General features: G+C 40.5%; 2 protein-coding genes across 3 annotated transcripts in view; both read right to left on the minus strand.

The window, feature by feature from the left end:
* Positions 1 to 15,725: 15,725 nt before the first annotated feature.
* Positions 15,726 to 35,530, minus strand: cacng8a (calcium channel, voltage-dependent, gamma subunit 8a). Of its 2 annotated transcripts, XR_003270998.2 has the most exons (6): positions 33,952 to 35,530; positions 29,039 to 29,290; positions 25,997 to 26,080; positions 22,658 to 22,798; positions 17,628 to 22,138; positions 15,726 to 17,536 (listed from the first exon to the last, which is right to left on the minus strand). XR_003270998.2 is itself a non-coding variant. In XM_080296372.1 (5 exons), exons 1-5 carry the CDS (start codon positions 33,980 to 33,982, stop codon positions 21,279 to 21,281), a joined length of 1,368 nt encoding a protein of 455 aa, XP_080152498.1. In that variant the 5' UTR covers positions 33,983 to 35,530; the 3' UTR covers positions 15,726 to 21,278. The 2 variants fall into 2 exon arrangements, 1 of the variants encoding a protein (XP_080152498.1); XM_080296372.1 differs by having other exon boundaries at positions 15,726 to 22,138.
* An 11,428-nt stretch (positions 35,531 to 46,958) lies between these two features.
* The window catches only part of cacng7a (calcium channel, voltage-dependent, gamma subunit 7a), a 40,462-nt gene continuing 15,331 nt past the window's right edge, over positions 46,959 to 72,089 (minus strand). The window contains exons 2-6 of the mRNA XM_026156259.2: positions 69,958 to 70,153; positions 67,615 to 67,701; positions 63,856 to 63,996; positions 55,713 to 55,858; positions 46,959 to 51,766 (exon numbers count right to left, since the gene is read on the minus strand). Of these exons, the coding sequence (XP_026012044.1) occupies positions 51,245 to 51,766; positions 55,713 to 55,858; positions 63,856 to 63,996; positions 67,615 to 67,701; positions 69,958 to 70,153 (1,092 nt within the window). The 3' untranslated portion in view covers positions 46,959 to 51,244. The remainder of the gene's footprint in view (positions 51,767 to 55,712; positions 55,859 to 63,855; positions 63,997 to 67,614; positions 67,702 to 69,957; positions 70,154 to 72,089) is intronic.

A 72,089-nucleotide genomic window follows, 5' to 3' on the forward strand; every position in this document is an offset into this window, starting at 1 on the left:
TAGGGGTGTGATGATATATGGGTACTAATGATATTTGTGTATGTAAAAATGAAATATTTATGGAATTTTAACACATATGATTATATTCTGGGCGATCCATTGCTAAATAACTAAATAACAGGAGCACTACTGGATTCTCTCAAACAACCATTTGTCATGGAAGCCTGTCACTAAGCGCTATGATGTAGCCTCAGCTTATTTACACATTTTATGGCTGGCTAAAGTTTGGCCGGCAGCTTCTCTCACACACCTGGAGATTCAGTTCTCACAGCAAACATCCTTAGTGGGACTGAGTTACTCACACAAGTGCAGTTTGGCTGTCATGGTGTTGCTGAGGAGTCGAGCAAACTGCTCAGGACTAAATTCCTAATTTATTCACAGATTAAATTACCACTCCTGTCCCTATCTCTGAGTGTTTAAGCTAACCCTAGCTGCTACATTAAATGATGCCACTCTGCCCTGCACCTCACATACACTCGCAGGTGTGTCTACACTTTGTGGATGTGATGATACACTTGCTCTGTGTTAGCTTCATGGTGCTTTGGTATAGGTATGATGCCAGTGACATTTGTGTAACATACACTTATACTTTGACATTATTTTGCATCATCAACAGTAGGACATGCATTTTTGTGACTACTTTATATGTGCAGGCATTGCACAGTGGAGCAGAATCCACTATGTGTGATCCACAGGAGATCCAGAGACCAAACAGCAATCTGCAGGCTACAAAGACTGAAGATGGTTCAACTGGTATTTTTCATCATTCATGGGGTTGTGAATTTGTGACCCGGGGTTAAACTCCCCACTTTTCTTACATATCACATTGTACCCCCTGCAGCTGTGTCCTCCTCTCCAAGGTAAAATTCAAGTTGAAGGGCCAGTGTCTTGATACAGTCCCCAGCTGGCGTTCCAGCATGTCCTCTGGGCAGTGCATGACATGCATTCAGAACAGGACTTCAAGCAAGCATTTTGCAAGTGACAGGAGCACTTCGAGCAGTGTATCATTGCTACCTAATACGGCATGTGTTTTCTTTTTATAGGCACAGTCAATACTTTTCGATTCCACCACCTCGCATACGCAGGTGTGTGACAAACGTAAGTTGTAAATGTAGTTCAAGTGTCAACTAGATGACACTATGAGTAAGGTAATAAAGTTGCCTTAAAGTCTATATTTATCCTGCTGCTGAGTTCACAAAGAGACATATAGATACTGTACATGTGAAATAAAAATCACAAAATTATCAGCTGAATCTTATTAGTCAGTAAAGGCAAAAGTTAGCAGGTGAAGATCCAGTTCTGAGTCTTTATTAAGATTTCTTCTTCCTGGCATTTTGGAAAAGAACAACAGGAAGTAAAAGTCTGGAATTTATATAGCACGATTCAATATTAGTTAGCACAGAAGGTACTTTAAACTGTAACTCACAGTGATTCACAATTTCATACATTCAAAGATACTAATTCATAGATTCAACTATACTACTCAAAGGTTATTTAACCTCATGTGAATTGAGCATAAGTAATCTGACTGTCAGGTTAATCCATAAAATATGAATTTTCCTAATGTGTCCTGTAATCTTTAGATGTATGCCACACAGAGCCTTTAGCTCACATTCTGATCTTAAATTCAGTGGAAACCAGAGAATTGTGAATAATATTAGCACTGTTATCAGCTGGGTTTTGGATTGCACTCAGTCTTCACTACAGCTGCTTTCTTTGTAATAAGGAAAAGGAAAACTCAAAACATCTCTTCAAAGGATATTCCTACTTATTGCACATGAATATTTTTTTAATCTTGATATTTGAACAAATTTGACTTATTAAGACAGCAAACTGTAAAGAACTGCAGAAAATGAGAAAAGAGAAAGAGTGCAATGACATATAACAAAGGTCCCCGGCTAAATTTGAACTCTGAACATTTCAGTTGCATGTTACATGCTGTTATATGATACAGTACACATTTAGACGGCCAGAACACCATCTAAATCACCTTCTTCACATCAGCAACTACTAACATATCCAACATTATCCTTTTACATTTTATTGAATTTGTAAGTGTAAAATAATCTGGTGTTATTACTTTCAAATCAAACAATTATCCTATGCTCTTTGGCTAATGGCAGATGGTTATGGAACAACACTCTGGATCACTGAAGGATACCATTAAAACGTGCAGGGATAAGAATGGTTTTTGAGTGCATTTTCATGCAGCATGTACAAATTGCTCAGATCTGGATTTTCAGAACCCCGCACTGCCTTCATCACTGGTTCAGTTCTTGTTATCATGCTCACGGCACAACTCTGTCACCATGTTGACCTCCTTCCAGGCTCGCGTCTCTCTGAATGGTCTCCCACGCTGTTTGGCTGCGACCTCCTGGCTAAAAATAAACCGTGGCTAATAGGACTGACGTAGCAGGAGAAACACAAACCTGGAGATGAGCTGTGCATGCAAACACACTCAAATTTATTTGTTCTGAGACACATTTACACACTGGATCTCTTCTCTGCGTGGTGCACAGATTTGATGATACACGTGGTACTCACTGGGTGAGCACAGTGTGAATCGGGTTTAAACTGAACCCCTGGCATCGTGCATTCCTGACATCATCCAATCCACTTTACTGCACCACAGAGAATCAAATTATCATCCTGAGTTTAATAGGAGAAGCTATAAAGTGAAGCAAGCACAGATAGCCTAAACTTTTAGAACTACAACTTTTCTCATTGCGTCGGCAGTCTGCACCAGGCCCTGCGCATTTTCATCCTCCCCTGATTTACAGTACATAGTGTTTTACATTTAAACACCTGCCACTCATGTTCAGTCAACGTCTGAGGAACCCTGGAGATAATCAGGCCCCTCCAAATTGGCCAATGTGCCTGTCATTAACAAACTGGACTCAGTTTTCAGCTTGAGTTGTAGTTTTCCATTTTTGATATTACCTTTGCCTAGGTTATGTTTTCATTCTGATCTTGTTAGTTACTAACTTTTTTCTTTCCATCCTATGTTCCGCATGCCAAGTCTGAGTTTTTTCTTTGTCTTTACTTGGGCTTATCAAGCTCATGTGTCTTAGTCTCTGTGTCAGTGTTAGTTTCCTGTTTCCTCAAAGCTCCATAAGGAAAACCAACTTAAGTCTTAAAGTTCACCAATCTAATTAGGAAGCACCCAGGGTGTGACTGAGGGAAAGGACTGGACTATCGAAACACACATGAGGGTAACCAGGGAAATGGAAATCGGGGGAAACGAGATGTTGCGCAATCAACGTAATCATACACAAGAAATAAAACTACAGATAAGACAGGTAAAGCAGGAAGTAACAAATGAAACATGACACAAAGAAACACTTAGAGGAGGCTCGCAAAATACACCGAGATACAAGGAATCAGTTATTAACAGAGATGGGTAGCAACGTGTTACTGTAATCTGATTACTTTTTCAAGTAACGAGTAAAGTAAGGGATTACTATTGCAAAAAAGTAATTCGATTACCGTTACTTCCCCGTAAGCACGCTGATTCACTGCGTCACTAAACCGTGATTTCGTTTGTGAGAGTGTCTCATGACAATGAGATAAGCGCATGCGACGTTCGTGGTAACAGACGTGTGCAGATCAACAATGGATAATATATCGAGTACGGGAGAGAGTACAACTGTGCAGCGTTTAAAGCATGGATGTACTCACATTACTTTGAGTTTGATTCCATAAAAAGTGACAAAAACATTGGCGTCCGCTGTAGACTGTGTGGGAAGAAAACATCTTTTTACAGCAAAACCCCCTAAACTTCTGAGCGAGCAGCGAGCGCGCTGCCACAGGAATGTGACATTCACAGAGAAACCCCCGGATCCTCGCACTGACATGACCGCTGTGCAAATGGGCAAAGCTCCACCAGTCCCACTCCTGCTAAACAGGTGAAAATAGAAGTAAGAGCGACAGGACTTAGTGCCGCTGAATCTTTGATTTTATTATTATTTATTTTTTGTTGTGTTTTACTTGCATCTATTTGAAAGAGTGAGTGTAAACACAAAACATTATTTTACTTATATGCTGGAATATGCCGAAAATAGTTTAAATCTTAAAACATTTCGTCAATTCAAAGACTGTTGCATATAATTTAATTTTTGCTAGATGCTATGTGCATAAAGTTAAAATAATAAAACAATTTTAAAAAGAAACTTTTTCATTTGATTCAATTTTATACGATGGATCATGCAGAAAAAGTTGGGCTGAAAGGTCTGTTGCTTTATTACGTATTCAGGTATCATGTTTTTAAAAAGTAACTAAGTAACTAATGAATTACTCTTGAAAATAAGTAAAGTAACAGGATTTCTTTTTGGAGAAGTAATCAGTAATTAGTTACTAATTACTTTTTTCAAATAACTTGACCAAAACTGGTTATTAAAAAGTAAATAAAATGGTAAATAGAAACTGCATTTCAGAAGTGGCAACACAGGAATATCTGTGAAAACAGGGCGAAATCTCCATGAAGTTATTCATCACAGTGCTGTCACAAAGCTCCTTGTCCCTGTCATTTGTACTGAGATTCAGTCCCATGTGGCCCTGAATCATTGCACCCTTTTAAATTATCCTGTTATGAGCCCAGCCTATCCACCTTTTAAATTATTCACAGTAGGAGCTCAACATGTTTTGAATGTTCAAACTTTAATGCCAAATGAAAACTCTGTGGAGAATCAGATTTAAGCCACAACCTCCAATAGCGATTCACATGCCGTGTCATGGAATCTACCAGAAAGAAAACACAGTGCTCTAATAAACTGAAATCTCCATAAGTGAAGAGTGCACTCAGTGAAAACTGATATTAGGCTCTCAAATATCTGAAGCTTTATTGGTTTGAATTCAGACCAGAAGTGTGTGGGAGAAGTTAGTTGGACATTCCTCTCTGGTGTCTCTACAATTACACATGACCATGCAGCCCAGTGGGCCTTTAAACGAAAGGAAGGGAGGGAGGACCCAAATGCAGACTCCAGGGCGCAAAAGGTAAACTAAAAAAAAAACAAAAAAACAGCTTTATTGTTGAACACAAGGAAAACCAACATTAACTAAACTGAGAATACAAAATAAACTAGATGGGCCGGCAAGCTGGTAGACAGAAACACACAGTGAGGAATGAGGGAGATCGTGACACAGGACAGAGGGAGACCCGGACATAAATACACAGAAGGATAACAAGGAAGTGAGAACACACGGGGAACACAGCTGACATGAATTAACATGACGCCACAGGGGAAGCAGAACAAGACACACCGAACATGGAAACATGAGACCTTCACAATAAAACAGGAAATGGAGGAACACAAGACTGAGTTTGACAGACAAGTGGAGGAAAGGCAGACAAGAGGGAGCAAGGGTGTCATGGTCTCCGCCCCTCGTCAGCTGACAGCCGTCAGGTGTTTTGTTTTTGTTTACCTTTCTCTCTTACCTCTGCTCTCCCTTTCTCTCTCGCCCTCTTCCATTCTCTCTTTCTCCTGCCGGGGCGGAGCTCAGTATGGGCTCCTGCCCCTGGCCTACGCACCTGGAGGTGATCAGCACATCTGTCGCTGATCATGAAAGATTGGAACCCTTCTTAAGAGGGCGAGTCTGCTCTACTCGTCGCTGGATCGTTGAGTCATCAGCGTCAGTCGTCCTGTATTTTGTAAAGTCAGTTTATGAGCATGTCTGAACCAGGAGACTAATGGTTTTTTTCTGCCTGTGCATAGATTGCCTCTGGACTTGTTCTTCCCCTGTGCCTGGCGACTGAACGGGAGCAAGAGAGATAAAGGAGAGGAGATGTGCTAGGACTGAATGGAAACTTTCCCTTCCTGGACTCCTGCCTCTTTCACTCCTGGACCCTGGAACCCCGGCCCCTTTTTCCTTTGACACTATTATGTGTATATATGAATTCCACTGTAGGAAACACTGTAAATAAATGCACCTTTTGAAGACACTAGTGGTCTGCGCGTGAGTCCGATCTACGAAACGTGACAGAACGATCCAGCCACAACATGGACTCAGCAGATCAGAATACCATCGGTCAGGCACTGGCTGCCCAAGAAGCGGCGCTGACTCGCCACGAACAAATGTTACATCAGCTGTGAGGTGAGATCGCTGCACTAACTCAAGCTGTTTCCGGTTTGACTACGCCAGGGGGAGTACAGCCAGGGACCTCCCAGCCGGCTCGCCCTGCCCAGCAGGAGACACTCGCGGCGGCTACGGCCGGTCCCTCATCGGCAGCCACCCCATCCTCTGACGGTCCTCTGCCTTCGCCTGAGCCCTTTTCAGGGGAGACAGAGAAGTGCTCTGGCTTTCTGGCCCAGTGTTCATTGATTTTCCGCGAACAGCGGCGTTTTCATAACAATGACGGGGCAAAGATTGCGTTCTTGGTACAGATGCTTCGTGACCGGGCTTTGAAATGGGCCCAGGTCGTGTTAAACTCCAACCCGGAGATCTCTTTTGAGAGGTTTGTGATTAACTTTAAGACTGTGTTTAATCAGGGCTCTGGAGTCGAGGCTGCGGCGCTCCGCCTCCTTAACTTTAAGCAAGGTAAGCGGAGTATGGCAGATTATTCAATCGACTTTTGGATTTTGGCAGAAGAAACCGGCTGGGGACCGGATGCGCTCAGGAGCACATTGTTAAATAACATCCGGGAAGATCTGAAAGATGAATTGATTATGCGGGACCTACCCACTGCTTTTGACGAATTGATGTCGTTATGTATTAAGGTGGATGAGCGGCTACGAGCTCGTAGGCAAGCACGGAACTCCAGTTCCCAGGAGGCCGCAGGACCGCGATGGGCGGAGGCTTCGGCCGATTACCGGTCCTCCCGGACATCAGGGGGCGCCGACGGAGAGGTACAGCCCATGCAAATCGGCAGCTCTCACCTAACTGCTGCAGAACGTCAGCGACGCATCACGGCCGGTGAGTGTCTGTATTGTGGTAATAAGGGACACATGATTGCCTCCTGTCCATCGCGAGCAAAAGGCCGCGCCCGCCAGTGATGGTTGGAGTACTGGTGGGCGGTTTGAATCAGGATAAATCTCCTCCACGTTTAGCCTTGCCGGCTAAGCTTCTGGTCCATTCCGAGTGTCATTCACTTTCTGTGCTTATTGATTCTGGAGCAGAACAAAATTTCATTGACTCTGAACTAGCTAAACGACTCTGTGTGACTGTGGAGTCACTACCCCACGCCTTACGCGTCACGGCTTTATTAGGGCAGCGCCTCCCCGACATCACACACATCACTGAACCGCTCACCCTCACACTGTCTGGCAATCATTCGGAGGAGATTAGTTTTTTTGTTTTTCACTCCACTCAGACGCCGTTAGTTCTCGGTCATCCCTGGCTCCAGCAACACAACCCCACGATTAATTGGCAGAAAGGAGGCATTACGGGCTGGGGAGAGGAGTGTCATATGACTTGCCTTAAGGCTGCCGTACCTTCTAACAAATCTGTCACCGGCCCAGAGCCATCGCGGTCTTCCGACTTAGCAGATGTGCCGTCTGCTTACCACGATCTCGCTGAGGTGTTTCGGAAGGACCGAGCCCAGTCGCTGCCACCCCATCGGCCCTATGACTGCGCCATAGACCTGCTGCCGGGAGCTCCCTTACCAACCAGCCGCCTCTATAGCCTCTCGCTGCCGGAACGGGAGGCTATGGAGAAATATATAACTGAATCTCTCGCTGCCGGCATTATCCGGGCCTCTTCCTCACCCGTCGCAGCAGGTTTCTTCTTTGTGGAAAAGAAGGATAAGACCCTCCGACCCTGTATTGACTTTCGGGGACTCAATAACATTACGGTCAAGAATAAATATCCACTGCCCCTGCTCACCTCCGCTTTCGAACTTCTCCAGGGCGCCGTCATTTTCAGCAAGCTGGACTTGAGAAACGCTTACCACCTGGTCCGGATTCGGGATGGCGATGAATGGAAGACGGCGTTTAATACCCACCTTGGACATTTTGAGTATCTGGTCATGCCGTTCGGCCTCACTAACGCACCTGCAGTATTCCAGGCTCTGGTCAATGATGTTCTAAGGGACTTTATTAACCGATTTGTGTTTGTCTATCTAGACGACATTCTGATCTTCTCTTCCTCCCAGGCGGAACACGAGACCCAGGTCCGGCTGGTGCTGCAACGCCTTCTGGAGAACCGGCTGTTCGTCAAAAGCGAGAAATGTGAGTTTCATGTGCCCTCGGTTGCCTTCCTAGGGTACATAATCGAGCGGGGAGATCTTCGACCCGACCCTGTGAAAGTCAAGGCTGTTGTGAACTGGCCAGAACCAAACAACCGTCGCCAGTTGCAACGCTTCCTTGGCTTCGCTAACTTCTACAGGAGATTCATACGGGACTTTAGCAGGATTGCCTTACCATTAACTCAGTTAACCTCTCCCAAGCTTGCTTTTCAGTGGAGTGATGCTGTCCAATCAGCCTTTCAGGAGCTCAAGAAACGGTTTGCTTCAGCGCCCATCCTGGTCCAACCTGATACAACTCTTCAGTTCGTGGTAGAGGTCGACGCATCCGACTCAGGGGTGGGGGCCGTCCTTTCCCAACAGAGGGAAGGTAAGATGCACCCTTGTGCCTATTTTTCCCGTCGTCTCACCCCTGCAGAACGTAACTACGACATGGGCGATCGGGAGCTCTTGGCGATTAAGCTCGCCCTGGAAGAATGGCGGCATTGGCTGGAGGGCACCACTCAACCCTTCGTGGTCTGGACCGATCACAAAAACCTGGCCTACCTTCAAACGGCGAAACGTCTCAACGCTCGACAGGCCAGATGGGCCCTGTCTTTTCACCCGTTTTCACTTCTCAATCACCTACAGACCCGGTTCCCGAAATGTCAAGCCGGACGCTCTCTCCCGTCAGTTTTCCGCTGCTGACGAAAAGGCGGATCCAGATTCCATTCTGCCGGCAACCTGTACTATTGGGGTCATCTCCTGGGAGATCGAGGCGGCCATCCGGGCGGCTCAGATAGCCGAACCGGATCCGGGAGGGGGGCCCGTCCACCGACTCTATGTTCCGCGCTCTGTCAGATCCCAGGTTCTGCAATGGGCTCACACGGCCCGGTTCTCATGCCACCCAGGGATACATCGCACCGTCAAGTTTCTCCAGCGGTACTTCTGGTGGCCCTCACTCACCCAAGATACTCGGGAATACATCACTGCTTGTACGGTCTGTGCCCGAAACAAACCATCGAACCAACCCCCGGCGGGTCAGCTCCATCCGTTATCCACTCCTTCCAGGCCATGGTCTCACATAGCACTGGACTTCATCACCGGGTTACCTCCATCAGCAGGTAACACTGTCATTCTCACCATAATCGATCGTTTCTCTAAAGTGGCTCATTTCATTGCTCTGCCTAAGCTTCCCACAGCTCTAGAGACTGCACGCCTACTCGCCACTCACGTCTTCCGCCTGCATGGGATCCCGGAAGACATAGTGTCCGACAGAGGGCCTCAATTTACTTCTCGGGTCTGGAAAGAGTTCTGCAACTCCCTGGGCGCAAAGGTCAGTCTATCCTCGGGTTATCATCCTCAGAGCAACGGCCAATCCGAGCGGGCCAACCAAGAACTGGAGACCGCCCTGCGCTGCGTCGCCTCCACCAATCAAACCATCTGGAGTGAGGAGTTGCCGTGGATCGAGTACGCCCATAACAGCTTGACTGCCTCTGCCACCGGCCGGTCTCCCTTCGAAGCTTCCTTGGGATATCAGCCTCCTCTTTTTCCTGCTGTGGAAGGTGAGCACTCTGTACCTCTGTACCTCCGTCCAGGCTCATCTGCGCAGGTGTCGCAGAGTTTGGCGGGCAACTCAAGCGGCTCTACTGCGCACGAAGGAGAACAACAAACGCATCGCAGACCGGCACCGGACTCCAGCACCCGAATACTCTGTCGGCCAGAAGGTATGGCTTTCTACCCGCTTTGTTCCGGTCAGGACTGAATCTAAGAAACTTACACCCACCTTCATTGGCCCTTTTGAAATCTCCGCCTTGGTCAATCCTGTCTCTGTGAAGTTAAAACTCCCTCGCAATATGAGAATCCATGATGTTTTCCATGTTTCACAACTCAAACCTGTCCGCTCTAGTCCTCTGTGCCCTCCTTCCAGGCCCCCTCCTCCCGCCCGGCTCGTGGATGGCTTGCCGGCCTACTCCATCACTCGCATCATGGACTCTCGGCGCCGTGGGCGTGGCTGTCAGTATCTGGTTGACTGGGAGGGTTATGGCGTGGAGGAGCGCTCCTGGGTCCCTCGGGCGGCCGTTCTGGATGTGCCCATGCTCCGGGAGTTTCACCGCCTGCATCCGGACAAGCCTGGTGGGTCGCCGGGGGGCTCCCGTTGAGGGGGGGGTACTGTCATGGTCTCCGCCCCTCGTCAGCTGACAGCCGTCAGGTGTTTTGTTTTTGTTTACCTTTCTCTCTCACCTCTGCTCTCCCTTTCTCTCTCGCCCTCTTCCATTCTCTCTTTCTCCTGCCGGGGCGGAGCTCAGTATGGGCTCCTGCCCCTGGCCTACGCACCTGGAGGTGATCAGCACATCTGTCGCTGATCATGAAAGATTGGAACCCTTCTTAAGAGGGCGAGTCTGCTCTACTCGTCGCTGGATCGTTGAGTCATCAGCGTCAGTCGTCCTGTATTTTGTAAAGTCAGTTTATGAGCATGTCTGAACCAGGAGACTAATGGTTTTTTTCTGCCTGTGCATAGATTGCCTCTGGACTTGTTCTTCCCCTGTGCCTGGCGACTGAACGGGAGCAAGAGAGATAAAGGAGAGGAGATGTGCTAGGACTGAATGGAAACTTTCCCTTCCTGGACTCCTGCCTCTTTCACTCCTGGACCCTGGAACCCCGGCCCCTTTTTCCTTTGACACTATTATGTGTATATATGAATTCCACTGTAGGAAACACTGTAAATAAACGCACCTTTTGAAGACACTAGTGGTCTGCGCGTGAGTCCGATCTACGAAACGTGACAAAGGGAACACTGGAGAGCGAGAGGAGACATGATGGGCTGGAAACAGAATGGAAGACAAGGAAGGAAACAAGACCCAAGAGCTCACACAGGATACATAAACACCGACAGAAAACGAGAGAGACACAGAGAGCAAAGACACAAGAGGGAATCTAATAATCAAGAATCCAAACAGGGAATAACAGAAACTCACAATAGAATGACTAAAACTATAAATGAATATAAACCATAATACAAAATATTACTAGAACACAAGAAACTGAAAATGCTGGGTGAAAGCACCCAGACCCATGACATCATTTAAGGGTTCTTCTTCTTGTTCTTAATCTGCAGCACATTTTTAACAAATTTCACTTGTTGCACAGCTGCTTTCCTATCACAGTATCACACTAGACTTTGCTGAGCTCCTGAGAGCGACCCATTCTTTTACCAGTGTTTGCAGAAGCATCTCCAGGTGCTTGATTTTATGCAACTGCAGCTATGGAAGGGAATTCAATGTTTTGGATGGGTGAGTGAATACTTTTGGCATTATAGTGTAGCTAGGACGGTCACCTCACCATCAGGAAGTTTGGATCCACCTGCAGGTTGGGGCCTTCCCGTGTGGAGTTAGCTTGCTCTTCCTAAAACAATGAATCAATCAATCAAACCATGCTGAAACCTTTTTACTTTCTTGGAAATATATAGTTTTTGTGGCTCTTTAGTTTGACCAGTACCATTAATGTATTTGTGCTGATGTTAGACATTTGGATAAGTAAAGGTCACACAGTTTGAAAAACACTTTACGTTAAGATGTACCGGCTTTTGTGACCTCTGGCTAATTTTATAAGCTTAACTAAACTCCTTCTCTCTTGCCTTCTTGCAGCCTGAGAAGTATTTTTGCTGCCTTTCTTTTGTTTATTTTGTTTGTTTGTTTGTTTTTTATATGTTAACTGGTTAATCATACTTGTTAGATTCCACCTTGACTTGTGGTGTAATATTTGGGGTGTGAGTGTCTGGGATAATATTTATTTCTGGAAGAGTTTACTTCTTTGCGCCCCCGAGGTTGTGTAGATTTCATTTTGCATGGGCTTGTTAAGTGATGTGTTGAATATTAAGGGTGAGGGCTGCCAGGTTCAAAGAGGTTCCCCACATGAATGAATATAACCTATAATTAGGTTTCACTGCATAATGAAATTCTTGTTAATTACATGTCATATCTTAGCTGAAATATGTACCTTTAAATTTACAGTCTTTAAAAAATATTTGTAGATATACATTTTAATAGTTTTTTTTACACATTAGAAAAGAAAATCATAATGAACATACGTGTGCCTATATCATGACTAACAAAACAAACATATCTCTGAAGTTTGGTCTTTGTTTGAGTTTTCATGAACCCGAGTGTTACTCAGACAGCCCAGGTTTCCTGGAAAGAAGAAGGATTTAAGGACAAGAGGAAATGAGAGTGTAATCTTGAGTGACAGACCTCCCCACCAGCATGTGGATGTCTGTCGTCGAGCCTGAAGCCGTTATCAGTGACTGCAGGCGTGCACTCTTTAACACCAAAGTGCCCTGGAAGAAGAGACAGCCGGACGGCGAGCTTCAGACTGAGTGAAGAGAGGAAATTAAAATGCAGAGTGTCTTCACTGGTGGCAGACTCCTGTTGACTCATGAAAGCTGACACAAGGCGGTAGCTATTATCGTTACTTAATGTATGTATGGCCATGCTGCAGACATAATAATAATACAGGCTAGCCAGGAGCACCGTGGGAAACCCCACGGTGGACATAAGTCTGCTGTGATAGGATGTGGTGCACTGGGCTTTTATTAAATGCTGAACACTGCCCACACAGTGTGATATACAATAATGGAAGCTCCTACCTTATTAAAGCTTCAGAAAAACTGTCTTTATAGGGAAAATGCAATTATGTGGCCATTAATCCATCAAAGGTACTGACCTGCCACTCGTGTCAAATATTTGTTTTTCTCTTTCATTAGTGTTTATACCTGAATGTGCCTGTATAACACTTACACATCTTCCTATAAAGACATTATAGCAATAATGACAACAACTTTACAAAACTTGTTTTATTAGTTTTAATCTTTTAACTTTATGCACATAGCATTAAGCAAAAATGTATAAATAAGCACAAATTAAATTGTATGCAACTGTCTTTGACTTGAAGAAATTTATTTAACATTTAAACATATTTTCTGCATATTCTAGAGTATAAAATAATAATAAAAAAAATGTGTTTACACTCATTCTTTCAAATAGATGCAAGTAAAACACAGCAAAAAATAAATAAAATCAAAGATTCAGCGGCACTAAGTCCTGTCGCTCTTACTTCTATTTTCACCTGTTTAGCAGGAGTGGAGCAAGCGGAGGTTTGCCCGGTGCCGCAGTGGTCATGTCAGTGGGATCCAGGGGTTTCTCTGTGAATGTCACATTCCTGTGGCAGCGTGCTCGCTGCTCGCTCAGATTAGAAGTTTAATTTTTCGCTGTAGAAAAAAGTTTTCTTCCCACGGAGAGTAAACAGCAGACGCTAATGTTTTTGTCACTTTTTATGGAATCAAACTCAAAGTAAGGTCAGTACTTCCATGCATATTATCCACTGTTGATCTGCACATGTCTGTTACCATGGGCATCGAACGCGCTTACGTCATTGTCATGAGATACTCTCACAAATGCAGTAATGCGGCATGCTTACAGGAAAGTAACAGTAATCTAATTACTTTTTGTGATAGTAATCACTTACTTTACTTGTTACTTGAAAAAAGTAATTGCATTATACTTGCAACACGTTACTGCCCATCTCTGAATACAACTAACTGAACCCCACTAACTGCGTGTTGTTAAACTGTGGGAGGAACCTGGAGTCCCCAGAAAGAACCCATGCAGACAGAGGGGTATCATGTAAACTCCACATAGGAAGGACGGTGGATCTATCTATCTATCTATCTATCTATCTATCTATCTATCTATCTATCTATCTATCTATCTATCTATCTATCTATCTATCTATCTATCTATCTATCTATCTATCTATCTATCTATCTATCTATCTATCTATCTAAAGAAGTAAATCTGATATGAAAGCAAGTGGAGCAGCCATTACATAATATTATTCTTAGAGTCTGTAAGCGAGACTGAAAACTCATAGTTTCCTGCAGTTGTGCAGTTGTCATTGTTCCGTGCTGAAACAGAATCGTTGCACTGACTGAGCAGAAAAAGCAGCGGAGCTCAACCAACCTTCTCTTCTCTGCAAAATGAATGAAGGCAGCGAGCCACAAAAAGTACACGGTTTCTTATGTCTGTAGTTACAAAGATATGGGAAGAATGCAAACTGAAGCTACAGTTCACATTATAGAAGCTGCTAGTGCAGAGCTGCTGTGCCTGTTCCTGCCACAAAAAGACATAAAGGCTGATTCAGGATGATTGCAAACAGAAACACAAACTTTGACACCAAATTCCTCGCTCCTTCGACCAAACACATCTCAGGCTCCTGTGTGCTCTGTCAGCAGATCTATTGTCAGCGGGATGGATTAAAAGCAGCCACATTTCCCCTGGGCTGACAGGCCCTCCCTGTGTTATTCTCTAGAGAGGACGTCAGCTCGGCATTATTAAGGGACTGCACCGTCTTAATTACTGGCTGTCATGGTCTCTACTGTTTCCTCGCTTGGAAAATTATTCTCTTCTGCAGTACTCGATCGATCTGTCCATCCATCCATCCTTAGAATAAAAGCTTATTTTTGCATCATCCAGTGAAGATCCAAAGGTGAATAATGACTGCTACACCTCTGCATCATGTAGCATTGCTTCATTTCACACTCAAATCACACCAGAAACACCAGTATGACAGAAGACGTACCCTGGGTGTGTACTGTTCCAAGCTGAAATGGGAAAAAAAAAGGTTTTCATTTTATTGTAAATATAGTGTATACTCAGCGGACTACCAGCGATGTCCTAGATTTAACCGTCTCGGCTGACACCACCTCCAGCACTTGTCTGTTGTCGCTATGAGAATGCTAACACACAGACTTTCTTGAATAATTTACACGACTTTGTTTTTTGTAACTTTGGAGGCAAGAAAGACACAAAAGTGAGATCTTAGAAAAATATGACAAGGGCCTTCTCATCTACCGACATTATTTCACCTTTCCTGAAGGCAATCCTAGCTGATCACCTTTCCCATTAATCCCTTAGCTGTGCTTCAGGTATTATCCCACAGTGCTTGGAATTACTTGCAAATCGCTGCTTAAACTTTGCTTTTCATCACGTTGGATTTGGTGTGGACACCTTCTGTGTCATGCAGTAGCATTATATCATTTAGCACAAAGAATTACCACATTTGCATTACAGACTGAAAAGGTAGATGCTATAAATGAGCCTATTTTTCCAGTCTGTGATAAACAAATGGGACAAAATGTTACAATTCTTCAACAAGTTTAGTTAGTAAACAAGATATTAATTAAGTCTAATACATTTCCAAGCATAAAAGAAGCAAAAATGTTTCCCCAAGCTTTTGACTCCCATGGTTTTACAATTTTTTTGCTTTGATTTTTACTCTGATTTTTTAACTTTAATATTAATCTTTTTGTCTGGGTGTTTGAAAGCCAAATTAAACAATAATAAATAACATGAAATAATAAATTAAATACTGTACTATAGTTCCACAGTCATATTGGCTGTGGTGAAAAAAAGGACAATGATGCACATGTACGGGAACAGATAATCAGTTTAACCAAGTTCAACAATAATACCTTGAATTTTATTTGCACTCAAGAATGCACAAGACGCTACCATTTTTCATAGAGAACTTTATTGAATATATCTATATATTTATATATGTATATATTTATATATACCTTATATTTTTTGTCTTTACCAATGAGGATCAGTATATTGTATTGTATTGCTTCCCCTTTTCCATATTGTTCCTTCCGTGTATCAGTCTGCTGAGTGGAAATTTACTAGTTTTCCATCTGAAGAGCTTCATGTTTGACTTGTGTCAGCAGCCTAGGTGTTGGGAAAAGAACCTGGTGACTCACGCTGGCTTTAAAATGGCTTTCACATCAGGACATGAATTGAAAACGAAAGAACGAGATCTCTGCTTTTGAGCATGTTTTCATAAACATTTTGCAGAAAGCAAAACTACAAGATTAGGACGTGCTCTAGAGTCGATTTAGTTCTGTAACAAAGATGTAGTTTGTTGTACTCAAAGATTATTGTGTAAAAACCATAGACAGCACCAACACAGACCACATTTACTTTGCCAGCACTTAGGCTACTGAGCATATGTCACAGGCAGGCATAAAGCCTTTTATAGCCCAAAGTTACAGGTGTAGGAACTCTGAAACAATATAACATTAAGAATATCTATACATACCACCACCAAAATAAATAGATTAATATAAAGTCTATCGCTTACAGTTATACACTAGTCAGAACATTAAAAACACTGATTATTAGGCTACGTTGGTAATGTTTAGAAAGTAAAACATCAATTCATTTCCTACAACGAAATGAAGACAAAATGATGATGGAGAGAAATGAGGATCAGGGTTATAGAAGAATAAAATGGAAGGAGAGTAAAATAGTTTAGAGAAAGAGAAAACACCAAAGAAAAATCTAACATTAGGAAACAGGGCCGGGCGACGTGGTAAAATCTGCCAGCTGGCCATCGTCAGTCCAACAATCAGCAGTTGCCTTTATATTATACAGGATGGGCGTGTATGCAGCAGCCACTTCTCCCCCTAGCTGCACACACTCTTGTTCACTGCCAAAAAACCCCAAACAAAATAGTTATGAGAATTATTTTAAACTGGACTAAATTTGCAAGCTGTTAGACCCAAATGAAGCAGGATAACTTTCAGGTTCTGAAAGGGTTTTTAAGTGATCAGGTGCAGAAAACTATAATGTACTGATGTGCAACATGCAGCTAGCTTACATAGCATAGCTCTGGAATCACTTGTTAGCTTGGAAAGTTGTCGGACAATAAAGACTTTCACAGGAACTCGACATTCTGCAGCGCCATCACTACCATATAATGTCAGGTCTCCATGACAACTCACTCTCAAGAAAATAAACGCGAACATCCTAACGCTGCTAATTGTAACTGTGATTTACACCTCGACGTCTTGCCAAACTGAATTTTCATAGAGGCAGACCACTAAATTAGAAAAACTAAATGACATAAATAATAAACAGCTGACGGGTTATATGGGCCTATTGATCCAGTTGCCCAACCTTATTCGCAAATAAGACAAACGTTTCAAAAATATTTCTCTAAAAGACAACGGAAGAATTAATTACATGTAAACAGAATAGAAAAAAACATTTACACTAAAAAGATTATACACATTCAAAGTGACAACTGGGTAAAAAACAACAACAACAGCAAAAATAACAAACAAACTGTGGTCCAGAAAGTTGTCTAGTTATATGTAGAATGGTTAGAAAAGAAAAATTACTTTCTTTCAAATACTGACGTGCCCCTGAGCAAGGCACATAACACCCAATTGTCCCAGGGGAGCCACTCCTAAACTGACCCAACAGGGAGGCTTTTATCGGCCAGCTTCCAGTTCCAGCGTTGTGAGGGTGAAGCAGGGTGTTGCTGAAACAGAGCATGCATGCTCAGTCAACTTTCCCCGAACAAATCAAAGCTGATAAAATGAATAAGATGATATATAAATGAATTTACACACCCTCTCACTTTTGTTCACATGCTTTCCACGTGACACCACTGACTGTTAGTGTACATAAGCAAGAGAAAGAAAAATAAAAAGTCATCGAAACGAATATAAAAATATTACAAAAAAATGTATACCCTGCAATAACCATTACGATCATAGAAACACCAGCAACATGATAATAATATTCAAGGAGTTACAATCTCATGTAACCTAGAGATGATAATCACTCAGAATGAAAAGACAACCCAAAGATTACCATTTACAGACATTATGTGCTTTTGTTTTAGTGAATGGGTTGATAATATACTCAATAATACATTTATTATTCTAGTTTCAGAAATAGTATATAGTTATAGCTAATAAAGAGACCGAGGGAAGAGGAACGGAAGCTGGTGTGCGCGCTCGTTTCTCTTTCCCTCTTCCTCCGACTTTCTGTCACCGGGGTTGGGTTGAATTCATTTTCAAACGCAGCTGATTCAGAAGTGCAGTCTGACTTTTACATATCAGTCCAGTAATCAGATTTAGAGCACATGTTATGTGGTACATGTCTCGCTGTAGAATTTTCCTCTTAGAAATCTCAGGCAACATTTCATAAACCCCCTCAAAAATAGGCTTTTACTTCAAATCTGACTGAATGGTTAGAACGTTTTTTGCTTTGCTCACTTTTAAATATTGAGTAAAATGGCTGATCTCTTATATTAGAGTAATTTGTAACTTCTGATTCTAACTAAATCTCCATCCCCTGAGTGTAAACTGAATTGAACCCCACCATGTCCTTGGTTTTTGCAGCCCTTTGCGGGACATTCAACAGATACTGCCTTGGAGCCTTCGGTATCAAATCGTTATCATAAGCAGTCATACAAACCCTGGAATCAGTTTTACTCATTTAAAAACACACATAAAGTGCATAAACGTCCAGCTCTACGAGCGCTTTCAAATTTCAAATGGCATCCAACAATGTTTCCACTGCCAGATGACAAAATGACCATGAATCATGAGCAGGAAGATGTAAGTGAGTGAGTGATGGTGATTATGTTCCAACTTTAACCATGGTTATCACTTCCTTATTGTTGTCTTATTTTTAAAAATAAAGTTATTTTTGGCTCTTCCCTTATTAACTGGCAATTATGGCAAATAAATTAAAGTCTATTGTATTATGGTGTCTCTCCAGCATTTTCTCTGTTGGTCTCCAGAGCAGACTAATGTCAATCTAAGATTGTAACAATGTAACAATGAGAGGTTCTCTGGAGAGGCAGCTGAAAGATATACTGAGTCTGCTGTTGGGGAAGCATGAGAAGGGAAGCGCTGTCTGTGCAAATTAATTTTCAAAATAGTAAATTGGACACATTTTTTTTATGTTTGAAAAAAGATGTGCCAAATATGCATTGTGTAAGTAAAAATAGAATATAGTAATACTCAAATCTCATAAAACTATATCTTATTCATGATAGAACACAGAAAATATATCAACTGTTAAAAAGTGACATTTTACTATTTCCTGGAAAATAGATTTGGAATTTAGTGGCAACAACATGTCTCAAAAAACTGGGATGGGAGCAACAAATACCTGGAAAAGTGAGGATTATTAAAAAGAAACAGGTGGAGGGACTAATTAGGTTAATTCACATCAGGTCAGTAACCTGAGTAAAAATAAAAAGCTTAGACATGTAGGGTTACAATATCCGAATAATGTTCCTCAGCACAAAACTGCAAAGACTTTGATGACTCATCGTCTGCGCTACATAATATCATCAAAACTTTCAGATACTCTTGGGAAATCTGTGCACAACAAGGCAAAAAATCAATACGGGGCGACTGTGCTCTCTGGGCCCTCGCAGAGCACTGCTTTAAAAGCAAGCATGAATTTGTCATGAAAATCCTTGGATGTGCTCAGGAACACATCTAGGAATCATTGTGCGCAAACACAGATCAGTGTGCCGTCCACAAACACAGGTTAAATCTCTGTCAAGCAAGCTTAGATCATGTCAACTTCTCTTGGCCAATGCTCATTTAAAAGGGACCAAGTGGAAAACTGAGTGGTCAAATAAATTGAAATGTAAAATTTCTTTTTGGAAAACAAGGACATGGCATCCTCCAGACTAAAGGGGAAAGTAACCATCTGGCTTGCTGTTAGTGTTCAGTTAAAAAGGGAGTGCAAAAAGACTGGCACTAATGCAGATTTTAGAGCAACATAAGCTTCCAACCAGATGCTAAACCACAGAGGAGTTCATGTCTTGAACTCCCAACTTGAATTTCCCAACTGGAAAACAAAACAAAAAACTGACGCATCATGACATCACAACAAAGGAGACCCAGGACTTGAGTCACTAGGATCCAACATTAGATGTAGAACAGCATTCCTACGTCTAATATTGTAAGAGAGGATGATGCACACAAACATGGGAATGACCCAGCTTTTTCGAGACATACTGCTTCCATCAATTTCAAAATGACAGATTTTTCTCAGTTTAAACATTTAATATGTGTGAGTAAAATATCTATTTATGAGATTTGCCTCGTCTCCTTCCTGTTTTTTATTTACATTTTATAAAGTTTTCCAATGGTTTAAGAATTGTGGGCAACACTTTGGGAAACGCAAATCTTTCCGTTTAAACAAATACTAGAAAGATTTGATGCCAAAATAAGTTACTTGCTCAAACGATCATGTTGCCGTATCTTACTGCGACAACTGGCAGTGGAGTAATGGAGGCGTTAAGACTAAAGCTTTAAGTCCATGGCTGTTCCTTTCCTTAGAACTGTGGTGAATGCCCATCTGTCACTGTAAATACCTTTGACACACAGTGAAAAATAATCAGGCTCACAGTGCGGCAGCCTCCTCTGATCTACGTTAGATATGGCTGAGGTCGCTCTCTCTCGGGTCCAGAGGTTAAGGAGCTACTGTTGACCTTCAATTGGCAGTCAACTTGTCACTGAGCAGCTTGTTACTTGGCAGAATGTACCCGTCTGTGACGCTCTCGTCCTTTTAAAACAGAAATGGAAGAAAGAATTGTGACTTGTACCATCTGGCCACTTTATAATTTAATTATTATGTTAAAAAGTGTTGCAAAGTTTAGAATACCAAAAAGCAAGGACTCTGTGTCTTGCTTTGTGAAAAGAAAATGTAGATTTAAGGCCAATCCGATCTAAGATGTGTACAAATTAGTGATTTGTAAGTGGGGTTTATAATCATCAAAGCTTCCTTTACTGTTTCTTTCAGGATTTAAAAAGATGTCCTTGTAGAAACTGACAAAACTGAGATAAGGGAAATAAATAACGAAAGCGTTCCCCTGCCTCCTCGGCAAGGCACCTAACTGCTGCATTGGGAGGCTGTTTTATTACACATCTGGGAGTTTTGTATCTCTATGATTTAGTGAGTAATTCAGGAATAAAAAACAGAGAAAAGAAACATTTCCCGAATCCGCCACTGTACCCCTGCTGTGCAATTAACAAAACAGGTTTCAAAGTCATGACAATTTTTAAGGCGGCTGTCATGAATTTGCTCTTAGCATCAGATGTTTGATGACTGTTTATAATATTTATGGCAGCTCGATACCTCAGGCTCAAGGACAGAAACCTTATTGTTGACGTGCCACCCACACATTTACAGCCCTACTCTTCCTCTCTAAATTCCATCTCTATTTCTCCTCTCCTCTCTCTCTGAGTTTAAACTGGTGTCGTTTTCCTGTTTAGTGTATCTGAGTTGCTATCCCGGTCCCTTTTGGCTGTCAGTCGGTCCAGGGTTCCCACGTTGCCCCTGTCCCGCTCCATGGTGGCTGTAGATATCGGGGCTGGCTGGGTGGTCGGAGCAGCTGATGTGGAGGTATTCAGCGGTGCTGCGTTCTGGGCTACAGCTGCCGCTGCTGCCAAGTTGGACTTGGAGTGGGAAGGGAGCGTACTGCTGCTTATCACTGCTCCTCCTCCTCCTCCTCCTCCACCGCTGCCACTGCCACTGCCACTGGAATCTTTTGGGAAGTAGTTGTGGAGCTGGTAGAGCGTGGCACGGTCCACCGTGCCATAGAGAGGTGGGGCACCTCCTCCGAGGCTGCCTAGCTTGGAGTCCCTTGAGAGGGTGTACATGGAGATGTCTCCACCTCCTCCGCTCCCACTGCTGCTGGTGTGGTGGGGGTTGGGCAGAGTGGCCACAGAGAATGGCGGTGCAGATGGTGGCAAGCTGAAGGTCTTGGAAGCTCCAACGGGCGAGGTCTCCTGCGAACGCGGCGGGTCAGTGGAGCGTGAGCTGGAGCGCGAGCGCCGTCTGAAACGGTAGCTGGGCAGACGAAGCATGGCGTGCGTTGTGCTCTTGAAGAGGTCAGTGCGAGAGCGGCAACGGAGCTCCTTGTTCTTCTCGATGTAGATATTGACAGCGAGCACGCCGACCATCTCGGCCAGGATGAAGGACAGACCGCCAAAGTAGAATGACCAGCCGTAGGAATAATGCCACTTCTTATCCTCATCCTTCTTGGGGGAGATGTCGCTCAGTGCTGCTGAGATGTACACGATCACTCCAATGATGTTGCTGAGGCCTAAAGAAAGATACAAGAGAGATACAAGTGCTCCTCTGAGTCAAATTAACCTGCTGGTTCATTAAATTGTTTTGCAGACAGGCTTTCTGGAAGTGCTTCCTCTCAATTACACTGAGAAGAGGCATGCACAGTATGACAGTCAATCTGCACATCATACATAAGGAGATTAATCTAACTCTACGACTGATAGATATAGGTTCATCCTGGCATGGGCACTGCAGATTATCTTAAGCTGTATAATGTATATGCTAGGTCGTGTTTCATGGCTCATGCTACATGAATATAATAAAAAAAGAAGCATCTAAGTGTTCAGAAATTCTTTTTAGTAACAGAATACAGAGATTTTAAGGACACGGTATCTGTTAGGGATTACAAAGTCAGCCGGGGTAAAATACAAACTGCCCATTTTAGTGTTAATAAAAAATGTAGCAAACATACCTTCAAACAAAATCTTCTTTTCAAACTCTGACTGGAAATATAGATTTCTTTTCCCAAACCACAGTAAAGCTGCAGTCTTACCTGCAGCTACAAAGAGAATCCCACCACCGAGAATAATGTTCCTTTTGCTTTTATAGAATCCGCTGGAAGCGACACACACTCCACCCAGAAGAAGCAATATGGCACTGAGGATGGGGAAGATGCTGGAAGCTCTCACCACACCTGCACGAGACAGCAGATGAGAGCATCATTGTTTTGGCTGCAGTGCTGCTGTTTACAGTCTGTGCACTTGAATCTGATATACGACTGAGTCTGTACTTTTCTAATAGTGGTTCATTAATGCGTTTTCTTCTTGAGGTTCAACACCACTTGAAGGTGCAAAGTTAACAGCCTTGTGACACTTCTGAGGAATAAAAGTGTTACCAAGGCTTGGCACAGCTGACACTACAAATTGGCTGTGGAACAGCAGATGTCTTTTTATATGTTTCCTACATTATATTTTATATGGCACATAATGTCTTTCGAGTCCCCGAGTTTTTCCAAGACTAAATAAAAATAGTTAGATGGCATGTCGTCTTAAAACTAGAGAAGAAAGCTATTTTTTTCTTTTCAAAATGTGAGATAATAAAAGTTATGGGGAACATGATGATTTTTACACTGTAAATTGAAACTTAATGAATAATTCTTTGTTACAAATACAGTAGCCACAGCTCCTCAGCAAGAGTGCACAATCGGCAATTTTGCTGGAAAAGGCCGAATTATATAAAAATCCTTTTCAGCATATCCTTCTGCAGATGCTTCATAGCTATAAACAGAAGTGATAACAGAGAGACGTTATAGAAGATGAAAAGCTCCATCTCAGGCAGGAATATGTGGAAAAGCAGAGCTTTCACATTTTCAAGGTGACTTCTAAAGCTTTGCCTCTGAGCTGAAGGTAAAAGAAAAATGCTGTGATAACCATTCATTCACAGAAGCTTCTGTCAGACATGCACGTTAAATTTCACGTCTCATTTTTTTAACAAGTCAAACGCACATGTGAGCAACGTTCACCTCTTTGGGAAAAAAACATGGATTATGATAAATTGTTGGTGCGATTTTTGCAAACCTGCAATTGCATAACGGCTCATGCATATAGTTCTATTTGTTAGAAATGAATGTAAACTATTGATATTTCATTTTGCATGAAAATTAGTGTTAATGATACCAACTAACTAAATGTAAACTGAATTGCTAACGATTCTAAAAACTAACAGTGAATACTTTCTGAACATGCTGAAATGCCTGACATTAAAAGGGCAAAGGGATGATTGTTGTTCCTCATGACATTCAAAAAATAAATAAATAAATAAATAAAATCATCATGCAACACACAATGAAACAAGACAAAAATGTACCTGCAGTAATGGTGGTGAGTGGACTCAACAAAAGGAAACAAAAACAGGCAAAACTAAATAAAAGGGGATAAAGAAAGACAAAGACAGGTGGAGACAGGGAAACAACAGATACACTAGGATGATATGAAAAGAGAAACACAAGTAAGAATATAAATTGTGTTTTACTTTGAAAACACTGGTGGTTGTCTGTGTGCATGGAGTTAATGTGTGGCTCTCTGATTACAACCATTTCAAAACTAAACACACAACCAATCAAATATTGTCTAAAAACAACCAAACAGATATATGCCTTTGGGTTTTTCCAGCTCATTAAAGAGTTGGTGCTTAACCCTTTTAATTCCAATCACACTCTTTTCCTAAACCTAATAAGTAATTGTTCCAAATCAGCGAGTGAAAGTAAAAAGCCAATAAAAAGAAACAGAATCAGGGAGTGACAGATGTGAAACAACTGCAAAACTGAAGTCGCCATACCTCAACGTTACACAGTTAAATCCCTTAAACCTTCAACTCCAGACACATGTTTTTAAAACAAGATCATTTCTTAGGCGCCAGTATAGCCACATTTGATGGTTGATGGTTTCATTGCAATAATAAGTCCAATATTTCTAAGAGAATCTGTGTAGACTGCTATTTTTTAAGGAAAAAACGCCATCAGCTCACCATCTGCTACATAAGCATGATATAACCTCTTTTTTGGCCACAGACACAATTTCACTGGTTGAGCTGTGTTTCTGGGTAAAATAAATTAAACTCACTGGCCACATTATGTATCAGCTGCTTGTTAATACAAATATCTAATCAGTGACACACATACCACAAGAATATTTCATGATTATTGGCTCCAGATGGGCTGGTTTGAACTTTTGAGAAACTGCTGGTCATTTGGGATTTTCCCACACGACAATCTCAAAGATGAGGTGTGAGCAGCAGATCTCTGGGTGAAAAGGTGAGCTGAGTAATTCAAATAACCACTCGCTAAAACCCAGGTATGCAGCAGAGCATATCTGACACACAACCTTGAAACAGCAGCAGAAGGCCACACTGGGTGCCACTGCTGTCAGCTACAAACAGGAAATGGACACTTTGTACCAACTAAGCCTAATTTCAACACCACCATCTATCGGAGGATGATTGCTGACCATGTCCACTTCTTTAGGACCACACTGTACCCATCTTCTGACTGCTGCTTCCAGCACAATAATGCACAAGGTCACAAAGCTCAAATCATCTTGAACATGACAATGACTTCACTGCACTCAAATGGCTATCCATCAATCTCTATGCCAGCTACCACAGGGCGAGAGGCGGTGTACACCCTGGACAGGTCGCCAGCCTGTGGCAGGCCAGCATCTCAGGCCTTTCTCATTAAATAGGGTTGTTATTGAAACTTAGATGAAACTAAAGAAAACAAACCCATCTAATATCTCTCAGGACTGTCATTCACTCTAAATTTAAAATAGTTTCAATTATTAAAAAACGAATAAAAAAGACTGTGAAGTGCAGAAAAGCAGACAGGAGAATTTCAGATAGTATCACTGCACCTGTCACAGAAATAGATGTCTTTACATAACGTATAAAGCTGGAACATATGCGTTGTAAACCAAAAAGGTTCAGGCTGTGCGAAGCAGAATCTGCTATCACAATGGAGGCAGGATGTGAAACCAGAATCCTGAGCTGAAAATAATCCATTAGTGAAGGCTGTTCTTTCAATTCCTCTGTGAAAAAAACAGCAGCTTTCTGCACACCCCCAGACTCCCAACCCCATGCACCTGGGCATTTATACACACATGCACACTCTGTACAGACACTTACACACACCTTCAGGAACGCTTCGCTTGAATCTGACATCCGTGCATTGATATCCGCCCACCATCCCCTTCTGTCCTTTCTATCCGCATGTGATGGAGACTGTAGTGTGTGCAGTTCTGTTTGCTAGTGTATGGTTATCTAATGTCTCTCTTCATGTTTGTGTGCATTGTGTATTTCTAAGACAGTGTGTGTATGTGTGTGTGTGTGTGTCACTCACGCAGCAGATACTCTGCAGCATCTTGGTCATAGTCTGCGTCGTCTGGGAAATGATTGATCTGGGAACACACACCCCTCTTCAAACCTGAAAAAAGACAGAGAAGAAGAAGAGGGGGAGAAGATGATGAAGGTCAAAGAAGAAATCCCACGAAGACATAAAGACAGAATGCACCAAAACAGTAAATAACAAAGGTAAAAGCCAGAAAAGAGGAAGACAGACATGGGAACAAAAAAGAAGAAGAAAAAAGAAATTTTAAAAAATGGGGACAAACCAGGAAGAAAAAGGTTAATATATAGATATATATCTATATATCTATATATAAAGATAGATAGATAAAGATATAAATATATAGATACATGTATATATATGCATGAATAGAGTGAGAGAGAAATGAAAATCAAGAAGATCACAAAGGCCAGTAAGGTGAGAGATATTAAGACAAATGGCCCAATGACACAGCAAAAGACATATGCCCTAAATGTTTGCAACAACAACAACAAAAAAAAAGCAAAACCATAACTTGAGTCATGTCACATATGCTACCTATACATTGCTATGTTTTCTTCTTATTCTCTTTCCCCCTCACCCCAAACCTTTCATAGGGAATTGTGGACCCCCTCTCCAAGCTTGATTCTGCTGGAGGTTTCTTGCTGTTTAAAGGTAGATTTTCCTTCCCATTGTCACCAAGTGCTTGTTCATGTGTTCATGTGGCTGTTGGGGTTTCTTTCTAATATTATAGGATCTTTACTTTAATATATAAATCCCCTTGTGGTGACTGTTGCTGTTAATTGGTACTATGAAAATAAAGTGGAATAGTATTGTATTATGGTGTGGGGGTTTTGTGTACTTTAAGCCAAAATAACAGCAAAAGGTTTGTGCAGCATAGTTGCTGTTTTTGGACTGGCATTGGATGGTTGGATAATTTTAACAATCACCCTTTATAGGCCAGAAAATAATAATGATGGGGGTGGGGCAGCTATTTGCATTTATATGATTTATTGTCTGGGTTCAACCAAGAAAAAAAGAAAATCAACAGTTGTAAGCTGTAATTTTCTCTGAAACACAAGCACTATGTATCGTTTTCCTCCTGCCTATACGGCGCATTGTTCTGGGGCCTTGGTGTTAATTGTGTGCCAGGCTAAGATGCTAAAAATATTCCTCCATATTATTACTAAAGACAGCAGCCCAGCAGCCCTCCTGGTGTACAAACTGTTTTATAAGCTTGTGTTTCTTCTTGACACACAACGGTTGTTTACCTTGACAGGTATTTGTGCATTGCATGGACAAAATTAACATCAGGAGAGAAAAAGAGATACCTGTGTATCCCGGAGGGTAAAAGCAGTAAAAAGCTCATTTCACACACACAAAAACAGAAAGAAGTCATAAAAAGCCTTAAGCAAATTTATACCTTTTCAGGGCAGACCATATTAAATTATTAACATGCAAAGTATCAGGAACTCAGTTAAAAAGAGAAGAAAATACACAAATGAACCCAGCTGTCAATACACTGGTAGAAATCTGCTTGCTATCTTCAAAGAAAGAAGAAAAAAATATGCAAGGCAGCAACAAAAGCAGTTCCTCTGACGCATCTGACAAGACAAAATAGCTAAAACAGCTCCTAAACTTCCACGTCAGATGTGAGTTCCTGCTACAAAGATGCTCTGAGACGGTTTGGCCTTTTAATTCTTGTCTGTTGCTTTTTGAACATTACACTTAAACCTGAAAATGAAAGAAGGCATTTACTGACTTGATAATATAATGACTTTTATATTGAAGGTTTAGGATGTGTAGAATCTGAAATGTGAAAAACACAAATACTTTTTATTTTCATTGCTATCATATTTAAATAAAATATTATCCATTGTAGGCACAGCAACAGCTGCTCATCTCTTAATATCTCAGATAATCTGACATTGGTGTTATCGGTGTTCTGCACTGTGAACAGGTGACAACAGGATGCTCTGTGGTCTCTGGTTACATTCATGAGCATCCTATAGCATACAGTAATAGCTTCTACATCCACTATATTCACACAATGTAAATGAGCGGGAACTTTATAGCCTTGCAACTGCATCTTAACACACAATCTAGATTACTACATTTAAAATGTTGTTATAATTATGTTCAGGCACTGGCGTCATGCTCTGCTTTAATATGGGAATAGCCAGCTTTGACTTAAAATGAAGAGTTTATTATCAAAACAACAGTCTTCCCTGAACTGTGACGAGGGTGCTTTTTCTGCCTAAATCAAAACAAAAAATTTAATCGTTAATCTAATCGGTTTTTTTTATTAATTACAAATTTAATACTTTAGTCAACAGAAGATTGCTATTTCCATCAGAAGGCGATTATATTTGGCAGTTTTGTTCTGGGACTTTGCTGCACTTCCATGAGCCTACATGAAGACAGTTAGAGCAGCAGTGAGAGCGCCGTTCAGAAGAGAGTAGAACAGCACCAGTAAAAACAGATATATTGATCGAGTCAGACAGAGCATAAAAGAAGAGGTGGGGTGGAGGTGTACAACATGTGTGGCTGAAGCAGGTTAATAGCATGTCCTACACGGCCTGCACACCCCGGACCAAATTGTTTTGTCTGTGGTCCAAACTGTGGAGCTTTATTCACTCGAGCAGAAACCAAACTGCAGTTAGGGTCTATAGATGTAATTTGTTCAACAGATGTAATGCAATAAAATGTGGCTATATTATTTATAGTATAAATGTCATTATAATCAAGCCAAGCAGGCAGCAACTTCTAATTCTTGCACCTTGCACCTTACCAGTCATATGCTACTACGGCTTTATACAAATTACAAAATGCTAATGTACTGATGAATAAAATAGAGAAAAGTAGAGCAACATAGACACTGTGGGTGGATGTGGCTGGGTTACTGAACAAGACACCTATTTATGTCTCATGAGCACACTGACCTCACCAAGACCCTCTGGTGACAAACACATGAGAAACACACCAAAATTCATCCCACAGCGCACTGAAAGCATCGCACAGTCTCAAATATGCAAACAGACACACAACCAACTGTACCTTCCAGGCAGCAAATCCTCCAGAGGCCAGAGTGGGTGAGCGCCCCAGGATCCTTCTTGTCCTTATTGTTGGAGTCCTCCTGTGATGAGTTGGCTGTGCTGTTGCAGATGAAGGCCCGGGCGTACAGCCAGTAGTCAGTTCCAATAGCCACTGTCATCAGTGCAAAAGCTGCAAAAGCTCCCATGGTGGTCAACAGCACCTGGATCCCTCGCTCACACCACACCATGGCTGGGCGGGGAAGGAAACTGATGTCTGACAAGAACACAGAAAATAAAATCAGCCGTCTGCAGAAGGCAGGGCTGACACATAATACTAATCAAGTTTAAACGATGACATTATTGGGATGCAGACAGAGCCATGAATATTTTCCTGTTAATATAAATGCCTTGCTTGTAGGATAAGTTACCCAACAGTACTAAAATAAAGGATTGCAACTATAAATTTAGTAATACTACTACTCTAACGCCATGCATTTGTCCAATACTAGTGTTACCTGATAGCATATATGCTCTTGTCCAAATATGGTAACTCCTGGCTCTAGAACCAACATGGCAACAGTTAAAATACTCGAGTTAAAAATACAATCCAAACCCGTGGGTGATGTCATGGTGGCTACAGTCATTGTTTATATACAGTCTCTACCTTTTATACAATTCTCTGTTTTAATGACTTCCTGATCTTACGGTAGCTGATATAGACATTGAAACTGATGACTTTTAATATCCATAACTTTTATGATGTAAGGTCTTGTTTTTGGAAATTTGCCTTTATTCTTATTTGAGAGAGAAACAACTAAGAAACAGCTAAGGGTATGTTAGAAAGTCATCATAAAAAACATTACAAAATTACACCAAAAATACAAAGTTCAATCCCACTGTTAAGTGTTTAAATGTTCAAATGGCTGCAGTCTTGTATAAGCCATTTAATTCCATCACAATTCAGTGGTTCAAATATACCCTCAATGCCTATGAAAATTAAAACGAGAAGCTAAAACAGGTAATTCATAATTCATACACTGAACTGTCAAATATATTTATGTATTAATAGAAATACTGTCCCTCATGGGCCACTGTACGGGACCTGTGAGAGCTGCTGACGGGGTTTACTCTTTCTGTTGGATTCTGTGTGAGCACACTGGAGCAATTTTTAATCAAAAAACCACACACATGCAGCCTGAAGCAGTTAAAAAATGTTGGCAGCAGGCAACCAGCTAAGAACAAAATACCAACCTCACTGAATCAACGGAAATACAAAAGTACAAATATTGTTCCAAAACTGAACACAGAAAGGTAAAATTGACCCAAATACATGGGGTAAGAAATTAAAATAATGTTTGACAGTGCTTCATTTCATACATCTGCGGGGGATCTCAGGAGCTAGTCATATTTAAATTCTGACCTTTTTCTACAAACCACTTCCAGAGAAAATCACAATAAAAGGTATTAATATGAGCAAGGTTTGGAGGAGGCCTGAGGAAAGGAATTGTCTTTTTAGGTTAATGAGAAGATCATCTGAGGAAAATATGTGCAGAACAAAAGGGCAAATGCAGACGAAGAGCAAGATAGAAGTCTTTGTGCACTTTTTTTTATAATAAGCGACAACAAGAGTGGCTGAGGAGATGGGAAGTAGACAAGTGGAGAGGAGAGAAGAGATACAAATCTGAGCTCAGAGGTGGACAGTGAGAGGGATGACAAGAGGAAAATTGAGATACAACACATCTGTCGTGCTTCAGGAAACATAAATGAAAGTGGATGGAAGCAGGGTTCCTGCCTCTGTGGGGCTCCCCTGTCAGATTTTAACCATTTCAGCTGAAATGGAGAAAGTGCTGGGATTCTGCAACGCTTCAGGTTTGGCTTCTATTCATCTCAAACAAGAGGTTAATGTAAACAATCGATCACACAGAGAATACGAAATCCGCTGAGGGCTTTTAAACTAGTTGACTAATTCAGCTGTCCTGCGGGGGGGTTTCCATGGCAACAAACGTCCCAAAAATAACAGAGATCGTTGATATTTTAACCCCGAAAGTGACCCGCCTGCTTGAATATGCACAAGGTAAGCGTCATAAAGACATCACGGCACTGGGGCGGCAATAACAATCCAACAAAAACCAATAAATTTTTAATTTGCACTAAATTGTCAAATTTTTATTCACTGGATGCCGTACTCATTAGACATTGTTTTATTTTGTATTTGCATTATAAGTTTAAAGCCTAACACTGATTTTTAAATTGTGTCACATGTTTTTAATGATTAGTTGAAAGGAATTGTTCAAAAATACATTATAAACATTATAAACGTGATGCTAATATCCAGCATCGCAGTGTTTCCTGTTTCATTTTACTTAAAGAAATCAGTACAAATCAGAATAATTATTCAGTACACGTGTATTTATAAAAAGGCCCAATATTGCTATCTGCCCATATTGCCTTTGCTGAATGATAGTCATAAACTGAAAACATTTTATTTACATTTTCAAAGATAGTGTAATAGAGAGTAAAGAGTTAAGTGAATCGGTTAAAGGGAGGATTTCAATGTTTCTTTGGAACAAATAAACAAACAAGAAATTACAAACAATTAATAAAACTTTACTCTTAAGCAATAAAATATTATTTAGTAATTAGTTTGTAAGAAATTGTGAAGCAGTATGTAAAAACAAGGCTAATGTTCAAAATTGTCATTACTTTTTTATATTTTCTAAAATATTTTACCTTCTACATCCAGATATTATATTACTGTAGAGTCTTTACCTTATGATATAAAGCGCCCTGAGGCAACTGTTGTGATTTGGTACTGTATAAAAACAATATTGACTTGAATTGAATTACCTGAAGATGTTAAACTATGTCTGCTCTTTGAATTACTACAATTATATACTTGCTTGTAGCGCCTTTGTACATCATTAAACTTCTGAGAAAAACTCCACTAGATTTACAAGAAATCTGCTTAGTCACAATCCACACGGCTGGAGATGGATCATTTGCCAGCATCACTAAAGGGGCAAATTTCACTGGGTGACTGGCAAGGTCACACCCCTGGGCAAGCGTGGCTGTCCTGAGTGGGGGTTTCCCCCTCATAGACGAGGCGTTTGCTGGATGATGACCTGGTGTAAATGAGTGCAATCGTTTTTGGTAGTTTGTGCATCAAGCTGTTCAATAAACTATTGATACTTTGACCCTGAAAGTGATGCACAACGTTAAATACACGAAGGGTATTTAAGATAACAAACATTTGAAAAAGTTGTTCTTGACTTTGTCATTGTTTGGTTGTTTTGTGCACTTGGTCATCAACTTTGGCTGTCTTGCTACATCAGAACTTTCTAGATGGTTACTGAAAAGTTACACCTAATTTATAAATGCCTAACGAATAAAGTCTGATTCATGTGTAAACATAATTTAAATGGTTACAATAAAGTTGAAATTTTATGGATATATGATAATTGTTTTTGAGAGTGAGGTGGGAGGTACCTGGAGACTGTGGTCCATGTCCTCGTTCTCTCAGCTTGGCATTGATTACTTCATGATGTTGTATGAAATGTTTTGTATACAAGTGTCTTCAAAATGACATTTTTACAGTCTATTACAGATTCGGATAAAATACATTAAAAAGTTATTACGACATATTACACAATGTGATAACAATGTAATTAAAAAATATTAACAATTAGTAACCAATATTGGTAATATTTACTAATAGTTAAGTAGCTTTTTAATACAGTTTATATTTACAATGAATTTACATTTTAAAATCATTATTCAAAAAAACAAAACAAAACAGACAATTACCAATTATCAGTTTAGGCATTGGTATCAATTAAATTAAAAAAAAAATCCTAAAAAAACTTACTGAGTTTTGAAACTTCGTATCAATATCAAAAAACAATCTTGGGCCTCTATAACTTGCATTCAATCCTTTAATATATAAGAAGATACCCTCTGTGGTTTATATGAAAATGTCTTGGCTTTCAAAATTAAACTTTTTGTTTGTGTTAAATAAGACGATTGATGCTAAAATGAATGAAAGATTGCGAGCGCAGCACACTGACATAGCAACCTGGCAGGAAGAGGTTTCCTCTATATTCACACTTGTCATTTATACATTTTTTTCCTGGACATCTGAAAACTTCCGATTAAGTAAAGATCTATAAATACGTCTTTTTCACATTATAACCAGTTTGGCTTGGTGAATGAACTGTTTCCACCTGGATGATCAAACATGTTTGTCAAACTCTAGCTTTATGCCTGTGCAGTTTTCCCTACAAATACTTTAGTAGTAAAAAATAAAAATAATAAAAAAGACATTATTTAGATTGCAGAGCTAAAGGCAGTTCAGGTAACATTGTCACTTAAAAAAAATTATATTTCAACATATAAAAAAACTGTGTTGCATCCAGTGACACAAGCCTGTGTATTCTTGCTTTGCTTGACCCTGACTGGCTCTGGCATTAGACCAAAGCAAGGTTACTTTGTTAAATTAAAATTACTGTCAAATGTCAGATGGATCATTTCAATATTTCAAATGCTGTGTAGTTCATTCATGAAATTTGTGTTTAGCAGCATGGATTTTCTCAGCTTCTCATATGTCAGCAATCCCCTCAGTCATCCCTGATCCTAATATGAACAAACATTTAGCTTGGTTACACAAATGCCAGCACAGATTAATCGAAGCTACTCGCCTTTTGAATCCAGACATCTGCACACATCTGTACTTGTGTGTGTGTGGGTGTGTGAGGGTGGTTTCCTGCATGACTGTACTGATCCAGGCTGGTTTGTGTGTCTTATTCCTTGAATGTGCATGTACATGGGTGTCATGTTCATGCACATCAGAATCCACATGTGCATCTGGTTGTTTGTGTGTGTATGAACACACGCACATTTGCCTGTTCTTGTGTGTGTGTGTGTGTGTGTGAGTGTTACCTGAGGGCATGTTTCTCCCTTTCGCCTCCATCTCCTCTCCCCCCTGCTGCTGCTGCTGCTGCTGCTGTTCTTCTTCTTCGTCAGTGAAGAGCTCTCCGTAGCCCCGGTCCGAGCCGCCTCCATCCACCGTTTATCCGCTTTCTCGCCCCTGCCTCTTTCCTGGCTCTTCTTCGGCCAGTTCTTTTCTTCCTAATAGTTTCTTTTTAAATCTTCTGCCTTTTCTTCTCGTGCGTTTCCACCCTCTTCTCCTTTTACCTTGAGCGCTCTGTCGCTCCTTTTCAGCAAGTAGGGGATACTTCACTTTGTGTCCTCTCTTCTCATTGAATTGTCATGGCAGTCATCTTAGCTACTGAGAGAAGCAAGAAAGAGGTGGAGGGGAGGGGAGGGGGGGTAAAGAGCAGATGAGAGAGAGAGAGAGAGAGAGAGAGTGAGAGAAAAGACTGAAAGAGAAGGATGGAAGTAAAAGGACAGGAGAAGATGCGGGAGAGAAAGGAGAGAAGAAGATGAGAAGATGAGAGGTGGGGTGGGGAAGATGGGGGATTTGATTAACGAACGTGACATGAGTCTTGAGAGCAGGGGATGCTCCTGTACAGAAACATCTTCCGCACAAACATATTTTCTATATGAGCATCATGTGTCATTGAAAAACAAACAAACAAATAAACAAACAAACATTCAAAACCTGATGCCGGCGGCAAAAAACAAGCCCCATGTCAAACAAGAGAAGCGGGTTTGCCTCCACATAGAGAGAGAGAGGAAGAGCGAGAGAAAGGGGGGAGATAAAGCAATAGAAAAGAACAGGCAATGCGAGAGAGCGTGCTCTATTCCATTGCCATGGCAACAGTGAATTCCAAAGTCTACGGTGGAGCTGGCGAGTGTGCGTGTGTGTATGCGTGTGTTTTATGTGTGTGTTGGTGGAGTAGAGGACTGGATGTAACAGCTGAGAGGATTTTGCTGAGATAAAAAAAAAGAAAAAGAAGTCCCTGAATTCCACTGGTGTGCAGAGGAGCTGGGATGTCACACACTATCGAAAGCAACGCACACGTGTAGGTACGCGGTGGTCATACATGACTGCATACAGTACAAGAGGAATGAACATTCACAAGAGAGATGACAGACGTGTGAGTCATTAGCGCAGTGGTCACAGTGTCTCGGCATGTTTCATCCATCCAACTTTCTTCCCGTTGGTGCGACGGCTTAATCACGCGCGCTTAACACTGTGTCATGTTTTGAAATGCACAATACAGCGGATCTTTCAAAGCCGAAAGATCCTGAGCGAGGAAAGATGCGATGCCTTGCCCGAGGGCGCTTCGGCAGAGCAGCTGCTTTCCTGCTTGAACTGACATCCTTAGATTTCAACAAGCAGAGTCTTCCTGAAGTGAAAATCCCCATCGGCACTGACACTGGGTCAGGTTTTGCTTCTTTTTTTTTTGCTTTTTTAATGCAAGCTGTTGCCAAAAACTGCAGGGCACCTAAAATCCACATGAGAGACATCTGCAGCAGCACAGCAGGGGATGCTGAGTTGTTTCAAGTCAGCAGCACATCTTGAGGCACATCTGACCAAAAAAAAAATCCCCATTTGAACACTCCCAAGAAAATGACAACACTGGTCCTCTGTTCAGATACAACAGTTGTTAACATTTATCTGAAAACAACTTCTAACACAGCACTGGCATTCCTCACGCATATCTACATATACTAGAAAGGTGATATATAATATGATCTTATGAATGGCTAGTAAGTCTAGTATCAAAGTATTTGATTTGTAACTCCAAAACCTGTGCTCTGTTCCTGATATTTTTTAAATGTGACTTAAAGAACACGGGCAGGACGATGGTGTGACAGTTAGCACTGCACAGCACGAAGGTTCTGAGGTCGACTCCACCACGTGTCTGGGGCCTTACTGTGTGGAGTTTGCATGTTTGTGTGGGTTTTCTCCAGGTGCTCCAGTCCACTCACAGTCCAAAGGCATGCGGTTAGTGAGGTTAGGTTCACATGTTCATAGGTGTGAGTGTGAATGGTTGTCTGTCTATCTGTGTTAGCCCTGTGTCAGACTGGCAACCTGTCCAGGGTGTACCCCACATGGTAGCTGGGATAGGCTCCAGCCCCCCTGTAACCCTGCCCAAAAGACAGTATAAGAGAAAGACGTAGCTCCTGGGTCTCTCCACTGGTGAAATGTCTTGAAACTATATTTCTTTTAATGGCCACTGGGGTGGAGGAGGCACTTGACATCTGTAAACACTTTCCTAACGAGTTCACGATCTCAGTCACTCATTTTGGGTCACAGTGAATAAAACATTAAGTCCATTTTGGTCACTTTAAGTCAGAAGATTATCCAGGGCATGCTCATTGGTTAAGAACATGTGACATACAAGTCATTAACCAGCATAGACAGATCCATCTCTTGCCCGTCACATCTGGTTTGAAAACACCAAGATCGTGTTGGTGAACATGCTAATTAAAAGACTATGTCTGTCTTTTAAACAGATGACTTTGTCTGGCATTGTTATGGGAACACACGTTACCAGTACAAAGCTGCATCCACTGGTCTGACTGCAGTGACTAAGGTGCGAAAATCTAAGGAGCTTGGAAAGAAAAGCGTCTGGACTTCTTTGAGTTGCTTGAAGACGTTTCACCTCTCATCCGAGAAGCTTCTTCAGTATCAAGAATCTCTTTCCTCTACCAAAAGAAACTGCATGGGCTTTGCTGCTTACAGGGGCTCTTCTAAGTTAACATAAAGTAGTGAGTCAAGATTATCGGCAGAAATCAAAGCTTTTTTGTGGCAGCAAGTAAGCAAAGAGCCCATCCAGACAAAACTGTACAGAACACTCTAAAGCTCTTCAACACCTCTGCCCCCACCAGGGAATGACAAGGAAAAATTTAGTATCGCTTCTCACAATTTTTGGCTCACGAAACCCTTTAAACTTGCAGTCAAAGTCCTCGTGAAAACGCCAAGGTGTGAATGTTGATCATGCAGCGTTTAAACATCTCTTCTGCCTAGAACAAGAAAAAGCACCTACATGCTATGCTCTCATTCTTGGATTCCTAAAGAGAACACCTGAACCATGAATCGGGCTTTCATGCTCACAGATGAGCACAAGCTGATATGCGAGGCTCCCAAATAGCACCTCTCTGTACACCTTATCTTTCAAGCATCTAGCCAGAAGTAACATTTTGTGAAGATAAGTTCTTGTCACTGTTGCAAACATTAAAAGCATGAATATTGATCTTTGGGACATAATCAGATGAACGGTTTGAATAATTGCAAAAACTGTAAATTATAAGGTTATTGTAAAATATTTGTATGAGTTTAGCTTTTTTATTGCAAGAAATGTAAACATCTATAACCAGAAACGTAGCTAATGTACATGAAGCCCTTGATTTTCCCTTGCTTTTTAAAATCTATTTAAATCCTACAGTGGAGTATTAGGGATGTCTGTGAAATAAAAAAATACTAGTGATTATTATTCCTGTTTTTTTTTTATGCATATAAGATAAGAAAGCTGCATCTAGGTCTGCATCAGGTAAACATGCTGATTTAATGGTAAATTGCAGAATTATTGCAGCATGATAGAAATTGCAGGCGACCTTTTTTAGTCAATATCAAATTCATCTGCAAAAATACATTTGGTATATAGACCACAGAATCTGTCCTTCTTTTCAAATGACAGAGTATTATCAAAACTGTAATACAATGTGAGTTTATGAACAGCCCATCTAGTGGTCATTAGAAGAAGTGCACTGCACTCAGCATTCATCTTGATTGCTTCTTTTTTTAACCCCCTTTGAAAGCCCTGCAGGACCCCTGGGAGGCCTGCAATCAGTAACAGCAATCAAAACACAAATAGGAACATCAGACATTGTTATTTTGTACTCAGAACCCTGAATATAAACCTGCTTTTTCAGACTGACAGCGTGCATTAGGAGGGCGCCTCCTCCAGTAGCAGCACAACATGGATAAACACATGTTGAAAGGGCTCGCCGGCGGCAGCACAAACACAGAGGAGGAAAGTTCAAGGACACATCAGCCACACTCTGCATCAGGAACACAAGCAATGGTGGGAATCCTGCTATGAATACAGAACAGAAGAAGAACGTGGACAAACTGTAGCAGCTCACTGGAGCAATGGTCATGATTATGACAGCAACAGAGGGGAGCAACCATCTCAAACCATCAAGTTCAAGTCCGGGGAAAAATCAGCATACAATTACTGTGTATATATTACATAATTATTATACTGTACACACACGTATGTCTTTACAGCCTAATGCTTATTTAATAGACGCACTTTGCAGAAATTAGTATTCGTTCTTCCAATCTCGCTCCCTGTCTGTTTTTATTTGTTTTTGTTTGCATTTCACACAACACACCACCACATTATTACAAGCAAATAACAGATATACTGGCTTTTGCCACTATTTTACCTTTGTAGACATGATTTTCTGCCTGCCCTTAATTCCATATGCAATCACACAAACTCCCATTTTCCTATTTTATAAACATAAAGTCTGGCATTGGTTTATAGGAGTGTTAGAGTAAAATTGGTGCTTTGAGAGAGTTATGTACTATGATGTTCAACTTACTTTTAGAAATAAATAAAAAATGTTAAATTCTAATATTGACCAAAAAGTCCAGCTGGAGCAAAGTGAAACTTAATATGCGGGGAGCCCGATCACTTGGCGTCCTTGAGTAATATTCGATACTCAGACAGAGAAATCTAAATCCAGACTCCTGCCCAGAGAGCCCACACTCTGTATATCCCCCTGCACAGCGGATCCTACACATGCCATAAAACACATTGTTCTCTAACAAAGCACAGCAGAAACATATCAGTCAAGCTGTGATGGGTCTATTTGAAATAAAAGTGAAATTTTCTGCTGATGAAAATAAATCCCTTACACTCAGAGACTGTTTATAAAGGACTGAGTCGAGCATTTAGTCCGTTCCCTCTACATACCTATAAGTTTGCTTTATCTCATCCTTGATCTTGTTTCCACACTATTCACTATTTTCTCTTCCCTCGCTTTCATCGTGGCTGTCTTACCTTGAAAAACGTCCTGTTCCTCGGCTCTCCTTTAGTTACTTTTACCTTTAATGTGACACTTTATTCTGCAAAAGCTCCTTTAAACGTTTCCTTGTAAACACGCGTACAGAACGACGCGCGATCGCTGCCACACGATTTTATGCAGAGTACAATGCTTGCATGTGGCGCGCTCTTCTACGGTCTAAGCCGATCGGATTGACGCGCTGTCATATAATCAAGGTAATACATATGGTATTACATAAGACATAAGACTGTCGTTTGAATAATAACGTGTATTAATTATAGTCTTACCTCTGGAAAAACAACTTTTTGCAGCGGTGCTCGTGCAGATTGTGACGAAGCCCGTGATTGGAGAGAGCGAGAGAGAGAGAGTGATGGGTTGGAAAGAAGGAGGATGCGAGGACTGGCTGTTTTTTTTTACACACTAGTGTTTGTAGCGAATGCAGCTCTGATCATGATGCTGATGGTTGGGGTTTTTTGTTTGTTTTTTGTTTGTTTTTTTGGAGATTTAATCAGTGAAGGAACATTTTGTCACATATTGGAGTTTCAAACGTTTCTTGAGGTTTTACAGAGCTGTTAGTTTCCGGTGTCCTCAGTGAAAATGGTATAGAGGCTTTAGGCTGAGAGAACAGGTGTGACTGAGTTATTCTTGTGACTTAAGTCAAAAGTCACAGGATGGGGCATTTTCGTGTCTAAATGTGCCTCAGATCTAAATGGGGAAAATCAGGTCAGATCAGAGCTGAACAGCAGGGGTTGCAAAAAATTCTTAATCCTTCAGATGTGCCCACGTTCCTGAAAATAAGTGAATACATTACTTAAAATAAATAAATAAATGAAAATGATCTGTTATAAATAATCATTTTAGGGGCCAGATCTGCCCAGGGACCAAATCATTATGATCCAAGCAACCACCCTCACATCACCCATGTTATGTGGAATCCAGCTTTGCTGTTGGATTTGGGATATCTCTCTTCTCTGACTTTAACACCCATCCCAAGACTGAGAACTGCCACTTCCTCGTCGGGTTTCAAAGGTCATAAAATGCTATAGTTTACAGTATCAAAAAAGCATGTTCACATTATGGTACAGAAAAAAAATCATTTTCACCTCTGTAGATCTGTAGATGGGTTTGCTGTTCATAACACCTGTACAATGGCAGGTTTTCGTTTATTTTGACTCATCCATCTGGATTCTTATGGTTCTGTTGGAGGTTTCTTCCTGTGAAAAGGGAGTTTTTCCTTCCCACAGTCGCCAACGTGCTTGCTCATAGGGGGTCATATGATTGTTGGGTTTTTATTGTAGGGTCTACCTTACAATATAAAGCACCTTGAGGTGACTGTAGTTGTGATTTGGTGCTGTATAAATAAAACTGAATTGAATTCTTGTAAAGCTTAAAGTTAGTGTCATGACTGTCTTAATGGACAGGTGACAGGCAACAGTAGCTGACCTGTGTCTGCTTTGCTTCACCTTCACTAATCAGAGACACTGAACTGGACCTCTCTACGGTTTGTGCTGTTGGTGCATTTCACAGCATTTTAAATGCAATTATCTTAAAAGTAATATGTTGTTTTCTGTATGCTACATAAAATCCAATAATCTTTAATCAGCTTTAGTTTAGGTGAATGAAATCCTAGTATTTTAGTCTTCTTGTACTAAGTAACAATTATGAACTATCTCTGTCTACATTAAAGCTATACAGTTTATGAATGCTAAGTTAACACTTCCCTTATTTCATATTTAGTGAGTTCTCGCCCCAGAACACAAAAACCAATGTGCAGTGGAACATAAATCAATATCCATTCATTCTTTACAGTTTTCCTTATTTAAGGTTGCAGAGGGGTGTGGAACCTGTTCCAGGTCAAGATATGGTGTAAACACTGAATGCCACACATCACAGAACCTGGCAACCACACTCCTATCTACGCCTGTGGCCAGTTAGGAAGTTTAGACCCAGTATCTACTTGCCGGGAGGAAACAGTGCCAACTGCTGCATTACCATGTTAATCTTTTTAAAAAATGTCTCATATTGCAATATATAAACTTTTCTGCCCCCAATAGTCGACAAAACAACAAGGAAACCAAACACTTTTTCGAATACCAGCCTGTGGTTACTTATTTGTGCCACTCCCAAATGAGAATGAATGATGATGAGATGGCTAAAACTTTTATTTAAGTGATCTTCACAATCAAGATATGGTGTAAACACAGCAGGGTGGAACTCCCAAATCTTTAGGAATGACCTAAAATTTTAAGCATGTCTGCAGGGGGTTGATGATCGCTGAGTGAGTACAGGAAAGGTGCTAAAATTCTGGCTTAAAAAAAAGAAAACACAAAATAAAGACATTTTATACTGTTCTGGGTTAGATTGTCACAACTCTGGCTATGTTACTGACATGATGCAGCCGTACAGCTGATTGCTACACTTTGTTAACCAACACTGTTGAAATTCACTGACAACACTGCAAATTCGAGACTTCATAGTGACACCTCACAAACCAGTGAATGATGTTATGGTGGCTATGACCTTCTTTTAAATATGATGCACAGTCCAAACCCACTTTCATCAAAATGAGTTTGGAATTTTCAGGAGTTTCTCACAGGATCCATGAAGGAAGCCAAGATGAAATCTGTAAATGATTCCAGTTATTTTTCTTCTTTACATTAGGATCATCATACTGTCATCATGTAGGAAAAGAATTGAGTACAAATACAGTTATTGGATCAGACCAGAATCTGCATGTTCTAAACGTTAGAGGACTCAGATTCTGATGATTGATGATTATGAAAGTTGTGTTGCCCTACAGCCATGTAAGACAGAAGAAAAAAGAAAGAAAGAAGAATGAGGTGAAAAATGACTGTGGAAAGGAGAACGGACAGAATGGGACAACCTTTACAGGTTTCATAAGGAACACAGAGGGAGCTAAACTAAGATGGATAGTCAATATGGATCAGAAGACCGCAGGGGGGAGAGGATAGTCGATCGGGAGAGAGAGAGAGAGAGAGAGAGAGAGAGAGAGAGAGAGAGAGAGAGAGAGAGAGAGAGAGAGAGAGAGAGAGAGTGTGTGTGTGTGTTGGAAGTATTCAAAAGAGAGGATCCAAGGCAATAAAGACAGACAGAGAGGAAATCAATGTTCAGGCCAGAGAGACAAACATTTAGAAATGAACTGCAGTCCCTCTCTGTAGTGACAGTAAAAGCCCAAACTTCCACTAGCATTCACAGTCCAGTCACACAGCGGGCAGCAGGAGATTACACAAAAAAAGAAGAGACTCATAACACTGTCAAGACCTGGGAAAAAGCCCTGACTCAGGTACGTGAGATTTTGCAGTAAAGGGATGTTTTGCTTTAGTTATTGGTATTTCAGGTATTGTATGAATATTGTTGAAGTGTGTTGGTCAGTCAGTGCACCAGTTTAGGACAGTCTGAACTATATGATCTTCTATGATGAAATCAACCTGATGGCTACAGCCATGGTCCGAGTCCCTTAAAGGAGATGTAGAAAAACACAGTAACTACTCCTCACATCACCACTAAGGCAGGTAATGTTAAACATGAGAGCTTCCTACATACATTCATGTCCCATAACGTATTCCATTTAATGTAGTTTCTTAAACATTCATCTAGTGCTATTATCAGATCAAAAAATGTTTCGTTTCATTTCAGTAAATATGCGCTGAATCAAAAACACTTGAAGGTTACTGTTTAGACCAGGGATGCCAACCTAAGGCCCAGGGACCAGAATCGGCACAACAAACATTGGACATCTAACTATCGTTCAGAAGTTTCATAGCTTTTTTGACTGTTCAAGACGTCCACTGGGGCATTCATACCGCTCCAAAGTAATTAAGTAAGAGATAAACAAATAATGGAAATGTTTCTGTCTTTCACCAGCCACTATAGAAAAAGTAGATGGGGCACAAATGCATAAATAATGCATTTTTTCCACAGAGGTTACAAAAATAGCACATTTTCATATATTAAGATATCTGGGGGATTAATTGCGTAGTTAAACTTTACACCCATAGGAAAGGGAGTAGCACAGGCCAAGCACACTTAATATCAAAGTGGTCTGTCTGTGGCTCATTATGTAAAATGAGTTTGAAATACCTGGTTTAGAGCATTTTCCTTATTCTAATATAAACTGCTGAGGCAGACAGGGTCATCAACATTGGCATGCAAAAACATAGTACTTAAGATGATGCTTATAAATGTGACGATTTTAGTCAGTTAGTCCTCTTTTCCTCTGCCGAAAATAGTTTGGAAATTTTTTCTTTAGTGAATGCAACAATAGATTTTGATAGATGTCGCTCAGGCATTTTGATAGATGTCACCCAGTTTTGTTTTGTTTTTTTCAAGCTGAAATGTTCCTGAGACAAAGGTAATTAGCCTGAAGAACAAAGGAGGTCTTAAAAGGTATAAAAGTATAAAAATACATAGCTGAAATTCCAGCCCAGTTATGGACCATTTGACTTTGGACAACGTTCTTGTCCCTTTGGGATTCCTGATAACTGGACAGACACTAATTATAAAGTTTGCAAGTTCCTTTCAAACTTGTCGTTGCTTGGAAGTGAGAATGATGTAATGGTGTCTGCATCACTGAGCTCACAGCTGCACTTTTCATTAGAGCAGCAGGAACACACTCTTCTGATCAGAGAGAGGAAGTTTCAGGCATTTTATGGGCAGCTGGTCTGACACAATTCAGACAAGTTATTTAATATAGCTTGATTAATGTGTTTAATAACATGTTGTTAACAAGGAGGCTCATCTGACCACAATGAGAAGGATGATGAGGCTTAGAAGATTGAGGTATGTTGCAATAGGAAGACAACTGCAGCACCTTTTTGTAAAGCACCCAATGGAATGGACTAAATGAACACAGTTCACATTATATGTACGTTAGGTTAGCATGTTAGGTAGTGATTCATACTGTGGGCGTAAAGGTGAAAATCAATGGCTGTCTGTCTGTGTGTCTCTGTGTTAGCCTCATGATGTGCTGGAAACCTGTCCACAGCGTACCTTATCTCTTGTCTCATGACAGCAGAAACAGACCCTGAATTGGATAAGCGGTTTAAGGAAATTGATGGATGTGTCAGGAATGGCAGTGGAGGTGTTCATGAGGACCCACAATAAATAACACAAGGTAGATGAAATAAACTCGAACCCAACAGTCAGAAATTGAATTGAAAATAAAGCAAAGTGGGCTCTGAAGTAAAACCCAAAACAGACAAAATCATAGTTTAACTGATTTATTGGAATACAGTGAGCATGCACATGCAGAGATGCCAGCGAGGAAGACTTTCAGGAGACTGAACAGGTAATTGGGAGAGATGCTGAGGTTGGTAATGCCAGCAGAGTACACAGAAACACCCCATAGAATAATTTGTGAGGTGAGTACTCAAAGGAGTTGTAGAAGGGTGGCAAGTATGTTAATACAGAGAAGTTTCACTGAAAAGCGAGCTGTTCTTCAGCCACACGGGGAGCACTGGGAAGTGGTTACACTTTGCAGTAGTTTCAGTTCTTTCCACACAGAAAAGCATCCAAGTGAACTCCAAGCATCCTAAAGTGCATCATTACAAACTGCATGAATATGTTTAGTCTGCAGTTGTGTTGAAGACAGGAGCAACAAAAGTAAATACAGGAAGGGACTGAGTTCTTGACTACTGAGAATTTAGAGAACTTACATTTGTTTTATTGCTAGTTTATAGTCTGTAGTGTCTATGGCACCCTGCCCCATGCCAGAATGCAAAGTAGTGTAACAAACACAAATTTGTTACACTACTTGTTGCATTACTTCCATCTTTCTCCCTAAACTGACTTGAAACACGTTGTCTCATATTTACTATTTAACAGTATAATATATAGGCTGCTGTTCATCACACCAGTTGAAGTTCAGGGTCTGGCTGCTGGGCTGGGGTTGAAATACACTCAGCTCATCACTCTCGGTTCTTTGCTAGTTTAGCGTTAGCATGCTGCCTGTGCAGATGTTAGCAAAGAGCTTAAGTTGTGTTAGCAGCATAATGCAGCTGCTGGATGCAGTTTGCACTTTCCTATCGCACTCTCATCCTTTTGTGCAATAAAAATCAAAGTAATCTCCATATCCAGGCTGTGGACTAATTGTCCCCTCCAGCACACTGACTAAAATCGGCAAGTACAAGCAGAACCAAAGGGAGGCAGACTAGCAATTCCAAGGAATTGAACTGGCAAGAACTGGGAATGAGTTTCTCAATTCCCATTCCTAGTACACATGCAATGCACTACATACTTGCTTGTACATCATGCAAATTTCACCATGGTATGCTGAGAAATACAATTTTACTGTGATTGTGATGCTACTGCATTTTGTGAACATTTGCAACTTGCTATGCCATACATAATGCTAAATGCTTCTGAAGCAAAGATGATAGTTAAGTTATAAAACACAACATTAAACAATGCTACAACAGGAATAGTTTTACCTGCAATGCCTCAAAAAAGTTAGCCAGGTAGCGCTGAAGCCTTCTGGTTGAAAACTGTTTGGTGTTCCTTAGTTACTGACAGCAGAAACATCAGCGCAAAGTTATGTAATTTATCTATGGTGTGCTCTTATATAGAAATTATACTGGTTTGGTGCATTCTGGAATAAATATAATATAATCATTTAATATCATTTAATATTCCACAAAAATATAACATCAAAACGATTTAGTAAGCAAATGTGTTATGCAAGAGGTGAGTCATGCTTTAATAAGGGGCCATAATGCATTTCATTTTCAGGCTTGCCATTGTTACATAAGTGCTGATATCAAGACATGCAAATATGCTTCTGAACTAATCAATTTTTCACTAACTGTGTAACCTGATCTGGATTTTTTCTCCTGTGACATTTGAAGCCGATCCTTTGCCCTCAGTAGCCCAGGATGTGTGGTGAAAGGTGGAAAAATGGTGAAAATGTTAAAAATAATCCCAGTTGGATTGCTAAGGACTGGAGATCACTTATTACTGAGATAACTGACTAGTTCAGCAGTGATATTCATCATGACGCATTATGTTAAAACCATCACATTTAGTCCTTTTAAACATGGACCTGTTGTACTTCTGTATTTTCATTCATTGACTCCGGACCACTTTGGTATGATTCATACTTCACTATAATCTGGTTCAGTCACTCTGTCTAAAAGAAGCTTTTTCAGCTCCCCATTTAAGTTTTTGTGATTGGCTTCGCTTGTCACTTGAAAAAAGAAACCGTAGGCAGGAGGTGGGTGCAGGTGGAGCTTCTGGTCTCATACACAGAGCCATGTGCTTGCCATAACCGTTTTATCCTCTCTCTTATGACATCATACAGAGCCAGAAATATATGAAATGCCCACCCCGATTTACACTATAGGCAGTATAAAATATGCTTGTAGCTTTCAGGTGTGAAAAGTGATGACAGTGCAGAAGTGCCTTAAACCTGTATTTTATTTAATGGCCACTAGGAGGCGATACCTGTGATTGCAAAAACACCTCAGGGAAAATGGCCATTTGCCCTGGTCTATGTGACCACTTTGCGAGTGGAATTATGGACTCAGTGTTTCACTCAATATGATGTGAAATCAGTGACTGAGTCTGTTTTTGAAATTCTGGTCATTCCAGGTTTCAGAAAAGAGGATCCATGTATTTGTATTTGCTAGTGAGTAAAGTAAGATCTACCACTCACAGTGTAAACACTGGTCACATTTATGATCACCTACCACTTCAACCACAAGATAAGTAAAATCATAATTTGTTCCCTTTAATAAATTGTGTCTTTATATAAACTATCAACTGACAAAATTATAACAGTTTTAACAGTGACGCATAACATTTTATTTCCCCATTTTTTCCATTTATTTAACAATCTTTCGATCAATTTTAATTAACAAACAAACTGTCTCCAAACTACTGCTCAAATTCCCACAAGAGTTTTTAAATGAGTGCACATTATGAACAACTAAACACAAAGGAGGCTGGATCCAGGCAAGCTTTATTGGTTTTAAACTTTTAAACAAAACACTGCTGGCAGATTAAAATCCTGCAAATAGTACATTTTCAGGAATATTGAAAACAAAAGTCTCTATTGGAACCAACATGTTTTAGTAATAACATGGCCAATTATTGTCTGATCATGAATCATTAATGTAAACTTTTCCCCTATCATTGATAATGTAAACATATCCAGGGTAACTGGCATAAAGAATATACAGTGAGAACATATATACACCCAAATCACAGTCTGAGGAAACGTCTGCGCTGAATAAAAGAAGTAAACTTTTCAAAAGTGGTTCACGGAATCAGAGCTCTACATCTCTAATGTGATGTCCTCAAAAACACCGTTCTGATTTATTTGTATCAAGAAAAAAACCCTCAGAGGTCAGCTACATAAATATATCTCTGTGTGTGTGTGTGTCTGTTTGTGTTAGTGTGTGTGTGTGTGTTTGTGTGTGCTCGCTACACAGCAAGGATGCTCAGCTTTGGCATTTAAAATAAACATCTCAAAACATAAAGCAGAAGCTCTCATAATCAGCTGCTAAAGAATTTTCTATTTCATTTTCACATAGCAAATATTCATAAAATATGCTATTAACACTGCAATTAATTTGCTACAATGTTTTTCGTTAACAGTATCACAGGCTGTAAGCGTAACATTTCTCCCCAGTAGGTCTAAAAATGGCTACAAACAATGCCCTATGCTAGGCATGATTGTTAATATGCTACAAAAACAAGCAATCTTTCTGGTCACTGTGCAACAGGAGAACTTGGATAGGAGGCAAACTGGAAAATGTGTTTCATAGTAACATATTTATAGGTACTCAGAATCAGAAGCTTTATTCAGTTAGTTTTTTTCAATATACCTCTAAATAACCCCAAACAATCCAAATCATTCCAAATAATCCCAAACTTGCTCTCTGTAATATTGGAAGGACTAACATTTTTCTGTTATGCTACAAACTGTAAACATAGGTGACCTTAAATTTTCTATCTTGCTGTTTAAAAAAGATTCATATTATGAGGATTTAAAATGTGCAGATTGAAAGTGTTTTTAAACTTTAAAGTGCTAAGCTAAATACATATTAAAGCACGAAAACCTGGAATCATACCCATTTTTAGTTTGCTCTCCATCCAAGTTTATGTTCATCAAAGCCTCGACCTCCATCTGTTCTTTATATAAACACACTATTTCATTATAACAAACCAGGAAGATTGAGATTCAATTATGAACCTGTCAGTTCAGGTAAGAACACCGTCACCAAAGTGCACCAAAGTTAAACACTGTTAGATCATTTCATTGTCAAACCTCACAGAGCTCACACAATTTAAGCTATCGGGATTCAAAACGCTTTCTCAGTCTACCTAAACCCAGGCTTGTCCTTGTCATGCAGTATCTGACTAAAGCCCCAATCACACAGGCTTAAAGACTGAACATCTAGTAACCACCGCTTACAAGTGAAACATGTGCATTCTCTTACCAGAAAATGTATATTCTGTAATCAGTTACGAGTGGTTGTTACAATGTTGCACTAAAAACCTCCTTGTAGTTGCTAACAGGAAGCTGCAGTCATCTGTAGTTTGCATTAAAAATGCCAATGTCTGCAAACATGTGCCAACTACATGGTGGTGGTACTACTAAGTGGTAGTAAAACTGTGAAAACATAAACCAGAAACAAGAGACCAACGGCCTTCAAAATAAAAGTATTAGTTGCAGCGGGAAGGCACAACTTTTACTTGAAGGCAAACGTTTTCCATTTCTGGTTTGTATTGCCCTTCAAATTCCATGAATTCCACTACAGCTCAGAGAGCAGTTGGCAAGTGTTTGCAGACAAGTTGGTATCTGCCATGCAAACTACAGGCAACTGTGGCAATCTGCTAGCCACCAATGCAATCACAAGGAGTTGTTGGCGCAGCACCTCCTTAGCAATCAATTTCACCTAGTGACAACCAGGAACATTCAGTATTTACCAACTTTTTTAGGGAATTTAGATATTTTCCGTAGTAACCAGAGGTTGCCAGGGCATCACTGACCTGTGTGACCGGGGCCTTAATGACACATCTGTTGTCACTGATGGAAGGTCTGAGAGTTTGCTGCTGCTGTTGCTACATCAGGCTACGTCAGACAGAGCAGAAACAAAGCGCCAAATACAAATCACTACAAATGGAAAGAGCCATCTTCCTTGGATATTTATTTTAGAAAACTGGTAGATAATCAATTATTAATAACTCCATATAAACCAACCAAGTAAAAAAGGCAAGGTAAGTTCAGTCCTATTGGAGTTCTTTTAGTGAATTGAATAGATTCAAATGAAATTCAATCTCCACCTGGTTTTACATTTTCTCATATCTGCATGTAGTATTAAGTATACATCTAAGACAATAAATTCTAAGTTCATGGCGTCAACATTAAAACTCCAAGGCATCCAGTTTGATTGTACCATGGGTGATCACCGCTGAAAGAGACAGTCCCCATTCGCTCAGGTCATGGAAACCTTCAACCTGTGAAGCTCCCACAGATGGTCGTTGACTGTGCTCAGTTAAAAAGTCTCAGTTACATCTTCTGCTTCAGTCTTCAAAATGTTAAACATTCATTCTCAAAGCTTCCAACTTCTAATACAAACAACTTAGAAAATTTGATAGCTAAAACATCTTAAACATATGGGAGAACATTTATTTCAGCAAGATCGCAGAAGAGGGAGAAGAAGATCTGTACATTAGAAGTATAAATCTCTATTCATACACAGTTTACCTCTGGTTGTACCTGTAGGTCATGGTACAAGGGCAAAAGTGATAAGTGATACTGATTATTAATACACTGGGCACTCTGTATCATAAAGATGGTTTTTCATGAACAGGGTTGGGAAGAACTGAAGGATGTGGTGGTGTTAAATTTAAATACACCTGGAAATTCCATGTGAAAGCAGACGAAACATTAAATAATGTTTTTTTTTTCAATAAACACTAATAACATTTTTTTAATATGTTAAAGTAGCTAGGCCTTCTTAGAGCTTGTCTGCTGGCTTTTTTACAGCACACTTCTGTCAAACATTTTATTTATTTCTTTACATCTGCACTGTAAAATGATGTGGTAATGCAGGGATGTCTTTTTGTTTTATAGCTCAAACTGGAGATTAGAAATTTCACCAAGGATTTTTCCATTGGCCTTTTGGATTAATATGGGAATCTGTGGGAAATAAAAGTACTTTTATTTACTTTTTTTCTAAATTTTTCTTCCATGAAGATAAATGTTTTCTGAAATTTAATTAAAACTCTTATTTTTTGTTGTTGTAAAATGAAATAAATTACTAAATAAAATCAAGATAATTTTGTTTTAAATCAGAATAAATAGCCTTAAAAAATGGTCCATCCTAGTTGTGAACCAGATTTTAAAGATATAAAATAAATATGGTTTACACAATGTGAAAATGTGCAAACAAACATTCAATGGTCAAAGTCCTCCTTTAACTGAGACGACCGGAGTCAAATTTAGATGTATTCTCTGAAAACTGTGAGCTGTGTTAGATGTAACACCCTCAAAAGTCTACTGCATGTAGCTTCCCTTATGGACAAATACCAAAATGTAAACAATAATTATAATAATATACATATTTTTTTAATAATCATTACTAAGGTGTTACTTCCATGAAACCAAGATTTATTTCTAAAGTAATCAAGATACTGCATCGACCTTCCCAACCACATTCACAAAAATATGAAAACATTAATTACAAGAAATTTGAGTAATGTTTTCATATGATTCATAATTCAACATTTATCTTGTTTTTGTGAATGGACAGCATTTTGGAAGTGATTCAGCTTCCTGTTTCCTGTGCTGTTTGACACTGTTGCCTGTGTATCATGGCCGTGATGATGAATGTACCCGTCAGAAACCCCACAAACGTCTTGTTGCTACTAATCATCGTATCTCTCACTCCCTCCCATGTTCCCTCCCAGCGTGTTAAAAGTTTTGTTGAGTGTCTGTCTTCATCTCGGGCTCAGCATCAGCAGTGAGTCATCCCTCCGCCCACCTGCTTCTCTTCACCTCCTCCCCTCTTTTCTCTCCTCTTTTTTGATCTCCTTAAACCTCACTTCTTCTACTTCTTTGCTACAACCCTTCCTCCCACACACTTGGCGGGTACGGGATCTGTGTTCATGTGTGTTTTTGTCGTGTGGTGTATAAGCGCTGTAACAGAACCAATCTAACCCCCCACCCTCATCCCCAACCCCAGATGTGTTTTTCCCTCCTGCGCCCTCCATATGTAGCCTAGCATGGCGAGGCGCTCATTCGCATGTGTGCGTGGTAGCGTGGAGGAGGCACGGCAGAGGGTGGCGCCGCCATAGGCAGGGACTGGGGTGCAGGCCCACTCGGGTGAGGGTGTGGCTGAGGGTGGGAGTGGATATGTGAACCCCTGGACAGGGTGGAGGTGGCACCTGGGTGAAGAGGATGTGGATATGAGGAGGAGGTGGAGGAGGAAGAAGCTGGTTGGAGCTGGTAGCTGGCAGCTGATGACGGTCCAGAGGAAGAGGGTGTTGCCTGGGAGCTGCTGCCCCCCTTGGGAAATGGCTGCTGGGGTGGAGTTTGGTTGAGCTGGATGGAGATGTCAGAGGAGACATCGGAGGCACTGCGGCCTCGCTGTGGTGGAGCCCAGGAGTCTGGGTGGAGGTACTGGCCGCTGTAGTCGCTGCAGTCGGACATGCGGGGGCGGTACAGTGCAGGGTGGGGCCGGTAAAGCTCCTCCTCAGCGTAACGCTTCATGAAGAGGTAGACAGACATCACTCCTGCACCCTGGAGACACAAACAAAATACTGCAACGTTACAGGATATCCTGTTTGTTGTTTTGTAGATTCATCCAGTGGTAATATTATTTGGTCTGATTAGTTTTTCTTTCGTTTTTTTTAGGTTTGTTGTTAAGCATGATGTATCTCGCTCTATTAATCTGGCTCTTTAAACACAGTCCTCTGCAGTGATACAGCATGTCTGTCATGCTTTTCCAAACAAAAGCAATGTAATTTTCTCCACAGTCCATCATTGTGGCAATGATGGACTGTGGGGTGGGCCATTTATATGGATACACCGTAATAACATGGGAATGGCTGGTGATATTAAAGTCCTGTTTGTGGTACATTAGTATATGTGAGGGGGCAAACTCCCCAAGATGGGTGGTGACCATGGTGGCCATTTAGAAGTCGGCCATCTTGGATACAACTTTTGTTTTTTTCAATAGGAAGAGGGCCATGTGACACATCAAACTTATTGGTAATGACCACTTGCATTTGTGCATCTTTGAGTGTGATCCTGAGTGAATCAGGGGGACAACGTCAACTCGACAAGTCTATGAATGTCAAGAAAAGTAACACCATTGTGCTGGTCACAGTGCTGACCTGATGTTTCTTTTTGGAGATAAAGTATCTGAATTTCAGGAGCAGAACCATGCCTCCAAACACACTCCTTCTGGTTCTCATCTATATATGTTCCCCCTGTTTGTTCTCATTTACGTGCCCCACCCTCTGTCCCCTTTTCAATTCTTTAACTTCTTCGCTTCTCATTAGTACATGGGGATCTGCCAGGCCCTGGAGCCACCGCCAGTCCCCTTCTAGGTCTTCCCTGAACTGCAGCTCAATTCATGTCCAAGCCATTTACCTTTATCTACTAAAATGCTGTCAAACCTCAAATGAGGACGTGGGCCCAGCGAGTGAATTGTAGCTTGGACACAATGGAGTCTTGCACTGAAAACTACTAATTGACCTCTTGGTTGAGTCCCATCTCTCCACCAGCGATGAAAGAATTTGATATTTGTTTGTGAAACAAGTTTGAGGTCCATGGGAACAATGACCTTAAAGGAGAAGAACAATTTAGTAGCTTTTCCTTATGGCTAATATTTGTAATCACAGCTCAAGTTTAGTTGCAGGTAGACTTCTTCCCTATCATCTATAGTAAGATATAGAAGCTATGCTTTGGGACTATAAACCTTCATTCAAAAGGAAGAAACGGTAATCATTATGCAGTCCCAACATGCACCAGTGCTGCCACTGCACAGAGGAAGGACCTTGCAGACATAGATGATTGAGTTTGGTGTGGAAGAACATGATTGGCTTGCACGGTCTATCTGATATCACTGTGTTGATGTTTTTCTAGGATCAACATTGCATCTGACAAATCACATAATTATGATGTCATAGCTTTGCAACTTGGACAATAACTTGCCGATGTCCTTTCATGAAAAATCTTTAAAGAAACAGATCAATCAACGTTTTGTAGATCCAGGAATAACACCAACATGATGAGTATCTCACATCGAGAGCCTTGCACAGAGTCCTGACCTCAACCCAACAGAACACCTTTGGGATGAATTAGAGCAGAGACCAAGCCAGACCTTTATCTCCAACATCAGTGTCTGAGCTCACAAAGGCACTTCTGAAAGAACTTTCTAAAATCCCCAAAGGATTTGAAGCTGTTATAGCTGCAAAGGGTGTGTCGACATCACATCCTTTGTAGCTATAGAATCTATAGATTAAGAATGGGATGTCACTCAAGTTCACATGCAGGTGAAGGCAGACGAGCAAATACTTTTGGAAATATTGCATATATATTATTGCTATCTTTCTTATAGTGGAAGTAGTTAGCTTCTAAAAAAATGTTAAATGATTGAAATCACATGTATAATCCAAAACATACCTACTGGCTATAGAATTTCAGATCTAACTGGCCATATTCAAAACAGCTCTAGTAATATAGTTTAGGATAGACAGCAATGCAAGTGACGCTGATGCATTGACAATGTCTGCCAAAAAAACCCATAAATTAGATGAAGCGGGAACAGGCTCCTCTCTCTCTCCATCCATGACACGACAACATCTGCATTGCCTAAGGGAGCCAAAGAGAACAATGCAGAGTTCCCAGAAAATTCCCATACGCTTAAAGATTTACTAAACACAAGAATCAGCATCATCCTCCCTAAAGTGCAACACACCATAAGGAGGAGGGTGGGGGGATGAAATAAATCCGTACTAATTTTGCAGAGAGTTGACAAAAAGGCTCGGTGCTCCTCAGCGGAATGAGCCATTATCAAAAATGTATTCATGTTTTCACCCAGGCATCCGCTGAGCATTCACAGCTCATTCACTATTCATCCACAACATCATCGCTACAACAACCCTGAAACCTGAATGCTGATGAACGTGTGTGTGTGTGTGTGTGTGTGTGTGTGTGTGTGTGTGTGTGTGTGTGTGTGTGTGTGTGTGTGTGTGACAGAAAAATTATGTAGTTAAATGTTCTTTGCTATTCCAGCGCAGGTTAGAAGAAGAGTGGGGAAGAAAAGAGAAGATAAGGTATGGAAAGAGGGCAGAGTTAAAGAAAATAAATAAAAGGAGAGGAAGTAAGATGAAGGAATGAAGTGATAAAACATGTAAAAAAAAAAAAAAAGGGGGGGGGGAAGCGAGTGAATGGATGATTAGAAAAGAAAAAAAAAGAAAAAAAAAAAAAGAAGAGGATGCCTGAGTGACACATGCATGAGTAAAGATGCTAAGACGGATAAACCCATGTCAAAGGAATGCAAAGACGACAGGTAAATGAGCGAAAAGAGGATTAAATAGGAAAAGAAGGGCAAGACTAATAGAAGATTAGGAGGAGCATGTGATTACAGCAGGTGAAGACGCGATAAAGACAGATGACAGCCACTTTATGGGCACGAAAGATGGGAAACAAGATGGGAGGATAGAAGAAAGGATAAAAATTGGAATGAATAAGAAAAATTTAGAGGAAATGGAGGACAAAAATAAAGATGGGACGTGAATTTAAAAAAAATTAACAGGAGAATCAAAGCAAAAGCTAAGCAAGAAAACATGAGTCAAAGATTTAAGCGAGGACTGGAGCAGAAGAAAACAGGATTATAGACTGAAAGATAACTGAAGAGGGAAGATCAAAGAAACGATGGTGAAAAAAAGAAGTGGGAAGGGAAGAAATATGAAGTAAGAGAGAAGAGAGCAAAGAAGAGAGCAAAAGATGAAGTTAAGCCACACCATGCAAGAGGACAGCAGAGGAGATAAGAAGAAGAAGAAGGAGGGGACAACAGAGGATTAAAGAACTGAAGATAAAAGGAGAGAGAAAGAGACAAGATAAAAGTAGAGGACATATAAAGAGAGAAAAGACTTGAGTTAGGCAGAGAAGAGACAGCAGGAAAAGGGAAAGGAGAAAGACAAAAGGGACAGAGATGAAATGGAAGGAATGAAGGATGAAGGAGGAGTGGAGCACCCTCTTTCTCCCAGTGAGGAATATTTGGATGCATATGAAGCTGTGCTGCGACAGAGCTGCTGCCCTCAAGTATTCAAGCTATTAACATTTATGAATATTGATGCAGGCAGGATGACGGGCTCCTACGCAGGCACTTTTTAAATCTGTGTGTGTTTAGCTGAATAAGTCTGCATTTTCAGCAAGCGTGCATGCATGTGTGTGTGCGACTGTGTGTGCACATGTTTAGACAGCATGGTCGACATCCAAGCAAGATTCCAAACAATCTCTGCATGAACATTAAGGCTTATAAATGTTGAGCAGCAGCACATTTTTGTGTCACTGGGAGCTTCTCACTGTGCCCGAGCACATCTGCAGTGTGTGAGTTTTCCGTTCAGCATGCGATCACTCACGTGTTTGTCTGTGTGCAGCAGCTGTGCGTGTTCGTGCTTGATTAACTCTTTGAGAATGCGTGTGGTGGTGCGTATTAGCGTGCTTCAATCACCTCTTTGAGGAGGAAGGAGGAGGCGGCAAAGGCAAAGGACCAGCCGTAGTGATAGTGGAAGAACTGCTCAGGCTCTCGAGGTCGGTTCATCACCTCATCGTTAATACTGGAGATGTACAAAACCAGACCCACCACCAGACTAAGACCTGCAAGAGCACAAATACACACATATGGTAATCACACAGTGAGAAAGATAGATGGTCCCGCTGTATGATAATATAGCGTATCCACGTCTCCTTGCATAAGTAAAATATAACATCAGAAGATAAGTCAAGTGTTGGATGTTATTCTGAGCCATCTGCTTTCCCCAGAGCAGGCACTGGAACTCCCTCGGGAACAGGGTATTCCTGCAGGCTGGTAACCTCTATAAACACATATCTGCACATGAATATGCAGAAGTCGAATGAAAGGGACATGATTTAAGTTACAAAAAGCTTTCTGGTTTTTGTTTGCAGTCTGCTTGTCATCACATTTGAGTAGGCTGCAGTTAGATGCTGGTACTGTGCAGACCCTTTAGGAAACACAGAAGGTGTTTTATTTTTCAAAAACTTAATCTCAAAAACATGGATTATTATTTGACAGCGTTAAGGTTTTATTTGGTTTTCTAATATATAGCTTATATCTGCTTTCATAAACAAACAGCAGAGTACGGAACAGGAAAACTTGACCCAAACACCTTTAAGATCACACGGAACACCTAGCTGTAGATAGTTGTAGATAAGCAGGACTCGAAACTCAAAAAAAATACAAACTAAGAAAACGTAATCTAAACTGGAACCAAAGGACGTGGAAGCTAGGAAACAATAAACAGACAAACTAGAAGCTAACTATGAACACCAGGGAGCCCAAGGACCACAAGAAGGACGCACAGCAATGTGGGACAACGCAACAACTGGCAGAGGAAGACAGAGGACTAAATACACAGAGGATAACGAGGGGATGGGAAACAGGAGGGAAACACAGCTGGAAGTAATCAGACAAAATGAGACAGGGAGGAAGCAAAACTGAATACAGTTGTGAAACACAGGATGTGAGACTGTGAAAAGAAAACAGGAAACAAGACATGACAGACTACATATGAAATGTGGACACAGGGGAGGCAAGGACACAGAACCATGAAGCATACGACATCAAAGAATTATAACTGAAACCAGAATTTACAGAGCCAGTGCCATGACACTATCTACTGTTAGTCTTTAACCTCCTAGGACCGAACTCTTCCACAGCATGCAGTTTTAATTTCTCTTTGATATTTGGGCATGAATGTAAAAATAAAGAATTACCAGATTTTTTTTACCTTATTTTTCTTTTTATGAAAAGTCAGAGCCACATATGAGGATATTCGTTTAAAATTTTGATAGAACAGTAGCAGTATAATGTCTTCGTAAGTGGATATCAGGCCCTTGTAGAGCAAAATTGAGTATTTTGGTCTAAATAACCCAAAATGTGATGTCCACATATGTGGACGCCAGGTCCTAGGAGGTTAAAGTTTAGATAGCCTCTGTTTGAGACACAGGGTGTGATGTACTCAACATGTGTAGATGCCATAGGATTGTTTATACATTTTAAGTTTCTCTTTTCAATTAAATATGGGGTTCAATGTATTTGCAAATCATTGCATTCTAGTATTAGTTCATTTTACACACAGTTTTTGAAGCAGTCATGGTCCTACAGTGGATTCATTAGCTCATCTCCACTGTGGAGAATAGTTAGGAATTAAAAGTATAAATGGATTAAATAACATATCTAAAACACATACTTCTGTTTTTTGTAATAAAACGTGACCACAATGACTCAAAAATGATAACAGCTCCTCTGTGACCTTTACTGTCACCTTTTAGGGCTCCTGGAAATTAGTGTAGCCAAGAGGTTAAGATGAGTTTATTCTGACAATTAAAATAATGGACTGTCACTGTAAACACAGTAAGACAAACAACTGTACATACCAATGTTTTGGACAGGGCATAATATACTATAAGACACCACTATATACTCATCTAAATGTGCAAAGTGTATCATTTTTGAGTCAAAACAGTTTCATGTTAAATACAAGAGCAAAAAGAAAGAAACAAGCAGCTTATGACATTTAGTTCTCTATCCTTCATAAATGTTTAACAAACCTCCAAACTACAAATAACCAGTAAATCAGGAGGGGCGAGGCTAATGCTGCATTCCCCGGTTACCCTGAAATACTAATCCCATCTGTATGGGCCTTTCTTCTTGTTTGTGCTTGTGTGTATTTGTGTGCATGTGTGCACTTTGTAGCTGGAATAGCTAATGATAATGTGTCCTGCTTGTACTGTAAATAGGCTGAGAAACAAGCTGTGCTGTGGCAAACAGAGATAAACAAGAACACAATCCCACAAACACACTTCGTATGGGAGAAGCGAAGCCTCATTAGGAGTGCGTCAGTTCCTCCCCTGTCGACAGACTAACCACAGCAACTGACCTGCAAAATCCTTCAACAGTGAAACCCTCTCATTCCAAACACAGCAAATGATGCAGATGCTTCCACTTAAAATCACCTTACAGCTCATTTTCTCTAAAAGTGTCACCGGCGGATTCATCTCATTGACTGTGCTACATAACACTGAAATAAATAAATAAATATATAAACGTAGCCTACATGGAGCTTCCAAAAATGTGTTAAGCCATATTTAGGCTGCTACACTGACATGTCACAGAGACTCTGTAGCTCAGCAGATCTGCTGTGCTCCTCCTTAAAAATGTAAATGCATGTCGGACACAGCTGCACAACATGATGTCATGAATTATCCTATCATTGTTTTCCCCTATGTTGATGATTGAGACAGCTTACAGTGAAGACAATATTATTTAGGGACATTGTAGCGATTGACCCAACAGACTGCAACAATTTGAGGAGTGTTTATTGCAAATCGCATAAAAATGCTTGAAAAATACATGACAGGTTCAACACCCACTTTAGCTTTTCAGCTGGTCTCACACACACAACTTCCTCCAGCTCTCCAGCTTCACTATGTAAAGGGAGAAGCCTCGTTAGTGAAATCCCCGACACCTGTCCCTCCAGCCTCCTTGGCACTGCCTCACTCCTCCCCTGCAGCTGAGCCAGGGACCACACCTCCGCCACAGATATATTTATCAAGCAATAGATGCAACCAGTGCTGGTCACACACTACTCCTGACTGAAAATACATGTTCACTAGATACTTTTTCTTTGTGTAACAGACTAATATCTAGGATACAAAATAGTAATTGACCTTTCAATTTCAAGAAAAGATAAAAGTTGACAAGAAAAATCCAACAAAAGACAACAGGGTGCATGATTCAGACTAAACAAAAAATGACTGACTGGGTGTTGAAAGCATCCCACCTACAGAAAAGTCAGTACATATCAAAAAGAAAATTGTTATCATATACTGTATTTACAGGCAACAAGACTTTGGTGAGTACTGATCTATATTGTGATATTTTTAAGTTCAACGTCAAACCGCTCTATTAGTGGAAAACGAAGGACATTAGTCTGAACACTGTATTTCCTTCATTTGGCCATCAGATGGCAGTGTTGTGAACAGAATGCACATCTCAGTAAAAGCCTCCCAGACATGTGGTGCTAGGACCCATGAACACACATGAATGAGCACACACACATTCATTGGAGAGGAGGTGGAGAAACAGCAGAGAGGGGAGAAAATTACTGGAGGAAGGACAGACAGGAGAAAACAGAGGAAACAGCTGGTACGCAGTCACCATGTTATAACCTCAGGCTGCTTTGTGACTGATGGCAAGTTTTCACAAGACAAATACACACATGCTGATTTTCTGCAACCGCGTGATGTCATTCTCACTGATATGTGGAGCGTGCTCTTTTATGGCAAACAACAAGAGAACAGCGCACAATAGAAGTGAGCTTAAGTGTCGTCAATTTGCTGTTCAGAAGTGAAACTGGCAATCATCAGCCATCGATTTCTCACCTAACGCTTTCAGCCGTGAACAACAGGACAGAAATCTTCTACTTCTCAAAAGAAGCCCAACAATTGTTGTTGATTTTTCTTTTTTTTAAGCCACAGAACGTCAGCAAAGGTGAAAAGAGGCTGTCAGGGTTTATTCTGAGAGTCTGTTTTCCAAACAAACAAACATAAAACTAAAAAACAGAATAAAAAATATAAAAACTGATCCTCTTTCAGATGCTCTTAATAGACCTTTTTTTCATTAGTAGACTTCAAATTCCCATTTAAAGACCACATAATTATAGAGTTTCAGTCTTAATGAAATGTGGCATCGACGAGATGGTCATGAGACCAGTTACGGCTTGGAAATGTGCAGCTGAGGAAAAGATAGACGCAGAACTAGAGGCAGCTACAGATCCTGAGTTGGGAGTGACAAGGACGGAAAGGATTAAGACAACTCTGGTTGGACTCATCAGCTGCAAGAGAGGTGTTGTTTAATTAGCTTGGACACATGGAGAGGACAGATACTGGGTATACTGGGAGAAGGATGTGGAGAAGCGAGTTAGAATAGAAGAAGACCGAAGGTAGTTACGAGATGCGTTGACAGACGACATGCATGCAGGTGTAGTTTATATAAAATAGAGGTGTCACAACACCCATTATTTTATGAAGCCTTATTGTCTGAAGATTTACTTTATTTTCACTTAGCTTTTAGAAACAAGATGCGATCAGCGACAAACATGAAAAGGGCTGAAAATCCAAAGATATACAAACTCATCTGGCCATCACTCATCGATCACAAGGCGACCCTAAAGCATGCCCTCCTTTATTGACCTAAATAAAGGTCAAGGTCACGGGAACTTGAACTCATCAGACGTTTTTAGTAAATGCACCTATGGGGTGAATTTTAAAATCCTATGTCACCAAGTTATCACATTCACAGACTTGGGTGTCCACTGTGCTCACCCACGGACACACTGGGTGATAACACATGATATATATTTATAAAAGGGAAAATAATGAAAACATATATATATAAAAAACCAGCAAAAACAATGCGTATTAATGCAAATTCTATCATGTGTGCGTACACATATTTCGTGTTTGGTAATATGTGTTTCATGCACAGATTTGTGTGTTTGACTCGTGTCGATGCATAAATGTGTTTCTCCTTGGCTTGGCGACATTCCTATGACATCATGTGTCCAGTCAGCACTCCACCATGCTAAGCTGGCATCTGCGAGGTAAAGCTCCCTCATGCACGAAATAATAAAAAAGGAAAGAGAAACAGGAAGGTGATGTCATCTTATCGGCTCATAGTAAGAGAGAGAGTGACTTCAAGCAAAACGAAATCTCAGCAACTAATGGACCATCCGAGGAAACTGAGCAAAAACGTCACCCGGCCTTCCTGCAGCGACACGAGGAGGTGATGTGATGTCACCTTGTTGGCTGCACTGACTCTTAAAGCACAACTGAGACACTAAGCTCATTAAAACAAAATCCTGCTGGACCCTCGTACAAAGCAGTTCTGTTTTTCATACTGTTGATCCACATTTGTTTTTAATAGATTGAATTTTTACTCCTACCTGTTTTCTCAGTGGTTTGTTTTAACACATTAGGAATACTGACCACTGATCAGTGTAAATCATTTACAGATATTCATAGCTGTACTTGCATGTGCATGTTAAAGTGAGATTTTAGTCTAACAAAGGTGGTTTTATTTTTACTGTCATTACTCTTTAGGTCACCATACAAGCAAATAACTTGGTCTGCAGTATTTTACGAGTTTACAGCAAATTTAAAATCAATGTCACATTCTCACTCAGTCTTTTACAAGATGCTCTAAGTGAGATATAGATTAACTGGTAAAGGAAAACTAAAATCACAAAGGAAAATGTGTCAGTCACAGGAATTTACAAGTCTGCTGGAACAAACACTAGTGTGCTTTCCAAAACTCCCTTATCCGGCTGCGGGACAGCATCTGAACTGAATGCACAGATGTTTAATGTACCAATTTTACATTTGCAGGGCTCTAATGTGCAGCTGTCACATTAGACATAAACAGCAGCACTGAGAGTGCACCGAGTGCATATGCTCCTTTTATTTCACAGTTTTCTGACAGATGCTCTCTTGGCTATTTTGCAGTATCTGTCTTGACTTTTGCCTGCTATCGCCTCTGATAACGTCTGACTGAAGCAGGCAGTCGCTCCTTTTGGTTTTTTTTAAAGAAGTGAAACAACACATTTAATGTGCGTTTCTGTGCACAGAGACTGAAGCAACAAACCTGAGTCAACAAAGAGGGATTATTACCTATTATTGCTGAATTGGGTTTTTAGGTGCTGTTGAGCCAGTAAAATAAAACATGGTCAAAGAGTCCAAAGACAAATCTCTTTCATAACCCATTTTCATTGATGCTGCTGCAGCACAATACAGTCTCTGGGTATAAAGTATGTTACCACCTTAGAAAGATATGTAAACAACTACCACTGAATCCATTTCCATTGGTGAACCAGTCTCTCCAAAGCTGTGGACATTAAGTTGTCACTATGACAATTTCTCTTTGGTTGGCTGCAAGGATTTGCTCCACTTTAGTTGAAAGAGACATTAGTGAGCTCCAGTACTGACAAGAGGTAAAGGGACCTGGCTCGCAGTTAACATCCCAAAGGAAGATGAGCTTGAAGTCGGGTCTTTGTGCAGGTTCCTCTGCACAAAAATAGGGAAAACCTCTTCTTTGGCAGCATGATAAAAAGGCACTGTCATGTTGAAATACATTCAAAAATGTTGGAGACACACTGCTGTTTAAAACTATGTTTTGCTGGAGATGAGCCCATGATAAATGCCTCCGGGCCAAATATATCTAGTCAGGGTTGTCTGCACGCTTTAAGCCACATAATATAATTTGGGTGAGTGTTACAGATAAAGTAAATCTCGTTTTTTAAAAGCACCATGCGGGTCACCAAGCGTGATCAACCACACAAAACAGTTACACCTAGTAACTTTCCACTGGGATAGACTTCGACTGGAAGTTGATGTCCAGTCCACTTACTGCAGTGAGATAATGGGAGAGTTTTGGCTCAGACCCCAAATGTGTCATCCCGAATAAAACCAACCTTCTCATTACTGAATTTCTGATTGAAACGTCAAAATGTACTAAAGCTACTTTCCAGATGGCTTGACTTATGTTGAAAGTTTTTACCAAAAGCCCACAGCAAGACCTCAAATCACTGCTGCCCTGTAGCTCCTCCAGCGGAGAGCAATTATTTGGAATTAAGCCCCATTCACTGTTCAGCCAGCAGCAAGAACAAGGTATGGCCTGACAAGCTGTCAGCTGGGAAACGCTTAGAAGAGCTGCAGAGTGAATCTTCATCCACCGAACCGTCTCTTTTATTAACCTTTAGGAATGTTGACTTTTAACAAGTGCACTTCTCTTCTGCTGCCTGGTTGCTATTTAACATCTTATCTAAGCAGACAGGTGAAAGAGGAGTTTGACACCTTCAAGGCTTAGGTGTTCACAACTGTTATGCTACAGCACAACAAGAAAGAGAAGAGATTTCTAACTACAATCCATCTAACTCTAAGGACAATAAGTTAAAAATGCTATTATAGAAACTATAACCTCAACCACTATAATCCCTAATAGACTACAAAGCTTTTGCTAAAGCCTTTTTATCTGTAGCACTGCGATGAGCTTTAAATCTTCCACCATCACGGACTGTAAAGCCTGCAATTTAAAGCGAGGCAAGGATAGACTGACCTGCAAGCAGTTGATGAGAGTTCACAGTTGGATTTAATCACCTGATCATAAACCCCTGAGAGTGCCTGGCGGCTGAAATGTCCTCAGGATGTGCATATGTTCCATTAATTTGATGGAGCTCACTTTTATTTTTTGGCATCAATACAATGAGAACATTTGATTTTGTGTTTCTTGGATAACCAGAGAATGTGTTTTCTCTCTGCAGACCCTCCGTCCACAGATTTTACGACAGCTGTGCGCTTATGTTTGTCTCCGAGGCAGCTCTGCAATGACCGAAAAAAACAGCAGAATAATTGGAAAATCAGGAAACAAACTGTGACAAGACAAGTGTAGTTGTGTGCAGTTGTTCCATGAGTTCTGTGAGGTTTTGATTGTTTCCATGAGTAAACAACAGTTAGTGTGCACAGGCTGAGGATATTTTATTTATCCCACTCACACTTTCGGTTCAGATTAACTTTACCTGACAGAATGAAGAATATACCAGAAACGAAGGCGAGGATGGTGCGCTGCGGCCGAATGTGCCCGATATTGCTGATTACAAAGGCGGTGAAGACAAAGAGCAGGGAGACCATGGGGAAGGGAGTGGCGGTCCGGACCATTTCTGAAGAAAAAAAGGAAGGAGGATTAGTAGAATGAGTGTGTGATACGAATAAAAATGAGGAAAACTTCAAACTCATAAAAGTTTAAGCCTTCAGAAATGGTCACATTAATCAAGAATAATTTAAAATGTTACCAAATTATTTCCTGAATTAAAAATAAAGCTTCGAGCAAATTAACTACGACACATGAAGTCGATAAAGTGGATTTTTTTCATAATGTGCAGAATATTTCTCTAAAGCCCAAAAATGTCTAATGCCATGTTGCTGCACATAATAACAACGTTGTGACTTTGTGTTTGGGTTGTTTTGTGTATTTTAAATGATTTAAGGTTTATCATGTTGTTACATCTATATTTTTTTTTACAAAGTCTGTGTTTTCTTTAGTCGTGGGAAAAGTGGAAAATCTGCCCCGATGACCACTGTAACCACACAGGTGTAGCATACTGTAGCACACCATTTCACCATAAAACTATCAAACCATTAAGAGCCAGATAACTACATTTAACATCATACTGGTTGTTGTATGTAATATTATTTCCAGTTGCCTTTTATTTTATATAGCCTCAGCTTTATTGTGGTTGGTCTGTGTAAGTTCTTAGTCATCTACTTCACGGTACTCGTAAGTTGGAGGCAAATGGACCTTCTTTTACGATCATGAAGTTGTGTCACCTCTCATATGAAAAGCTTTGCCAGTTCTAAAAACTGATGGCGAGTTCCAGGTACTAAACTCATTGTGGCGTTGTCACCTTGCAGGTGGTCCTGAGAGATGTCTACACACGACGTCACCACGTGAGTCACCAAGGGTCACATGAATGAAGGTGTGAAGTAAAGACGTGCAAAGAATTTTTCTCATGCACAACATCCCGGTTGAGCAGAGCCAGGCCAAAACTAGTTAATCTCAAGGACAAAACAACTAAACACAAGCTGAACAACATTATGTATGCAATGCAATGCAATGCAGTGAGGGGTATTAAGACCGATACCTACTGGAGACACAACCGACACAACATAGGAGAGTCAATTCATTAGGATGAGACTGTGTATCCCCTTTTATTTACAAGAACAAGAATTACTTCTACTGTACTGAACAGTTAAGATAACACTTTGTCTTTTTGTGTTGTCAGAAATCTTCAAGTAAGCATAGGAACCAGAAGTCTGCTGGAGCTCGCTCAGTGTTACGTTGAGTAAGGTCTATGATTTATTCAGTAACCTCTCCGACGGAGCTGCTGCAGTGTTATGACTTGTGCATGTACCTGAGGACATTTATCTAGCATTAAGCGGCGCACACGTCTTCCCCCTGGTGTCTTTAACAACACTGAGTGTGTGCTTTACTTCAAAGAGCAAAATGCAGAGGGCTAGTTCATAGTGTCAACATCTTGAATCATTAAAACAGCTCAAAGACAAAAGGAAAAAAAGAAATGGTGAACTCTGAAATAGTTTATCTTTTTTTTTTCAAATAAAAATGTTGCTTCATAGGTTATTTGGTTAGCAACATTTGATTTTAAAACAAATCTGGCATAATTGGCTTAATTTATGAATTCCTACAAAAAGTTTGAGTTAACAAAAATCATGTTAGCAAACATGCAGACATGCCTGGAGCATTTGTTAGCACACGAGGAAATGGTTTGGCACTTGCTCATCAGTGGCATCTGAATCAGTGCAGTTTGTCCACAGCCTAATGCTCAGCTGTGCCACCAAACATAAACTAAAGAGTGCACCAATCTTCTTTCTGCTGAAATGGACTAGACTGTTTTCATTAGATCTTGCACCAGATGCTTCCATTTCTTAGACATCAGTAACCTACATGGAACAGATATTTGAAGGAAGAGAAAACTTATAAGCCAAACCTGAAAGCTGTGCATGTTATGTCTGAGAGTAGAAGAAAAATCATGAGTGAAATGTGAATTTTCAGTATTTGGGTGATCTTAGATACAGAGCTAACACAGGTTACACCTATACACCAGTAATGTAGGACAGCCATGGTTCCTCCAACTAAGAAATCGTGTAAAATTTATTCATTTTTAATACTCTCATTACTTTTGGACTATTGTAATACTCTGTACACAAGCCTGAGTTAAAATACCATTTCCTGCCTCCAGCTTGTTGAAAATTCAGCTGCCAGAGTTTTAACAAATTCAAAGAGACAGGACCACATTGCATCCCACATCCCATTTTTACAAGGCCACACTGGCTATACACATTTGATATCAAATTGATATTAGTTACATTTACATGGCCTCCCTTCTGCATCCATTACAGTTTTACTCAGGCCTCACGACTTGAGCCACTGCCTTTGTTTCTCAGGTCAGACTGGTCTAACTGTTCCATCAGCTCATTAAAGAAGGCACTTTCTGTTTGAAACCATCAAGTTTTGATGTCTTTATCCAGACAGGGAGTGTGCTAACCTCACCTCCTCTCCAAAATGGTCCCACAGTTCTGTGTATAGTCCTGCGTAATGACTGAAACCCAAAGTCGAAGTGACCTGGCAGAGAAGCTGGTCATTGCCCTGGCTCTGTTTTAATCGTATTTAACCAGGAAAAAAACATCCATTGACATTAGAAATCTCTTTTACTATAAATAATTTATATTAAGTAATTTATTAATTTATTTATTGTTGTATTATTCAGTGTTTATTTAACTTTTCTATTTTAACATTTGTATTTGTTGTTGCTGTTTTAACTCTGTTTATTAAACACATCGTGGGGTTGTCACCCCGGGTATCAACTCTTTTGCGTTTTGTAAAGCACTTTGTAACCAACATTTGAAATGTGACATGAATAAATTGTAATATTATTGTTATATAAATCTCTTGAAAGTGGTGCAGTGGTGGAGACATGCAATGATCTAATGTAGCAAAACCAAACACATAAAACAAAAAACTGTATTTGTTAGAGTTAAATTGTTAAATGTTTGTCATTTTTATGTTTACCATTTGTACAGTGTTTTAACTCTGATGAAGTGTCCAGTATTAAACTTCACATATACCCTGAACTGTAAGCAACATGTAAGCCTTTAGAAACAACTTCTGACCTTCTGATCTGTATATCACATGTATAAACATTTTCTTCCAGACATATATACTCCATATGTTGCACAAATAGGTGTTCTGTCTTTAGGAGAAGTGTTTTAATGTTTTAATGGTAATTAACTATTCTGTTTAATCAAAGACATTTTCATAATTGCCCCACATAATATCTTCCAGTAACAAGTGTTTTTTTTTATTTCTACCTGAACCACCAGAGAGCACCTGTCAGATCAGTCATCAGAGCCATGCAACGCTCTCCTCTTTCCTTTGTTCTTATGTTACAGACCGACACAAGGCATCACAAAAACCACGTATAAGGAATATTTAAGTCAACAAAAGATATGTATGCATGTATTTTGTGTGTCTGTTGTTGAGTGACTCATAGAGTCACAGCTCTATTTAGCACTGAGAAGACAAATCAGCAAACAACTGTAATAATAGACTGATGTGAAACAGATGTAAAGACAGAAATGTTGGTGAGTCTGGTCTGTCTTCCTACGAGAGACTATTTCTCTAGTTGCAGATTTAAAAGAAGGTAGAAACTTTGAAATTTCAAATAAATATAAGAGTCTGTGTGTGTATGAAAGTGACTTACTGAGTATGTTGGCTGTGTTTTCTGTCGTGATCTCTATCTCTGGCTCTGTGAAATATTCCGATGCCACACATCTGCCCTTCTCGGACCCTGGGGGGGAAAGAAAAAAGTGAAAAAGAAAGAAAGACGAGAAAAAGGAAAGCCACAAGCGGGTAGCACGGTTGGACTTGTTTGGGTGGCAAACAGTCGGGGGATTATGCGCATGCAGAAATAAAACCAGTATAAACAAACAAAGAGGTTATAAAAACCCAGAGAAAGGGCAGACAGCCAGACTGAGACAGAGCGACAGTGGAGACAAAGAGATTTAGAAAGGACAAATAAAATGAGAGGTGAAAGAGAAGCGAGGCATCTCAAAAGAAATGAGTTTAAAAAAACAGAAACAGGGAGGCAGAGAATGGAAAGGAGAGAAAAAGTGAATTAGAGGCAGAGACAGATGGAGGTCAGGAGGTTCGGGAGAAAACAAGGTCTGAGCAGAGAGGGAGAGGAGCTGAATGCAGACACAACGATTAACCTCAAACTGTAGCCACAGACACACACATGCAATACACAACACGCAAACCTGACATCTGTATGTATACAAAAACATAACAGAAAACGATGCACAAATCTGCAGACAAATGTGATAGCTCCCCTCCCTCTCTCACCCACACACTCTCTTCCAAATGCCACTGGCGTTTTCCCTCCTCTGACCTTTTGTACCAGGCGTCAGACAACAGGGAAACACAAACATGGCCACCTCCCCAGAGCAACACCATCATGACCCGAAAGACAGAGACAGCTACTGCAATAAGGACAGCTATTTGTGTTTCAGTGTCCTGCCTGCTGGTGTTTGTTTGCGTGTACGAGTGAAAATACCTTTTTTTTATCATTCGGTTCAAAAACAATTATCTAACAAAGCCAAATTCTGCCACAGGTGACTTTTTCTCCCAATCATAATAAATATTGTACCTATTTTAAGAAGTTAGATTTGGGCATAGTCTTTAGCTAGGCATCATCCAACAGCTGATGTCATGTTTGGATCTTATTTACGAGTTTAATGCCCATAATATGCCCAAGTTAAATATTTGTGATGTTTCAGGACACTCAGGGCACTCAAAATGTCTCTAATACTTCTGTTCCTGACTGAGTATTATACAGCTTATCTGGGGGTAATTTTTGTAATGGAAAAATCTGTGGGCTGCAGCACCTCACAGTGAAGCCCCGCCAATAGCCACTGATGTCATTGGCTCCAACTTAGAAGCCACTGACCGTGTGGTGGGTCTCAGTATCTACCAGAGAAGTTCCTGCATTATGGTGAATTTTTTAATGAACATTTTTGCATCAATTTATGGTAAAGATGTCTGGAAAATGTGTCACGGCTTTCTGGCATCAAATAACGATCCTCAGCTTTTATCCCTGCTGAGTCAACACACATATACGTGTATTTATTCTCCTGCCCTCTTTTTTTGATGCTCCACATTGGGTACCAGCATTTGTCTGGAGAGAAAGGGATAAAGGTAGTCTAACTCAGTTTCTGTTCTTCTGCAGTCAGTCAGGACACGGGTCCTTGTTGCACATGAAGGTTACCATGTGCACGGCTGCTAATGCTGTTTTCATTAGCAGCTGTCATGCATTGTTTAAGCCTTGAACACAACAAATGTGACAGAGCAACATTTTTTTGAACCAGTGTGCCAAGAAAAAAGTTAATTCATTGTAAACATTGTGCAACATGAAATCAATATATTTTAACTGTTTCACTTCGATTCATAACTGTCTATGGAAGCAGTGTGGAACAGATGCAGTGCTCAGCGTTTATTTTAAGACAGATTTTTTTTTGCAAAAAGAGTGGATTAAGAGAGAAAATTCAATAATGTTAGTCCCTCAGACGAGGTGAACTTTAACTGTACCAGCTGCGAGCCTTAGACTGAATGGCAAAGATAAGGCTCTCCCTTTGGGTTGCACGTTTCATGAATTGCTGCCATATGTTTTTCACTGTTGTGTGTATATTTCAAACCAGACATTAGCATTTTATCCTTGAAACGCCGATCAAAAGCCACACTTTGACAAATAAAATAAATATGCAATAAAATAAATATGAAAGAAGGCGAGCAGGACTATTAAAAAATGGGTAGCCTGCTGTACATGCACATCTATACAAATTGTTTTGTTTAATAATGTGTCTGATTTTTGAAGAATAAGTATATTCATGGCAAAAAAAGAACTTTGCTGTGGGATAGCAGAATAAATGTATAAACAACTGCAATTAATGGCATCAAATTATCTTTATAATTACCAGTTGACTTAAAATATAACTAAACTGAGTTTATGTAAATATAATTAATTTTATACTGTGGAACTGTTACCAACCAGCCACAAAGCAGACCCTCCAGAGGCCAGAGTGCAGCGCCATTTTGACCTCAGTGGTCTGGTTCTGCTGCAGGACGATTCCCTCCTCCATCAGCAGCCAGTAGTCTGTCGACACAGCGACGCCCACCAACAGCAAACCGCAGGCCCCAAAAACCGACGAGAGAAGTGTCAGCGCCCTCGTACTGAATGAACTCATCTGAGGAGAAAGGAGATAAAATCACGGTGATCAGTGTTGCTTGTGATAAATACAGCAGGGATCAGCATGCAGGAAGACAAGGAGGAGAAAACAGTGAATTAATTTGCTGGATTAAACAAATTAATCAATGAGGGGAAAAAAAAGAGCTATACCACAGATCGGGGGCGGGAGGGCCTACAAATAGTGGGGCGGCACAAAAAAATTAGAATTAATGTTTCAACTCATTGTAGGGTGTTTTCCTCTCTCTTGTGCTCACATTTATAAATAGTATTACCAAAAAGAACAGTCTTGCTGGGGGGCAGGAAATCTGGGGGTGTGGACACCCCCTTGGTGGTGGCCCTGACACAGTACAGCATTATCTATTGATTTCTGTGGTGTCAGTTAAAAAAAATGTGGAAAAGAAGAGATGACGAGGACACACAACCTGTCTTGAGTTTCACTGACCTCAGCTATGAAATATGTGCATGGACAACCTAAGAAAAAATAAACCACTTTCTTGTTGAAAGGCAGTATAACATTCAGGTTAACTGCTTATATCAAGCAGCAATTCAGCAAATTTTTCATTTTATGAAGCTGGATCCTTAAATACACAAATGCACACCTTCTCTCTAAATATGTGATAAAATCCCTCATTTTCAAAACTAGACCTTGAAATTTTGAGCCTCTTTATCCAGTGTTTAACATTCTTTTTTAAATTCATATTAAAGTCAAATATTTTAAGAGCTATAATGTCTTTTTGTATGTCTCCATAAATCAGAAATTGCTGTCTTACTATAAATGTCCAACACTTATATGTACATATGTACATTTTGGATATTTTCTGTCCGTCCCTCTGAAAGAAGACACATTGTTGAAGTAAAATAGCAATGTGTATACCAATCCTGAAATTTTAAGATATTTAAGATGATTTTGTAATATATATATACATATATATATATACACACACATATATATATATATGTGTGTGTGTGTGTATGTATGGAGGTAGCATGCTTTAAAGACTGTAAAATTTGCAAAGATTGAAAAGCGGACCTGAAAATTGAAAACAAGAAAGGAAAAAAAGTTAAGGAAAGACAACAATGTGACAAATTATGCTCAGAAATATTTTGAGTTCAGCAAAAAATGACAGAAAGCAAATGAAGAAAAGTTTATTGAGGTGTTAACAAGTCATCTCCTGCAAGGGAGAAACAAAACATATCATTTGACGAGTGAGAGGGAGAACAGTGATGACTTTGATCCTACAGTAACTGAGGTCCTGTTTGTTTGAGAACGAAAGGCTGTGTCAAAAATTTGTTCTCTTCAAAGTTAATTCATTCAATAATCAGAATATCTCAAAGTTAATTCATTGCATATATACACAGTTAAGAATGGAAAAGAACATTAACAAATAAAAGAAAAAATATGGAAGCTGCAAAGCTTTGGTAAATAATAAATAATTTTCACTAATAGTTAAAATTGTGGTCTGGTCACAGTTTTGTTTTGTTTTTCAGTCTTCTGGATGCTGCTGAGTATCAGTAAGTAGCCAAAATGATTTTGGCAAAGCTCACACTGTGACTGGCTGATCAGCTTCTTCTCGTGTTCGGTGTGTCAGGTTCCTGCATTGCATGCGCATGCATTGCAGGTTGGCACTCACTAGGTGGCAGAAACGCTGCCTCTGCCATGTATCACTTCAACTGTTGACAAGCTGAAAAACATCCTGGTCTCATGTACACACAAACACGACAGGGCTTCATACATCCAGTCAAAATGGAGGTCACATTCAACATGCTGAGGACTGAGGCAGCGAACATGCTCGAAAACCGGCTTTCAATTTTCAGCTTTTCAGCTACTTTTACACGGACATAAATTAGAGAAATAATGCAACTGTCTCTGCTACGAGCATGCATAAATTTATACTAATTGGCAGGCCACCTGCAGTCCAGTTCACCTTCAGCAG

The sequence above is a fragment of the Astatotilapia calliptera genome, chromosome 22 (assembly GCF_964374335.1).
Source record: "Astatotilapia calliptera chromosome 22, fAstCal68.1, whole genome shotgun sequence".
Lineage (NCBI taxonomy): Eukaryota > Metazoa > Chordata > Actinopteri > Cichliformes > Cichlidae > Astatotilapia > Astatotilapia calliptera.

Coding starts and splice junctions, on each gene's coding strand:
- cacng8a (XM_080296372.1), bottom strand. CDS start 33,982: ATGGAGGCGAAAGGGAGAAACATGCCCTCAG. Junction 29,291..33,951: donor AGGGAGAAACATGCCCTCAG/GTAACACTCACA, acceptor TGTTCTTGTCAG/ACATCAGTTTCCTTCCCCGC. Junction 22,139..22,657: donor GATTCTCTTTGTAGCTGCAG/GTAAGACTGCAG, acceptor ATCTTTCTTTAG/GCCTCAGCAACATCATTGGA.